This window comes from Papaver somniferum, chromosome 9 (assembly GCF_003573695.1).
Source record: "Papaver somniferum cultivar HN1 chromosome 9, ASM357369v1, whole genome shotgun sequence".
Lineage (NCBI taxonomy): Eukaryota > Viridiplantae > Streptophyta > Magnoliopsida > Ranunculales > Papaveraceae > Papaver > Papaver somniferum.
In genome coordinates, this window is record NC_039366.1 from 40,080,374 (window position 1) to 40,152,462 (window position 72,089).

Here is a 72,089-nt window from a genome sequence, read left to right on the forward strand (position 1 = left end):
GAGGCAAATGTAAGACCTAAAGTACGTCATATTAGGGGGTACCTGTTGGATGGCTCAGGGAAAGGCTACACCGCCACCGGAACATGAGTCATGGATATTTGGGGTCAATAAAGCCCATCCGGGAGAGGCACCTTGGATTCTCAGCTTAAGCATATGACTTGGGTTGGGCGACTAAGGTAATAAGGACTCTCCCAAGGAGTGCAGCTCTGATCAAGGCACCGAGGTACACGGTTGAGTCAAGAGTGCCAGGGACGTTTGAAGCGTACCTTGCCATTCTTGACAAGTCTTGCCTTATAGTGTACTCGGACTGAAGAAAACCCCACTTAGGGTGCGGTCTCGTAACCATAAGCCCTATAGGTAAAAGGGATAAGAGGCTGCGAAAACAACTAGTTGTTGTTAATACCGGATGTGAGGAGCTAACCTTGTATGGTAGAAGTACGTCTCCTTGAAGGGGAAACCAGGGGGAGATAAGGGCGGCACCCTCCATTAGGGAGCTGATAAGTGTCTTAAGACGCAAATGTCATGAGGCTTTTTATTCGCAAGGATATTAAGGCTTGTCATATTTGTGCAACAATCCTGAAGAGGCAATAATACAAAAGAAAACGATAAGACGAGATCAATGGGTTTTCGCATGAAAGTGCGAAGACTTCCTGCGATTTTGTCGCAATGACAAGAGGTGGCATAATAAGACCTTTAATTTGGAAGGCAAAATAAGACCACATGATAAAACAAAATATTTATAAGTATTCGTAACAGATTATTTTTTGCAAGAAAGATAATGAGAGACAAGTATGGGAATCAATACACAAGAAGCATTATCTTTCTCATCAACAAAATATTAAAAGGAAAAGTTAATTCCAAAGTTGGTTGAGAAATGTAACTCGCAAAAGTGATAAAAATAAGATAGTTCAAGAAGACAAAGCTAGATAAGAAGCTCAAGCTTCAGTATTAGTTTCAGTAGCAGTAGATAACAGAAGTCCTTCGCCAATATTCTCGCAAGCCTCTCCTTCATTTCGGTTTTGATCTTCGCCTTGACTAGCATCTTGATTATCGCTAGAAATTACTTCTTCAAGAGAAATTTCTTTCTCATTTTGATTAACACCAGCAGATGCTTCTTTAGAAGGAATCTCTTCTTCATCTTCCAAGAAATTATCCTCTGCACCGCTTTCGTAATCATAATCACTATCAGCAGGACGAGGAATTTCATCATCATCTACTTCTAAAGGATCAATTGATGTAGGAGGAAGAGATTTGGACAATAGAATGTCATTTACAAGGACTTCATCCCGGAGATGAACTTGACGAAGAAGTGCTCTCTGATGATTCCTATCTTGAATATCCTTAAAATAAGCAAGATAATCAAGTCTTCTTTCTGCTCGGTCGCGGGAACCAGTAAGGGTAGAGACGGGCAATGCATTTTCTTTGCGAATCTTGGCATATTTATCCTCCAAAACAGAAATAGAAGAATGAATATTCTTCTCAGACTCTGCGAAAGATAGAATACAAAATTTCATTAAGATGAAGAATTCAGAAAGATATGACAAAGAAAAGATAATTAAGGCAGTCAAACTATTAAGACTACCTTCCTTTTGCGAACTATTCTCCCAACGGTCCATTGCGTCATCAAATTTATCTCCAACTAAACCTCTAAGTCGAGATTGAAGATTTTTCTCTTTATAAATAAGAAAGGCATTTTTCTTCGGAAGAGAAGAATAAGATTCTTCTAATTTGGAATACTGTTCTTTAAGCTGATTCTCCTTTACACTTAAAGCTATTCTACCTTGAATGAGTGTATCTCTTTCAGCGATAGATGACTCTGTTACTTCTTTAAGTTCATTTCTCAAAGAGCGAAGAGATTGCTCTTGGTCATCACATACTTTTTCAAGAATACTAAGTTGTTGCGAAGATATCGCCATCTTGTTTAAATAAGTTCGCTTCTCCTGAGATAAGGTTTTATTCTCATCTGATAAAGTTTCCATCCCTAAATTAGCTTTAGTTAAAGAATAAGAAAGGCGAGATACTTCATTACTTAATAAATCTTGTCTTTGAACTAATTGGGTATTTTCATTGGTAAGATTATTTATATGATCAAGAGAATATGAATAGAGGTTATCTAATTGGTTATATTGATCCATCAAGATTTCTTTATCAACACGGGCTTCTTCAACAGCAAATTCAAATTGATATCTCTCCATTATTCGTTTCTGGTTTAAAGCTTAACATGCGAAAGAGGGATTTCAAGGATAATTAAATATGGGAAGGATAAAACCATTAAAAAGGCAAATTAAAGACACAGATAAGAAAATCATACCTCTAAATTCATCATTCTTCTTGCGAAGATTGTAAGGATCCAGCAAAGCATTCTGAAGCTTCTGATTTTCGAGACGAAGAGCATTACATTCTTTTTCCAAAGCTGTCTGCGAAGCAGCTCTGTCAGAACCCAAATGCTTGCTCAGAATTTCGCAAACATTAGAATTGACAGGATCAATAGAAGATTTCATGACATCATCCAGAACTTCAGATAAAACTTTGAAGGAAATATCTATCCCTTTCACGGTTTCTTTCGAAAGAGGAAGAGACTTAGGTAGAGAACTGGTAGAGATAGAAGGTTGAGAAACATTCTGAATGGGAAGAGAAGAGGTTTCATTCACAGAAGGATCAACAAGGGGGGTTTCAATCATTGAAAGGTCAACTGAAGAAATGAAGTCTGAGGCAGCTTTTTCGCGAATTGGAGATAAAGGTTTATCTTGCGAAGATGTTGCAGGAGATTTAGAAGAGATGAGTAAGTGGAAGGGAACGGAAGTTGGAACAGTTTTAAGGTGGCGAGATTTCTTGAGAGGTTTATTAACATCTTTATCACCCTGCGAATTACAATCCAGATAAGAAACAGAGGCAACAATATTGTTATTAGAAAAGGATAGTGTTTCTTACTACCTTCTCATTCGCAAACTTTCTTTTATGCGCAACAACCTTATGCTGCGATTTGGGAATGTTAGGGTTTTGAACTGTAAATCTAGTGTTGGAGGCGCTTTTGCTGAAATAACAAGAGTATGGGAATCACATAAACAACATCAAATAAGGCAATAAGCAAGATCAATTTCAGCAAAACTCATAAAGAAGAAAAAAGAAAACTAACCTTGATGAATCCATGGAAAACAATAGCAGGGAGATTGTTTCGAAGAAAATTACGAACTATGAAGATCTGCAGAAGAAATAGTATGAAGATGAAGAAGAACTTAAAAAGATTGAAGAAGAAAGAAGAAAAGTTACAATAATGGAATTTGCAGAAGAACGATGAATTTGTAGAGAAAATAAAAAGAAAGAAAAAGAGAGTGAGAAGGAATATATATATAGGGAATTTCTCCTCGAGAAAATAAACACGATTAATACGGAAATATATAAGCGGTTAAAAAGCAACGGTTACAAAAGACGTGTCGAGAAATAGATGGAAGAAAGAATACGTGTGATAAATACATAATATGAAGAGGAGAACAGCTGCGTCATTTCTCACATCATTCTCTACTTCGCAGAAAAGATATGATAATATGCAAGATGTAAGATCAAAATCTTGCAACGACAATATTTCAGCGAAATTATCAACAACACAATACAGCAGCGTCGCAGAACAATTTTAGGAAGAATAAAATAAATGACGTCAGCTAAGATCACGAGAAAGATATGATAGTCTTGCGAAAATTAGAGAGCTTGCGAAGTTAACATTTGTAAGGTTGCGAGAATGTCGCAGACCATACCCGAAAATAAAGGACAGATTAGATGTCATCCACTATGTATTTCCTTATAAATAGTCGTTCAAGTTGTAAAGAGAAGGAGAGATCTTTTTTGAGTAAGAAACAAGTAAATGGGAGAGAGAAATTCTAAAGCAGAGATCATTCTTGATTTCTTTATCTTTTCTTGTAAGAACATTCAAAGATTGATCAATAAAATTAAGAATGTAAACCTAAAAATGAGTTGATTAATAATGAAATCATATGAGGGGTGTAGTGTAGGATTTTCTGCAACTACATTCAGAGCACATCTTTAGATCATAACCTCTTAAGTTCACAAACAAGTTCACAGACTTAAGTTAATCGGTTGAGTTTTCCAAACTCAACAGAAATTATCAGGATGAGAACTTCTGCCAGTTCGCGGACTGGGTTCGCGGATTATCATACAAACGAGTTTTGGAAAATCCCAGCAGAAATTATCGGTCGAGAACTTCCGACAGTTCGCGTACTGAGTCTCCGAACTAGGTTCACGGACTTGGCAAGCCAATTCCACAATCCTCCCGATTTATCTTGATCAAAAAAGTTCGAAAACTTCGGTTCAAGGAATACATGGTTATGTAATCTAAACTCTCATTTCAATCATTGAGACATTCTCAGAGGACGCTATGTAGCCGCTATTCACAGACCGATTCACGTCAGAGCAATTCTCAAAGTGATTGAAACTTTTCATGACTTTCGTCACTAGGTTAAGATAAACTTGATCAAAGCGAAACGCTTTACCAACACACGATTTCGAGATAAAATATAAGCAATGAATTCTCAGCTCGAAATGTCAAATGTGTATGATCTAGTCTATATAGCATACGACTTTTGTCTCATAAGAAGTAGGAGATAGAAGAGATAGACTTTTGAGTGATAAATAAGTTCAAGTCTCCACATACCTTTTTGTTGATGAAGTTCCACGGTTCCTTGTATAGATTTTCGTCGTTGTATGATGAATTTCCATGAAGTCCTTGAGCTCAACCACACTTTTCTATCCTAGTCCGAGACTTAGCTATGTAGGCTAGAAATCAAGACTTATAGTTTTGATCACTAACATTGACAAACATGCTTGAGATAGCAACGCATGCGAGGTTGACCGAGCTATGCTCTAACAATCTCCCCCTTTTTCAATTTTAGTGACAAAACTATTAATACATATGGAATACAAAAAAGATAAACTTTAGTGGCTCCTATTCCATAGTCTAATCTTCAATGTTCCTTGAAATCTTCGTCCTTCCAAGTACTCCAATGATCCCAAAGGTTGTAAGTTTAGCACCATCGTTGTTAAAGATCCGTAGCTATAACAATGAGAGAAATCGAGATTCTCGATCATTATTATACAGTGTCATAGTATTATTATATAACATCAAAGTCCAATTGTATCACGACTTTAAAAATAATACTACGGTGATATGTATCACTCCCCCTTAGTCAATACTCCATCTCGATCATGGAAACCACTCCACCTTACACAATGATCCGAAAACCATATGTATTTGTAGTGTGAACTACAATATTTCTCCCCCTTTTTGTCAATAAAGTTGGCAAAGGTACAAGAATGGGATCATAATGAAATTTCCACAAGAGACATTTCATGACCAAAAGAAAAAATACATACCAACTTAATTTAGATGCAATCTAATAGCCGAAGCTAACAACATTCATCAAGGAGTTTTAAGATACAAGATAACCCCTATAAAATTCCACAGCCGTACTCCCCGCAAGATATTATCATTAAGCACAAGTTCAAAAGAACTCTCCCCCATTTGATGTCATTCCCGAGAGAAAAACAAGAGTGACCTCAATTTCGAAAGAAAAGAAAGATTTTTTATTGGACACCAAAAACCATAGGAATGATTTTCTATATCCAAAGCTCAACAAAATTAACCACAAGTAAACCCATGATTAATTCAATTGGAATACGCAACTAAATCAAACCACAAAAGTGATCAATTTAATTAAAATTGCTCGACATAAGTAAACTCAAGGAGCTACGACTAAGTCAATCACATGGAGATGACTAACTTAACCGTTCAAATACTCAACATAAGGAAAACCTTACGGAATATATGACTACATTAACCAAAGAACATGATAGTGTATCCTTTCATATACTCAACACAAGAACTTGTGGAATATATGAAAACTCAACTAGATTAATTACAAGAGAACCTATAATTAATCTAATTGGAATACAAATAACCAAACTAATCACCGAAGTAATCAATTTAATTATTTTGGGCTCAACATAAAAGAACTTATGGAACCCCGACTAAGTTCATCATAGAATATGACAACCTTAACCGTACATGTAGTCGACATAAGAAAGAAAACTTATGGAGTACAAACTAAATAACCAAACAGGTTGATTAGTTTAGTTCTTAATGCTCGACATATAGCATATTATGGAACAACCAACAAAGCCAAGGTAAATCGACATAGTTGTAAGGTGCTCAATATAAGACACACAATGGAGCCTTCACGGTAAAACATAATAAAATGGATCAATGAAGATCAATACCGTGGATAACATACAAGGATCTATTTTATTTTCCATCATAACGACATAATAGACTTTATCCTTGATGAACAAAAGATTTTATCCTATTTTCCATCAAATTAATTATTACATAGGCTTAACTTGTGTATATGTCAAAAGTCCATTCGTCCTTTCATCAATACGAATATCGATTCATGAACGACTTTACTTTTGACAGCAATATGAGACCTTCAAGTTCACGGACGTGAACAATATATATCCCATAAAAATATTACAATATCACAAACCATTAAAATACTGCAATAAACATCATGCTCCAAATATTTTTAGAATTTAATACCAATAAACCTAAAAAATAACACAAGAAGATGAAAACAAAAATAGCTATGCGTAGTCACAATCATCGCTATTCAAAGCATTAATTATTCTTCCAACTAATCCAAAAAGAAGACATACTAGGCATATAAACTCAACAAAAACAGATGATAAGCTTCAAGGGAAATGGATTCCGGTGGATCCTCAACAACGAACAGGGACACAGGAGGTACAGAATCCATATGAGACATGAAGTCTATGAGCTTGTAATTGACAGCCTTCTCAGCATCAACGGAGAGATGATTCTCTTTTCGAAGATCCTTGATTTGATATTTTATGAGACCAAGTTTAGACACAACCTTTTCCCACTCAGTTTTCACCATATCAAGACCTTTAAAAGTATCAACAAGTTGTTGTTTTGATTCCCCAAAGTACTTAAGAAAGTCATGAACAACTTCAGCAGAGATCATATCATCCTTTTCAGCATCTTCATGAGTATAAGCAAAGAAGCATGAGGCAGTGGGATGATCTTCATCTACAAGTGTTCTCTTACTCTTAGATTCAACCTCAACACCTTTGTCAAGAAATCCTTTTGCAAAACCACCATAGCAAGAAGATGAGGAAGACATTCTTGAAAATCCAAAAACCACCAGGAGTACACATATGTGACTTGTATCCCTAAGAGGTTGGATATTTTATCCTTGGGAAAAAATTTAGGGTTAAAAAAAACTGTTGACTCGGGCCAGAACGGAATCCATTCGAGTACAACAAATACCCAAGAAATAAAGTCCTTCAAACATGCTGAAAACAGGAATAAAATTTAAGACAGTATGCAACAACTTCTTTTGACTTAACCAATACTTGATCTTAGCGGATCTGCCAACACAAGTTTAGCTATGAACGATAAGAAAATAGCTTAACAGATGCAAGCAACAAGTATACCTGTTTTTAACACAACTTACTCAACAGGATTTTATATGAGTAAGTTCTCGAACCTTGTGATTAGTTAGCACAAGTACGAGCCCCATGCTCATTACGAGGTTTATATCTCTGGTTAAGTTTGTATTTCCTCTTAGTCTTAGAGACCGATCCTGTTTGACATGAGAAAGTATCATAAAATTTACTGTCATCAAAATAAGAGACATAGTTAGAGTTCTTACGAGAAGTTTCTTGACATGAGGAATAGGATAATCTGTCGACAAGCTCTTTATATCTTCCAACTATCTTTTTAATATCTTTTCTCATCTCATTGATTTTCCTTTCTTCTGGGATGACTCTCTCAACAAGATCAACGTTTCTTTCAGAAGCACAACGGTTAACTTCCTTAGGATGATGTTTATTAAGACGTCTATTCTGCCTTTGAACATTGGAGGAACTCACTGTACTGACATTCCTGGTAGCATTCACAGGATAGGTATGAAAACCAATTGGCTCAATCATACGTATGTCAGTCACACCTTTGAGAATAAAATATAGGGTGTGTTGAAGTTGAACTAAGGAGTCTTTATTCAACTTAGGGTTTCTCTTCTGTCTAACAGAACTCTTGGTCTCACAGACGAGGCATACCTTTTGATCATAAGAATGATTGGAGGAAGTCGTCTTAATATCATCATCAGAAGATTTGTGCTTTTTACAGAATGTCCTAAGTTTGGTGGAAATATTAGGAACACCGGTTTTTACTTCTGAATGTAAAGCATCAGAAGTTCTTGGAATATTAGATTGCTTTGAACAACCTTGAACGGAGAGTTTATTCAAACGGCGTTCAATATCCAAGGCATCCTTTTCGAGGCTGGCCTCAAGAGTTAAGCACGAAGAATGATCTTCAGCATTGACATGGACTTTGCAATCTCTTACAACACCAAGAAGAACATTTACATGGTGTTTTAGCTGATCCAATCTGACATCTTGAATTCTAACAAGATTTAGAATAAAATTACTCTATTCAGTTGTATCCCACTCATTAGAAGATAAGGTCTATTTCGAAGGGAGATCAACAACACACCTGCCATTGTTTGTCTGTCTCGTCGAACCACAAGGTTTTTCTATATTCGAGATAAAATATTTTTTCTCTTTAATAGAGTTAGACAAGAGAGAATCTTTATTACTGGTTACGCGTTTATCAGAGATAGTACTCTTGCCCATAGAGTCATATCGCTACAAACACATACTGATGAGGTATTAAACGTGTTTGACTGCTCTGATACCAATTGAAAAAACAGGGGTCTAACAACACCAGCCAATATTTCGATTAACAATCTGTATGGACTAACTCCGAAATACTTTGCTAGAGAATCAACTAGACAGTCAGACTCAATCTAGATAAAAGTATCTCAAGGAGTTAATATCTCTCTCTTGATTTGATTTTTACTCAAGATAAAAACAATAGCGAGTCTTTATCAAATACAAGGAATACTTGTACGGTACCACAGACCAATGTCCAAGGATCAATAAATATCAATCAACAACCAAAGGTTGGATTTCCAATTGATGATGACGAACGCACAACCTGTATTATTTCAATTATATAAAATATAATGCGCAAAAGAAATAACACAAACACTAGAAATTTTGTTAACGAGGAAAGAGTAAATGCAGAAAAACCCTGGGACCTAGTCCGGATTGAATACACACTGTATTAAGACGCTACAGACACTAGCCTACTGCAAACTAACTTCAGACTGGACTATAGTTGAACCCCAATCAGTCTCCCACCGATCCAAGGTACAGTTGTACTCATACGCCTCTGATCCCAGCAGGATAGTGCGCACTTGATTCCCTTAGATGATCTCACCCACAACCAAGAGTTGTTGTAACCCAAAATCACAGACTTGATAATAAACAGATCTGTCTCACACAAAAAATTCTATAAGAGGATAAATCTGCCTCCCACAGATAAACCATAGGTTTTGTTACGTCTTTAGATATAAAATCAAGGTAACAAGAACCAATTGATAATCCACTCTTATATTCCCGAAGAACAACCTAGATTAATCAATCACCTCTCTACGATCCTTCCTGACTACACAAGCGGATTCTCGAGGAATCACAAACAGTGAGACGAAGATGTTTGTGACTTCTTTATCTTGCCTATCGGAGAAATCTCACGATCTCAAGTCAATCAATCGATTGTACTCGTACGATAGAAGATGCAAGATCAGATCACACAACTACGATAAAGTAGTATCAGTCTGGCTTCACAATCCCAATGAAGTCTTTAAGTCGTTAACCTGATTTTAGAGAAGAAAATCAAAGGTTAATGGATATCGACTCTAGCAGGAGCACTAGTAGCACACATACGTGTGGGGATTAGTTTTGCACAGATGTCTCCTTTATATAGCCTTCAAATCAGGGTTTTCCTTAGTTACAAAGCAATCCTTATTCACTGTTAGATGAAAACCTGATTTAGATTCAAGCTAATATTTCTCAACCGTTAGATCGAAAACTTATCTTGTCACACATACTTGGGTAGACTTTTTACTGGGTTCGTGGAAACCATGCCCAAACGTGTACGTGTATGTTGGTTCAACATAGTAACCCAAAGAGGTTAACCATATGATCATTTCATATTAATCTTGTTCTTCTTCACCATAACTAGTTCAATTGACTCAAATGAACTAGTTACAGAGTTGTTCAATTGCTATGAGATCTTATGTAACTACACAAGACACAATTGAAACAAAGATGATTCGATTCGATTGAATCGGCTCATGAACATTATAGCCACGGTTTGCATAAAGCATTCCTTAGTAATTTAATGTTTCATGCTCAGAGCACATCTTTAGATCATAACCTCTTAAGTTCACAAACAAGTTCGCGGACTTAGCACACAAACGAGTTTTGGAAAATCCCAGCAGAAATTCTCGGTCGAGAACTTCCGACAGTTCGCGGACTTGGCAAGCCAATTCCACAATCCTTCCGATTTCTCTTGATCAACAAAATTCGAAAACTTCGGTTCAAGGAATACATGGTTATGTAATCTAAACTCCCATTTCAATCATTGAGACATTCTCAGAGGACGTTATGTAGCCGTTATTCACAGACCGATTCACGTCAGAGCAATTCTCAAAGTGATTGAAACTTTTCATGACTTTCGTCACTAGGTGAAGATAAACTTGATCAAAGCGAAACGCTTTACCAACACACGATTTCGAGATAAAATATAAGCAATGAATGCTCAGCTTGAAATGTCAAATGTGTATGATCTAGTCTATATAGCATACGACTTTTGTCTCATAAGAAGTAGGAGATAGAAAAGATATACTTTTGAGTGATAGATAAGTTCAAGTCTCCACATAACTTTTTTTTGATGAAGTTACACGGTTCCTTGTATAGATCTTCGTCGTTGTATGATGAATCGCCATAAAGTCCTTGAACTCAACTACACTTTTCTATCCTAGTCCGAGACTTAGCTATGTAGGCTAGAAATCAAGACTTATAGTTTTGATCACTAACATTGACAAACATGCTTGAGATAGCAACACATGCGAGGTTGACCGATCTATGCTCTAACAACATGGATAGTAGGGGTGTTTATAACATCCCACTAATTATATTTATGTTAAGTTAACAAAGTAGTTAGGTTAATTAATAATCCGTTTGAAGTTTATCTTCTTTTAAATTTAAGAATGAGCTGGAGTATATGGGAAGTAAGAGGTGTTGGTTATGAGTGAAAACAGAGAGAAAGAGAGAGAATAAGGGTTTTATAAAGAGTATTGATTTTGTTTGATAAGTAGAGATGTAATGATGATTGATGAACAAAGTAGTGAAGATGATTTTGGTAGGAAGAGTTTAAAAAGAAAAGATGATGATGTTGTGATTAATAGGTTATGTTGAAAGGAAGATGAGATGAGAGTTTTGGAGAAACAGCAGAACATAGGATTATGAAGTGATGGATAGGAAACCATGGTGTTATCCATGATGATATGAAGAGTTGGATGTTGATGATGAACATGTTGATAACCATGATGAAGATGATGGAAATAAGTATAACCGAGGTAACCTTTGTGTTCAATTCCTTTTGTTGATAGATGGATTGGGTGTGTTAGATAATGAAAATACCTAGAATCACTCAAGTTCTTGTTATAGAAAATCATGATTTCATGTAAGATTATGCGTTCATTGTCCTAATTGTAGAGACATACTTAGGTACGTTAACCCGGTATTTGGACATAGCTCTATAAACGTAAATTGTAGTATACCCAGTGGTGGTTCTGTACATATGAAGTTTGTTTCATTTGGTTTAGTAACGAGTGATATTTAGTTGATAGAAAAGTAGTTGACGCAGTTGTACTTCTGTGTTTACAGTCACGACCGACCATAAATATGACCAATTCTAGATATTTTTATTCTTCACTCCACAAATCCTTTCTAGCATTTTTCGCCTTGACATTCTCCCATAATGTGCCTCTTCTTTCTCGAGTTGTATCCTCAAGCCATCCATGAAATTACATCGGCATTAATTTTTACATATTTTGTCCCCAAAAAAACATTATTTGATATGTTTTTTAGTTTACAAAGATATCTTATCGATCATTTGAAATGATATTACCTTTTTGCATCTTCCTTATTTCAGTGAACAATGTCTCAAGTCAGCCATGAAATTATATCAGAATTAATTTTTACATATTTTTTCCCAAAAAAAACATTATTTGATATGTGTTTTAGTTTACAAAGATATCTTATCAATCCTTTAAAATGGTATTACCTTTCTGCATCTTCCTTATTTCAGTGAACAATGTTAGGACCTTCATGGACTATATGAACCTACTATGGGTCCGACCACATAGCACCGATGTTGTCCCTACTTGGCCACCTTGGGATAAGAGGTGTGTGGTTTTAATCTAAAACGCATCGGTGCTACATAAGGAGATGGCCAAGCTTATTAAGCTCCACATGTACTCCTCTTTCTTCCATATGTGGTTTATCGAGCTACATACTACAACAATCTCCATCTTGGCGATATTAAACCACTTCACATGTCCAATCAAACTCCACCATATGATTAATATATGTATATGCTACTCATCGATCATGATTAATGTCACTATGCTCCCTGGAATGTTGAGTTAATGAGAAGGTAAGCACTAACTCTATATTGACCATTTCCTTGCCCACCTAGAACCCTGCTCCACTTGAGATTTAATGTGTGAGATACTAACTCCACCTTGAGCACCAGTTCAACCTTGAGCATTTTCTTGCCGATCTGAAACCCTGATCCACCTGAGTTAATGGGTGAGACACTAACTCCACCTTGAGCGTCAGTTAAAATTTGGGCCTTGCCTGCTCCATCTTGATTCTGACTCCAGTTGCGCCTTACACCAGGTGACATCCGCAACCACGTCTACGTTCGGATAGTAGACCCAACCATGGGCTCTGATACCAATTGTTAGGATGTTAACGGACCATCCGACACTACTCAGGGCCCGACCACATAATCCCGAACCCCACTTGACCACCTTGGGATAAGAGGTGTGGGTTTTTTAACTAAAAGGCCTCGGTGCTATGTATGGAGATTCCCAAGCTTATTAAGTTCCACATGTATTCCTCTTTATTCCATGAGGACATCCCTAGCTATGCATATGTGGTTTATTGCGCCACATACTCCAACAACCGAGCGGAACTAAAATATTAAATTATGTAAGCTATAACAAAATTACAACACCTGAACTCATTCGTCCCAAAAATAATTATGTAGATATTTACAGTTCTTGGATCCTTGTTGCTTTTTTCCCTTTAAGAATAGTCTGAAAAGAGCTCATAATTGACACAACAGTACATATTTTATTGTATGTTCTTACTATTAGAATGAAATAATGAAAAGTTAATTCATTCACTTAAGCTATTATATTTTAAAATGTTAAGTAATTTCCGATGGAAACCATTTTACTCACATATGATGCAGTTCTAGTTTTTTCAAAATTCCAAAAATATATTATGTACGTAATTCAATTCGGCAGGAGGAGTTCGCCGAAAGGAATATAGGTAATGATTGTCCTTTCGTAACATTGTGGCCTTTTCAACATAGTTGGATCCATAGTTAGTAAAAAGCATTGTATTTATGTGTTCCCGGGCGAGAGTAATCTAGGGATGGGCTACCTCCCAGAAAACTTCTGATTGATGACCGCATCAATGTCAGTTGAAAATGACACACTGTCGGATAATTTCAGTGACTAAGCAGGGACCGTATTGGCGGAGGATCAGGTCCTTAAAAATGGTATTAGAGTCGACCACGGGTTACCTGTCGATGGTGAAAGAGTATGCTTGACAAATTGTGTCGGGAAAGGGTCTCATGAGTGAGAAAAAAATGCCAGAGTCTAGGATGAAACATATTTCGAAGCCGAGAAAGGCTCAAAATTAAGTTGGTGGTATTATAGTACTCCGACTCGGCATGTAGGATTATTAAAATGGAATATAGGTAATGGTTTGTTCTTTCCTAACACCGAGACCTTTTCAGCGTAATTTACTTGATAGTTTGCAAAAAAAATCTTTATAGTTAAGCATTGCAGGTATTGAGTAATCATGAGATGGGTGACCTCCTGAGAAGCTGCTGCTGGATGACCGCAGCGGTGACCATTCAAAACCCCATACTATCAGATGACCACAGTGGCTAAGTGAGGACATTATCGGTAGAGGGTCAGGTCATTAGATTTTACGACCTTACGCTTCCAAATGTGAGGTTATTCGTTGCATAAAAATAATAAAACCATGATTTGTTAGTAAGTCAAATCGTTAAGTACTTAACCTAATAAAAATATGTAAACTAACAATAAAATCTGTTATTCATCATCATTGAATAAAAATAACGTTAAACCATTATCAAGAAATACGTGAGACGATGCGAAATTACTCACTGGGCACCAATACTTGCCACCGTCACTATGGTCCACTTACATAATTGTTAGCTAGTCTAACTAAGTTTGGTGCTGTTTTTTTTTCTTTAAGAAAAAAGTACTTTGAAAACATATTTATATCAATATTTTTTTTCATCCTAGTGTTTGGTAAAGATGTCATAAAGTGATTCTTACGCAAAACACTTCCAAAATCTATCAATTTTAAAAGTGGGGGAGAATGAGCTTTTAAAAGCTTCAAAAGCAAATGCTATAGTTCACCTTAATCTTATATTTTATTTTTCCAATTCTATCCAATCTTTTATATAACTGAAAAAAAAATATCCTTGAATCTATATATCACCAATTTCTATTCGTTATATTTTATTCTTTATACATAATTATTTTTTTATTTTCAAACTACATTTTATGTTATACCGTATCACTGAAATATACTTTAATTTATCAACAATAAATATTAAGCAACTATTGATTTTTAAAAAGTAGTTAAGAAAAATAATTTATTTTAGTAATAATACTAATTAGTAAATTCAATCTTACATATATGTACTCTAATAGTAGAAAAATTTACTTATTTTTAAGCACAATAAATTTTAGAGATATGTCTTTTTTTGTCATTTTCTCACAAACTACAGATGAACCTGATATTTTCCCAGACACAATTTGATCGCTTTTTAAAATAGTTTTAGCTTTAGTTTATAATTTGCAACCATTCAATTGTTTTTTTCACGGAGTTCGGCAACCATTCAATTTCTTTTTTTACATAGCTCGGCACAATAACGTATATCGGAAAAGCACTTTTTTAAAGCTCGCAGCAATACCAAACTAATCCTAAATATTAGCTAATAAAAACATATTTATTATCATTATTAGTAGAATAATTTATATATTATAATTTTTAATTTGATATTTAATAACATATTATCATGGCAAATTAATAGTGTATTTATTATGAAGAATTATGGAACCTTAATGACATAATAAATTTTGTTCGTTAGATGGATTTTTAATCCCAATCACAACCATCACTTATGACAAACGATTACATCCCTAGGTTTATCTCTTGTGAAGACAAATCTGAACCACCACTTACATAAGCAAAGTTAACCAAACTGGGCTTTATATTCTTGAAAATTGTGTTACAACCATAATAGAGGTTGATAGTAACTAAATTACCTCATAGAAAATGCAACCTCACCCGACAAGAGGTCTTGAACGGGGATGTATGCTTCATTTTGTGCTACAGATACAAATGTCAAATCCGATGGTCATTAAAAGTTAAGGTACACGGTCACGAAAAGTGAAATAAGTGAATTTTGAGATGATAGAGACAAGTTAGTCATAATTGGGTAGTGGCATTGGGCTTGGACAGTTGGACTCTTAGGAAAGTGTCTGTTGGAGATAAAGAGACATCTCCAAAACGCATGAAATCCTCTTTAAATAGAAAAGATATTCTCCCATTCCAACATATCAAATCAATCTGTTTTTTTCTTCTCTTATAGCATCATCAGAACCTTATACAGTGGGTTCTTGGTCGGGTCAAGGAAGTATAATCCTTGAATTCGATTATGATGTTAGGGCTTCATTGAATCCTGAAGGCACAATTCGAGAAACCGGTTATACTCGCCAAGTTAATTGGGAAAGGTCGAATTATTGTCTAAAAGAATCGAAAGTGCCTTGAAGTCAGGGGTACACCATTCTTCTGTTTCTGTTTTCATCCTATAGTTTAACCCAATTTTCCAACAATCCTTGCACTGCATTGCCTCCCCCATGGCTGGTTCTGGGAGTGTTTTGCTTTCGGGACATGGTCGAAGTTGATCTACTTCTATTTACTAGGTAGCTACAACATGTCTAGTTTTACCACGAAGCTACGGAATATAGAAAAAAAGACAAACACGGTTACATCTTTTTTTGACTAATGTTGATTGCACTTCATTGTGGCAACCAGGGACGGATCCAGGAAGGATAAATTTCCTTTTAAGACCCTGGCTAGAAGCCTTGGTCGAGCAGAATTTTTTTTTGTTTTTTTTAGCTTGTGGACTGGCAAAGCTACCCGGGCTAAAGGGGGTGACAGGTCCGCCCCTGGTGGAAACCACCTTACGGTCAATTAAGTTACCATAACACTGAAGATAAAAGTCACTACACTTTTTTCACCTTCATTAAGTATCACAGCTGCTTCCTTCTCAGCCTGCGTTGTGCCAATAATACTCTCAAGAATCTTTTTCAATTTTTTTTGATCGGTAAGAATCTTTTTCATTACTTCTAAAAATGGGGCATATACTGAAAATTCAGGATATTGGGGATTTATACTGGTCATCAAAAGGATCCACATTTGGGACGGGATGCCAGGATAGAGATGAATGTCGAAAGTTCGCACCATATGGACACATAAGCTTTACAAGAATCAAGAAGAAAAAAAATATATTAGATGAGCAAAGTTAAAGAAAAATAGAAAATAAGAGGAACAACCCTTTCAAAGAAAAAGAAATATTTTATTTACAAAAAAAAAACAAAGAAAGAACTTGCAAAGAAAAGAAAAAAAAACATGTACCTTTTTTGTTGTTGTTGAGTCTGTGAAATCTCTTGAATTGATATAAACAGACGTTCTTCTGGATTATTATCTGATATCTATTATAGAGACAAGTGAAGTGTACAGTAGAAACTCTTTTAATTAATACTGGATACGATGCCAGTATCACCTACTGAACTTCACAATCTCGAGACTGTCACGACGGTTATTGGCAGTTATCTCCATGCCCAGACCTAGACGAACCTGTGTTTCATCTTCACAATCCCCTTCAAACCCTACTTCATCTCCCATCTCGCCTGAACCTGCTTACACTAGCCCTATAGCACAATCATCATCTTGCCAGGGTGATCGCGTTCAATGTCTGTTTCGAAATTTCGATGATTGTAACAATGGCATCAATGGTAGAGGGTATGTACGCAGTTTCTTCCAACGACATCTTAACGATCGACACTTCTCTTCTGAAATTGGCAAAAAAAATTGTAGAGAAAGAATACGCAATGACAGGGAAATTTACACATCTTGGGAACAGGTTTTACATCAACTACATTGTTGGCTCTGCAGCCACTTCATGGTTCTACATGCATGGAAGAAATCATTCAAACACAACCACATCGTCATTCCAGGACCACTAAATGGAAGACATGTTGATTTCCTAATATCTGACATTGCCAAACCTCCAGAGGTTGTTACTGAAACACCACCCTCCTGCAGCGGAAATACTTCCGATACTTCACTATCCATCTCCTTAGAATTGCTCAATAAAGTTTTTCAATGACAATTCACCACCATCGTAAGTATTCCTCCACCCTGTAGGTTGAGCTTCTCAAGAACCCTAAAATCCTGCTTAGATGATGTTGTTCTTAATACTAGGGACCTGTCTTCTTGGATCCGGCTGTTACTCCTCCCTACATGCACCCTTAACCTGTACAGACCTAAGAACTCCACAGAAGAACGATCTGGTAACAAGAAAAAGTTGCAAATCGCTTCCATAAATCAGGCCTTGCAAGAATGGAAGGAACCCAATGGCTGCCTCACCTTGATTACCAAACTTTTAGAACAGCCTAAACGTACACGGGTGAGTAAGCCGAAAAAGAAGACATCTCAGGACTATGCAAACATTGAAGCTTGCAAGAAGAAAATGTCGTATGAACATTATACTGTCGGGATCAGAGTACTATCCTCAGATGGTGTTGCCCCCTGCGATGAAGGCACACTGTCTGAATTGATGTTAAAGCACCCCTCAGCTCTTCCACCCTCCATCCCCGTTGATCCCATTCAATGTGACGTCATCAGTGTAAACACAACGTCAGTTCTTAAAGCCATCAAGAGATTCCCTAAGGGAACATCTTGTGCGAGAGACGGCTTGAGAGATCAGCATCTTCTCGATGCCATGAGTGGTGTCGTTAATGCTGTCTCAGATGAACTACTTTCCTCCTTAACAAAAGTAGTTAACCTTTGGCTGGCAAGACGCTTTCCCTCAGCACTTGGTGAATACAGTCCGAGTGCGCCACTCACCCCGCTGCAGAAACCAGGTGGTGGTCTACGCCCCATCGCAGTGGGCACCATCTGGAGATGATTAGTGTCCAAACTTTCTGCTACTAGTGTTGGGAAGGAAATGGCGATGTACCTTGGTGATTTTCAATTTGGCGTTGGTGTACCTTGCGGCGACAAAAATATACTTCACTCCGTATACAAACTCTTGGAACTGAAGGGTGGTAAAAGTGATATGTCTATGCTACTAATTGATTTCTCCAACGCTTTCAACATGGTCGACATAACTGCTTTAATTTGAGAAGTCCAAATACAATTGTGACGCCCCAACTACTAAACCTGCTAAGAATCATAATTTGATGAAATGAACTAAAACCAAACCCCAACTGTTAAACCCAAAACACTCTGATATCAATATATGATGAAGAACTTTCAAATGTTATAAATATATTTGTGTGTTGGTTTACAATAAATAAACAAACATTTATATAAAAGATACATGAACATAACTTAGTTCGGTAACGCTTTAAACTACGAAAACGGATATCTTCACTGCACCTTTTCTTCTGATAACTGAAAACTGAAGTGGGAACGAGTGAGCATATCATCCCAAAAGGGTGCTCAATGGAAACATGTAACTCTCAGATAATCACTAACATACTTCACAGTTCTAAAGGAATATTAGTTGAAAGAAACAAGAAGAAACTAATCAATCAGCAATTGATGCATCATGAAGCAAGTGTCACTCTAACCTTGCCAAACTCAATGGAGAAGATGACACGAAAGCAACCCTAATCAATAATAGTAACATCGTCCACACAGAATGCCCATACAAACTATGATTTAGAATATTACCATCAAGATCAGAAAGTCAGACAAGCAAGTATAATATGCACACAAGTGATTTCCCTCAGATAAAATAGTATATATAATATCATAACGGATGAATTACCGCCCTACTAAGATATTATTCAAACAGATGAGTTACCGCCCTACTATATTAATATGCAGTAATATTATAACGGATGAATTACCGCCCTACTAACGAAATAGATATAATAATATTTAAACGGATGAATTACCACCCTACTAAATAATATTGTCGACGGATGAATTACCGCCTTACTTAACTTAGCTAAAAGTCGTGGGGAAACACAGACACTCCTCGCAGGGAAATCTCACAACGCATATCACACACAATACACATTCATAGCAAACATCGAAAATGAAATGTAACATACGTTACATACAAAGAACACATAAGAAATACATCAAAGTACTTGCAATCATGAACATAATTAGTAAAGTCTCATCATGCTCACAGATAAGGAAAGCTTAATGATTACAAGAAGGTTACAGAGTTCCCACCTGATTGATGACAAGCCACGCCTACCTTGTATTCCTCAATCCACTGGTTCATCCTTTGAATCGATCGTTGTTAATTTAGAATAATTGTTAATCACACAAGCACTCTAAGAACTTAACCAATAGGCTCAAACAATGTTCATAACATAATTTCATACAAGTTTCTAGTTACAGGCTAAGTCAAGTAACTAATGGTTCTAGTCTTATTAATGGTTTTATATCCTAGTATTAAGTTTTGTAGGCATAAATTGATATCTACTTATCCAAATAGGGTCAAATTGGGTGCGAAAGCCCTCGAAAAACCATACAACTTTGCAGAAGGAACTGAGAGCTAATTCAGACCATAAGTGGTCCAAAAACTCAAAATAAGATTTCTGATTCTAAGCCCAAGCACATGGGCCTGATCCGGCAAGGCCCATTAAACTGATCCGCCAACCCACTGAATCAACCCGTAATCCGACCTATTAACCCGGTCCACAACTCGATTTGGTCCGACTCGGATCGAGTCAGCTATCAGACTCGGTCATCTTCTTCAACAACAGCTAAATATTTTCCAAAGTGTTTCTCAAACCCATCTCAGATGGTAAACTTCCAAGGTCTCTATAGTATCTATTACAGATCCAAAAGGATCAAGCTCAGGCTGTATAGAATCTAGGGATCACAGTCTACAAGTTTTGCGTACTAACTATTTACCAATTCCTAATCCAACCTATCTAGAATTGCTCATATTTATGGTCGGTCGTGACTGTAAACACAGAAGTACAGCTGCGTCAACAACTTTTCTATCAACTAAATATCACTCGTTACTAAACCAAATGAAACAAACTTCATATGTACAGAACCACCACTGGGTATACTACAATTTACGTTTATAGAGCTATGTCCAAATACCGGATTAATGTACCTAAATATGTCTCTACAATTAGGACAGTGAACGCATAATCTTACATGAAATCATGATTTTCTTCAAGGCATTATTAAGGCTAACCTTTATGGGCTAGATTGGAGTGCTAGATTGGTCAAAAAGTGTTGCAAATCAAAAAATAAGTGTTGGAAAAAAGTTAACAGTGATAGTTGATAGTTCTCTCTCCTACCAGGTGCTCACAGTCCAACTATCAGCGAGATTGAAACGCTGAACCGTTCGGCGCTCAAAAAATGGTCTAAACACTGAACCGTTCAGTATTGGGAAAAAAATTTCTGATCTAACGGTTGAAATTTAAAACGCCGAACGGTTCGGCGTTATATGGTGGTCCCGCTGCTAATCTAACTGCTAGATTAGCCATCCCGTAGGACTTAGAAGGTTTCCCACGCTGACGTGGATGGTCAATCTAGCAGCTAGATATCTAGTCCATGGGACTAAGCCTAACAAGAACTTGAGTGATTCTAGGTAGTTTCATATCTAACACATACCCAATCCATCTATCAACAAAAGGAATTGAATACAAAGGTTACCTTGGTCGGTTATACTTATTTCCATCGTCTTCATCATGGTTATCAACATGTTCATCATCGACATCCAACTCTTCATATCATCATGAATAACACCATGGTTTCCTCTCCATCACTTCATAATCATATGTTCTACTGTTTCTCCAAAACTCTCATCTCCTCTTCCTCTCAAATCCTTCATATCATCAGCTGTACTTCATAACCATTGTTTTGTTGGTTGATTTCAGGTTGATCTCAACAACTTAAGTTGCAGTTCAGATTTTCATCTTGTACAGGTACAGTTAGGATTTTATTCGATTTGGTTTCTTTTGCTGTTAAAAAGTTTAGAGGAATCGAAAGTGATTCTCTTATTTTGTGACCCAAAATTTCATGTTTTTTTTATACAATTGATTTCTAGGGTTTCGATTTAGAGATTGGGATTATAAGTTTTTATAATTTGATAGTATAATATTGTAGATAAACAATTCGATTGATAGATGATTCATTTATATTCTTATTTTGATGTGTGTGTTTTAGGGTCTGGAACTAATTTACTCAGAAATATTCAGGGAGTTCTTTCTTCATTTTAGTGATTTTCTCTTGTAAGTTCTTAATATGTTCTTGATCTATAACATTTCATTAATTTTCTTCTTGTTTTCAATTTTATATATTTTGACTTGATTTATTGGTTTAATGTTTTGGTTTTGGTTTTCGATTTTATCCTATTTTTAGAAATGGCAGAAGGATCTTCTTCAATTTTCAGAGATGGAGATGGAAGAATAGTTCATACTGCAGATGACGAGGTAGAAGCTGCTCCAGAGGCTAGTAAGAAGGTAATTTGCAATTTTAATGAATTCCTATTCGCTGTTAAATCAGTGAGTATTTGAGATTGCAATTCTCTTTGTGAAGGAATCTGATGTTAATATTTGTTTTTACTTGTGTTGTTTTCTCAGCATAGCTCCGTAGATGCTGGGGATGCAAATGGTCAGATCTCAGGTAAACAAATTGATTAATTTGTGTTCATAGGGTATTGAAATTAGTTTATTGAGTTTGAGATTATTTCTGACAGAAATTATGAGCATAAATTGAGAGTTTTGTGTTTGTAGTTTGGGTTGCAGATAGAGAATGAGTATGACCATAGGAATGGGAAATTGGAGCTTCTGGTAAAGAAAATGGGCTTCAATGGCTGTAGGACTTGGCACTGGCGTCCTATGGGTTATGTGCAAACACGAAGATGTTCCTGATCACATTGTAAGTAACTTTGAACTGTTTGTACACTTGCATATATAAGATGTATATTGTGGAGTAAGCTTAGAATTTTTCATCGTCGCTGGTGCATGCATGTTAGTTTGTGCTAAATTTGAAACTAGCAAGGAAATCCTTCCTTTGGCACAGTTTTAATGGAGACCCTTACTTGGTTTGCAGGTTAAAAGAATACAAGATCAGAAGATGGCATTAAGAACTTCTGGAAGATTCATCTCCTGGCGGCTCGTTGGTGGAACCAGAAACTTCAGCGGCAACCTATGTGTATTGAAGATGTTGGAGTTAAGGTTGGTAGTTTCTTTAGTTATCTACTTTGGCCTGCAGAAGCTTCCGTAAAAATGTACTGATATCACATTACCACAATGATGTCAAAATGCCTTAATCCTGATTTTAGTTATTGTTACTTTTCTTCTCCTTGATGTGTTTAAGCAGTTCAAGAATATGAATCTTCAAATTCTGTATAGAAGGATTTAGCAGAAGGATTTGGGCGCCAAGAAATTCCAGTTTGAGCATAGTGAAAAATTTGTATACAGTTTCTGTTTTACCCTTGATGTCTATTGTTAGTGGTTCAGTTATCATTCAATTTCGAAAGGCACTCACTAATTCATTTCTATTATCCTTCTTATCCTTATTTTCTTTGTATCTTCCTTTTAGAAATCTTATGTTACTATTAGGTAAATAAAAAAAAACTGTTTGAGTTCTGTCATATCCTTGGGCACATTCATTTAATTGGTGTCATGTTTTATTCACTTTTTGAAGCTGGGATGATGTATGCACGAAAATAGTTCTTTTTAGTAACCCCCAATTTTTTAAATTTTTGTTATCATTTCTGCCATTCAAGTCACTAGCTAGTAAACTCGTGATCGCAATTAGGAGAGTCTCAATCGCGTAGGAAGATTTAGTTTGTGTGGCAGGAGTTCATGGTTCCGAGTTCGGGCTGTTGTTAAATCAACTTTTCTGAAATCATCCAAGTTATCTGGATCAATTTCTCCAAGCTTTCAGGTGGTAAACATCTTTTATTCTGCGTTTTCATATGTTTTAGTTTGTGGTTATATTGAATAAATAGTCCCAGTTGTGGAACTTTACAAAAAGGAGTAAGCATGAATGATGGTGGATTACAAGAAGTTTGATTTTTTCTTTTTAATTAGCCACATGGGGGCTGTTTGTTGCTGATGTTGTTTATTGTGTGAACATGAAGGTTGGAACAACTGTTGTTACCCGGGCTGATGGAAGATTAGCATTAGGTACTCGAGAAAGGCGTGGTTTACCTGATGGAACTGGATTGGCATATCACATGAATGGTAAAGGTCATGTCTGTTTGTACATCCAGCATCCAGATGGTTATGCAACGTCATTCTGTAGTTCTCATTTCATGATGAACTGAATTACAAAAAAGTACTATTAGGTGATTACTTTTCCTGGCTTTTTTTAATTTATTGAGATATTGTCTTTGCAGGTCAAGAAATTTATAGAAAAAAGCCTAATGTAAATGATAAACTCGTTTTCTCCAACACCAATACTGCACGACAAGTGCTTGATAAAAAGCTTGAAAGAAAACAAAATTGGGTAACCGTTTTCTATTGCTTTCTTGGTATACTTCAGAATTATTAACTTGAATTGTGTAACCTGGATGGTTTCTGTGGTATCTTCTATTATTGGTTCGTGGTTTGAAAACTAACTTGAATGGCTCGGAAACATAGTTTGGTTTTTGTTGTCGACAACTTAGTTATCATTTTGAAGTCTCGAATTATATCCCAGCGTCATAGGCTTAGCTCATGGAGGCATTTAGATTGTTCTTTATTAACTTAGTTATGATTTTCTGCAAAACGCCGACCTGTTTGCAGGTGCTGATGGCAACATCACAGAAGAACAACTTCGTTAGGTAGTTTTTTTTTTAGACTTGTTTTTGTGCAGTTCACAACTTGACACAACTTTTTGAAAAGGTGACTATTGCATTATCTCTATCTTAATTTGTTTTTGTCTTGATCCATAATATATGAAAAGATGGTAAATGTACGTGTATATAAATTTGGTCCAAAGACACAAGATTATGCTGTAACCCATTATAATATTAAAATCTGAAAATTAATCATTTAATTTAGATGTGCTATTGGGCCCTTTCTTGTTACTCATGATTATGCTATACCATTCCTTATATTGTAAAGATTACTATGTGCTATGTTGAGTAATAGGTAATATGTGCGATGTCGAAACTTAATCAGATTTGGCGTTGATATTGTTGTTTCCAGGTGTTTGAACCCTTCGACGCCGTGGAGCTGCTGCAATTGCCTCTTGACCAGGAGACTGGATAGTTCAAAGGGTTTAGTTTTGTCCAGTTTGCACGTCTTGAAGATGTTAGAGCCGCTCAGATTTTGAACGCGAAATTAGACATTACAGGGACGATCATCAAGGTGGGCAACTGCCTAATTCCCTTTTCTTTTCTGTTTGATAAGTAATAGGATAAATCGTCAAAGATAGAAGACTTGACCCTAATGAACTTAATTGGAGGTAGAGTACCTTTTTCTTTTCTCGAAAATGTTTACTTCTTTGTCTAACATGTTACCATATAATATATTTGTAGCTGTGAATGAATGTTAGTGTTCCTACATGTTACCCTTGAATTGACCAAAGATAATTCTGAACTCTTGATACATGGCTAATTATTTGCACTTGATAAGTTAGTTTCTTTTCAGGTACAGTCTTTGAATGCCCACCCTAGAGTCATTCTCATGCAGAAGTTAGATCGAAGTGGCACCATATCATGGTTAGTTGCTGCGTAGCTGTCTCTGTTTCTCCTTCTCCTTTTACCTCTTTTCATATGTTGAAGTGACTTTAGTCTCTACATCTATCTTCTGCAGCCTTGTTCCTGATGTAAATGGAGCTTCCCTTGCTCTACCAGCAACATCAAGAACCGATGAAACACCAAGAACAATCATAATACACTGGAGGTTTCAAGAAAAATTTATACCATCAGTGGAGCTATCCTTGGCGTTGCATTGGAACTATATCATAATTTCACGTGGTTGTTTGAGCTATTCAGAGTGTTTGAATGTTTGATCGTTTTGTAATCGAATCCTAAAACTACAGAGTACACTGGCCAGAACTACATATTTTAATCCTTTGTATAATTTGAAACCATTGAATCAAAGAATGTTAAATTGAATGATTATTTGTGTGCAAGTTTAATTTGATTCTCATTTTTATTTGATTTGAATTTGGTTTTCATTTGATTCTCATTTGAATTCTAATTTGAGTTTCATTTGATTCCCATTTGAATTCTAATTTGAGTTTCATTTGATTCTCATTTGAATTTGGTTTTCATTTGAGTTCCATTTCTGTTTGATTTCAGATTTAGTCAGATTCAGTCAGGCCAGACAACCAATCTGAATATATTTTTTTTTATATTAAGATTTATAGCTATGACTAATTGAAGACAGTCATAAAGTTTTGACTGTTAAAATCGGTCGTTGATATAAGAGACATCATAGTTGAAAAAGACGCTCAAACATCGACCCTTTCTTCGACCAACAAAGCAAGTCATAGATACGAGTTAAATGACTTGCTTTATCGGTCGCGAAACTGTTGATTTCCACTAGTGACGGTTGATATTTTTCAATCTTTTGTTTTCACAAAATACCGAATCGATTTCCCTTTAGGTGTAAATCAAGGTTTTGGAATCTTGTGTTTGTTTTGAGAAAAAAAAATTACTAGGTAAAAGTAATATCAAAACAAACTTGTAGATGAGGAATTATTATACTCTTTAAAAATAGGAAGAGAAACCTAATGATTTTACAACAAGAACAACTAGAATAATATATCTTGTTTAAAACTTCTTAAGGATTTTTATGAGATACCTTAATTGAAGTTTTCTTTCTAGCTTCCGATTTCGACTAACAAGTGTTGGTATACGACGGGAAACTGAAATCTATCAAAACCTAGGGTTCATGATCAACAACTCTTGAATGGTTTTATATCAGAAGAGAAAACCTTAGAATAAACAAGAGGTGAAAAACCTAGATTACAAGTTGTATAATCAATCTCGAAGATTAAATCCAACTCGGCTTTGCGATCCCCAATACAAAGAATTTTATCTCACTCTTGTTCATGAAGAACAAAAGACATGGAAAACTACCTTATGAAGCTTACACCAATTTTCCGAAAGAGGATGAAAATGTTAGCACTCATGAACCCTTTATTTATAGTGAAAGGTAACTTGAAAGCTACGCAAAGCTATTTTCCTTTTTCAAGACTCTCCTAATTTTGGGAGTCTTTCCTAAGTTACAACTCTTGCCAAAATAATTAAATAAATAACTAATTAGCAAATATTGTATTTATGTGAATAAATCATATTTTAACTTATGCAGGAATTAAAAGTTATCACAAACACTTTAATATGGTAATCAAATATGTTTGGATTAGTATCCATCTTGCCTAGATAAGGAAACATCACCAATTTGATTAAAAAAGACTTCTAGTCACGTAATTGGGCCCAAGTCCGTGAACCGTTACAAGCAATCCATGGATTGTTTCCTATTAACGAACTGTAACAGTTACATCAACACTTATAACTATTACTTTAATAAATCACTCATAACTTCATCGTTATAACTCGGAATTGAGTGATTCTTGGCTCGTTGAATTTGTAAGCTCATTCACTATAAAATTAGAACCTTTCCAGGATAAAGGTTATTGTCACAAAAGTCGTGGCTCAAATAACCTCGAGTATATATACATAAATGTACATCTACCGTCATAGGAATTGTTCCATAAAGTGAGTATTTGTTTCGATAGATTAGAAAGGTAGAATTGAACAAGAATCCAAATGAAATCAATTACCACATACCTTTGTTGATGAAGTCCTTGTTGATGTCTTCTTGTAATCTTCAAGCTGCATCCTTCAAGAATAGCTTCGATTCTATTTCTTAGTCTTAATCTAGTCTGAAACTATCTTTAGTAAATTAAATCAAGAATGCATTTTGGCAACTAAAATTGACAATTAACTTGACATACCAACGCTAGTGGGTTCAACCGAGCAATGGTCTAACAATCTCCCTCTTTGTCAATTTTAGTGACAAAACTATTTTACATATGGATTGTACTTGTTAAAAGCATTACAACTCCAGAATCTGACATGCTTGATTTCCTTGGTTCTTCAAATATGCGTGTGTTCATCATGTACTTGTTGAAGATCCATCATAGTATTATTACACAATATCAAAGTTCAACTGTATCACAACTTTGACAATAATACTACAGTGATATGTATCACTCTCCCTAGTCAATACTTCATCTCACAATGAAAACCACTCCCCCTTACATAATGATCCGTAATCCATATGTATTTGTAGTGTGAACTACACATTAATTATCCCCCCTTTTGTCAATATAAATTGGCAAAGGTACGAAAACTAGTGGGATCGTCATGAAATTTTCATAGAGGTACTTCATGACCAAAATAGAACAAATCAACTTTACTTTAGATGATATCACAGAGTCGAAACTTAGTGACTTCATCAAGGAGTTTATTAATATACAAGTTAACCCCTACATGTTCCACAGCCGCACTCCCCACAAAGATTTGGCAATTAAGCACAAGTTCAATTAAGAACTCTCCCCCATAAAATGTCATTCCCGAAAGAACAACAAGAGTGACCTTTCCCCAGGAAGAAGGATTTATATATTGGATTTTAGAAATCCCACAAGGAAATACGGGTTAAAGACCAATCACTGAAAGTCTCTCATGAGATCGTGTTACTAAAAAAATAGAACTATCTCATGGTAACAATACACAATATGCAATCATGAAGATTGTAGAAACCCGTTAATTATATTTGGATTATTGACTTTTAAATACTTTTATGCCTGGTATTTGTGGTTTTGAATTAGCATAATAACAAGTTAAGTTTGTGCAAATCAGATGATTTGGAATTAGTTTACTTTTAGCTAGTAGTGTGGCAGTCTACCACTTTGACAGCTAGGGTCCTTGTCATGCTTGTGTTTAATACTTTCTGCTAGGGGTATGTTTGGAATTGAGTTGTGATAGAAATTCTTAAGGCTTATCCATCTGGGTTTTTAGTAATTGGTCATAAGAAAATTCTCAGAGAGAAATCGACGAGAGATTTACATGAAAAGGAATTCAACCAAAAGGCTAGAAAATTCGTACCCAACCTCTAGTTACATCTGGAATGATTGAAGGTGGTGAATTTCATACTCTTATCTACTGATTTCATGGAGATTTGGAAGTAATTAAAGAGGGGTTTTCTTTGTTCTTGATTGATGATTAAAGGTACGATTTCAACCTTATTTCTCCTTGTTCCGATCAATTGAATTTATATAATTTCTTCTCCAATGAATCAATAACTCTACTGTTGTCAATTTTGCTACCAAATTAGGTATGAAGAACTTAGGGTTTCATTGGGTTTTGGTTTCAACTATGCCTGGTAGTGAAGCATGATAGAATTGGAATTCGATATAGGGAGGAGGTTAGTGAATTTTATGAATCTGTGGAGCATCTGAATCTTAGGGTTTTTGTTTGAAACCAGTTATGTTGTTATTTTATTTTCTTGTTCTTAATCTCTTACTGCTGAATCATGTTTAGGGTGGAAATCTGCTAGAGTTGGAGTTAAGTGTGTTCTGATCTCATTATTCACCGTAAATGCTAGACTCCATACGAGAATTATGTGAATTGACACAAACCTCAGCATTTCAGAAGTTTCACATGTTGCCCTGCGACGGTCTGATTCTGGACACTTTAGATAGTATTTTGGGTTGAGGTTGTTTTTCACAGATTGTAATCCTTCGAAAGACGAATCATATGTGATATTGAGAGTCATGTTCGGAACTATTTAGTGTGAGATATGCCTATTTCAGTATTGATGTTCAACATCTGTGACCAACTCTACTTTTCAGAGATTCTGACTTATATGTCTCTTAACCTAGCTTAAGACTTCTACTGTTGTTTATCTGTTAGCTTTTGAACAAATTTTCAGCATGTCATTAAATGTTGCTGTTAAGATTATGCGCTTTGAAGTGTGCCAGCTTGTGTAGCAACTGTCCTGCGCTAGGCAGCTCTATTTCCAAGGGAATTGAAGATATACAGCTTGTATTAGCCTTAGTTCTTAGGTTATAACTCAGGAATTGTTTTTATACGTTGGTTTAAAAGTTAGTTCTCTGAAAGACATTATAATGTGATATCAAGTTTTCCTTTATGAACTCTGTATTGTGAGTTATATCTAACTCAGTCATTGCCTCCCAACGCACCAGCCAGTCCTGGTTCCAGTAAATTTGATGCTTTTGCGACTTGATTTAGCCCAGAACTCCTACTGATAAGTTTTAGATGCTTGAGACAACAATTACAGCATGGTATTCTTTGTTCCTAATACAGTTATAAGCTTTGATTATGCCATCTTGTGTGTCTTGCAGTTCACTATCTTGGCAGTTCTACTTTAAAGAAAATTTGACACTTGCAACTTGATTTAGCCATAGTTTCTACTGTTATTGTTTGGAGAACACAAAAATCATTTCTATATGTTGAAATGTTGGTTCTTACCTAGAGTTTATAGTATATTGGAATATCAATATGTAGAGACTTATTTTGCTTGGTTTTAGAGCTTATTATGAAAACTGATAATGGCTGGTAACTGCGGTGAGTAGGCGTCTTTATGGACCTTTCTAGGTATGCTAGAAACCGATTTAGTTCACGATGTCTTAATGAATGTTGTAGGGGAGATTGTCATCTTTCTATGGAGTTATTGATTGTTTAATTTGAATCGAAGATGAACGTTTTGTGAACTCTAAAACTTAGACCCTCGCGCTGTTTACCAGGGTGTTAGAGGTTGAAACTGAAGTGAGTTTTAACCACACTTCTTTGTGCAGGTTGTAATGTTTGAATAGGTGTCTCTGATTTCAGTTGGCGGATTGCGAAGTTTGAGGTTTGAGTAGCGGTTGAGGTGGGAACTTGCATCACTCTTTCATAACCATTGATGGCTTTGCAAAATTATGTTTATGCACTTTAACAAATTCACGCATTGTTAGTCCTTGATCTCGAATACTTTGTAGATTCTGTGAGTCTTTCCATCACTTGGAAATGACCTGAATTGTGCTTGTTTTGCCTCTGTGATTGTGTGGGAAATAAGAATTTCCTTTTTGTGGTATATAGAACACTGCTCCTTCTTTTTATAACTACTTACATTCAACTTTTATTGCTTAGAGTGGGTCATCATGGTCTTGGTGACATCAATAGCTAATGAGTGTGGTTAGCACAAATATTATACATTGATTGATGAAGGAGTAGATCAATATACATGTCTGTACTTGCGTGTGCTGCTTTCTTTTGATGTTCAGATTACTGGCATGTTTATTCCAGTGAATTGGTTGTGTATTATCGTTTAAAGAAATCTTGCATTCTTAAAATTCAACTTTGATGATTATGTTTGAGTAGTGTAAGTATCCATTGGGATTGTTTAGCTCACTCTTTCCACCTCCTTTTAGTGATAGGTAGCTTTGGTGTAAGTGGTGTTGACGCGGCTGAGGAAGAAATAGACATTTGGGTCGATTAAGTGGTCTTAACTTATGTTCGTGTGAGGTCGTTGTTGGTCTCAATAGTACTGTACAGTTCATGTATCTTTATGAAGATGTTTTCTTTGAGTTTCTTGTTTGTAAGTAAACCCTATTTTGCTGAATGTATGTATAGTGTGTATATATCACCAAACAAAACACATGTAAATTAGATGGTTATCTATATTATGATAAGCCTAGTTTATGTCTTGGTTCGCCTCGGATTTGTTTAGCTCAGTGTAACATAATTTTGGTTTTGGTATCCTAATTTCTGTCTTTAGGAAATGGGGCGCTGCAAAGATCAAGTATTGTGATCATCTTTTCTAAGATACAAACTTGTATAAACAAGAATTGATATACTCAGAAGGAAGAATAACCCTTTCCACAAGGATTTACACTAAGAATGGTTACCATAAGTGTATATACGAAAAAGTTTCTTTGACAATAAAAACCAACATCCAATGGCTTTGATTATTGCTTCTAACCTGTTATACTTAAGAATTTCAATCACAAATCAAGTTAGGTAATTAAGAATCATACACTTGGTATTTAGCCATATGAGCACTTTCATATCAAACCTTATTCATCTTCACCATAACTAGTTCAAATGACTCAAAAGAACTAGTTAGAGAGTTGTTCAATTGCTTAGATCTCATAGAAGTATATAAGACACAATCGAAGCAAAAACAATTTTGATTCACTCGAACCGATTCATGAACATTATAGCCACGGTTTGCAAAGATAACATTCCTTAATTTATATATGTCTTAGTTCACGAATAAACCGTTTTTAGAAAATAACCCACTCAAGTATGCATACCGGTACGCATACTTAAGTACCCGGATTAAGTTTGTTTTCAGTTCACAAACTCCAGCAGAAATTCACGGGATGTGAACTTCCGGCTCTACGCGGACTTAGCTTCCGGACATCCTGAACCAGTAAAGTATGCATACTTTAGTTCAAGGATTTTGGACCTACACAAGTATGAGTTCACATACAATGTTTATGTCCATTCAAGGTTATATGTTCTAAACTCTCATTTCAATTATTGAAACAATCTTAGAGGATGTTATATAGAGGTTATTCACACACTATTTTTCATCAAAGCGATTTTCAAGAGATTGAAATAATCAACATGAATTTCGTCACGAGTTAAGATGAACTTGGCCAAAGTGAAAGCTTACCAACACATATTTCGAGAAATATGTAAGCGAGTTAAACTCAGCTCGAAACAATAAATTATTCCACATATTCAAAAATTACACAGCATAATATGTGCGCCCCAATTCTTTTGCAATCCTCACCGCATTTACAAGCGCTTCTTGGTGAGGATGCACTTCCAACACAATCAGGTTACGTTGAGGTGAACAAAATCTTGCTCATCACAGGTATTCGAAACAAAATCTTACTCATCAAAGAAATGGGTACCAAATAAAATCATGCATAGGAATTTAACAACTTCCTTGAAACTTTCAGTAACTGTTCCATACCTTTTTAAGACGTTATCTCTTGTCGAGCTCTTGTCTGGGAGATCCTTTTTAATAGTACTTGTCGCTTTATTGATCTTCTTTGGTACCCATTTCTTAGCAGGTTTTGGAGCAACGTATTTCTTTTTCTCCCCAATATAATTATGAAACTTCTTGGGGGGAATAATAGAAGAACTGATATTATGAGACTAAGTTTTTCTCCTGTTTGGAACATCAGATCTTGTCATCTTAACAGAATCAGATCTGGATTTATGTCGCTTAAGAAATCTACAATTCCTTTGCAAGTGATCTGGTTTTCCACAATAAAAGCAATGTTTAGTAGAATGGAAAAAGTTATGTTTAGTGTTACCTGAATGTGTATGTGTTTGATTTGGAGCTTGACAGAATTTCCTCTTTTCGTCATCGTCAGTTGGTAGAGATACTTCACTTTTGTCAACCGTGGAAGGTTTTGGTTTTGAAGAATGTTTAGCTTTGACAAATTTTAACTCTTTGAAAATACCAGGTGCGTCTATTCCTTCATAGCCCAATCCTCGTGTATCACGATGAATTCTACATGCTCCCAATATCGAGGTTAACTTTTGTGAGCTGCTATTTCTAGACAAACTCTCTTTTAAGCTCGAGTTTTCTTCTTCCAACCTTTTGACCTTTTCGAGCGCAATAACTAGATCATTCTTGGATGATTCACATTGAACTTTGAGATATTCTCGTTCCGAATCAAATAACAAGTTCATCTCAATGTTCTCCAAGTTATCTAGCTTTGCTTAAAGAGTAATTTCCCGATCTCGACTTCCGGCAATTTCTTCTTTAAGCATTCGTATTTCATTGAGATAATCTCTTGACCAATAGAATCAAGTTGGTCTTGCAAGTCTTTATTCCGACTACGAAGTCTGTCATATTTAACTTTCTCACTGAAAATGGTGCTTTCAGCTTCCGAGAGTTTCTGATGACATTCTTTAAGAAGATTATTAACAACTGGATCTACATGGAACACTTCTTCGTCAGAATCAGTATTTGAAAGAATTTTCCAGAAGCTAATACGACCTCTCCTGCGTACTCTTGGTGATCATAATATTCAGGTCCATCATCAAGAGTAGGCAAAGTTGTTGCACATGCCGATTGTCTACGGCTCCAGCTAGGACATACTGAAGAAAGGTGCTCAAAACCACGACAGTTAAAGCATTGTACATCATCATTAGGAGATTGTAACTTTAGAAAAACTCTTTTTCTTGTCTCTCAAGAATTTTCTAAATTGTCGTGGAGTAATATCCTTAGTATCTAGCGAACCAGATTTATCCTTAGAGGATTCAGAATTGTTTGCAGCTTTAGGAGAAATCACCTCTTTTCTAGACGCGTGTTCATTATCAAAGATCTTTAACTTTCCAACAATAGTATTTATGGAGAGTGTAAAAAGATCGTTTGCTTTTTCAATGGCATGTTTCTTAGAATCGTCTCTTGATGGTAGAGACCTGAGAATTTTGCACACAATAACTTTCTCCAGAATAGTTATTCCTAACGAATATGAGGAGTTAACTATTTGAGAAAGTCTTTGGTTAAACTCATCAAAGGTTTCATCATCAGACATGCGAAGGTTTTCCCAGTCAGAAGTTAGATTTTGAAGCCTTGCTTCTTTCTCTGCGGCATTCCCTTCGAATACGGTTTCTAAGATATCCTAAGCATCTTTAGACTTATTACACGTAGTCACATGGTGCTGAAGATATGGGGTAATGGCATGGATGATAGCATTTAATCCTTCAGAATTTTGCTTTGCAGCAAAATTCTCAAGATCATTATAATCACTAATATCCTTTGCAACAGTTACACCGTCTACTGTAACTAATGGAGGATTATAGCCATTAATAATACGAACCCAAGATTGAAAATATCGCGCTTGTATAAAAGCACGCATAGCAATTTTCCACCATAAATAGTTTGTGTCATCGAAGGCTGGCGGTACGTTTATAGAGATAGCACTTCTGTCCACAATAATCAGATTGTTTTAAACACAGATTTATAAGGTCTTAGCGTGTTTGACTGCTCTGATACCAATTGAAAAAGCGGGGGTGTAACACCACACCCAATATTTCGTTTGGAAATCTGTATGGACTAAACCTCAATAATATTCCGAGAGTGAATACTCATTCAAAGAATAATACTAAAGAGTTTATCTCTTACTCAACACAATCAATGGTTAAACAGAAGCAAGTTCGGAAACCTGATTTTAGTGTGAAGTTCTTGAACCAAAATCTTTTGTGTTAATCACAACCTATTCAATATCCACCGTGTATAAACCTCTTTAAGCAACAATCACTAAAAGAATATTTCAACAAGGTGTCCACTTGAAACAGGGTTAGTCCGGACCGGTCTAACAATGTGAAAATAACAAAATCAAGTGTTCAAGATCAATCAAGTCTTATCCAACAAACAAGGTCGGATTTAACAACTATGATTGATTAACATACAACCTGTATTATTTCAATTATATAAATAAAATATAATGCGGAAAAAGAAATAACACAAACACTAGAAATTTTGTTAACAAGGAAACCGTAAATGCAGAAAAACCCTGGGACCTAGTCCAGAATAAACACACCCTGATTATAAGCTGTAACACCAATTACCTACTAGCTATTCGGACTAGATGTAATACCTGCTTCAGATGTATTCAAGCACTTATAGAACTCCTAGTAGAACACCGATTCTCTTTAGGAATTCTTCTCGTAAATATTCTAGCAGAACCCAAGGCTCTCTTTAGAAGATACAACAACACGGTTGATATTTTTCGATCTTTTGTTTTCACAAAACACCGAATCGATTTCCCTTTAGATGTAAATCAAAGTTTTGGAAATCTTGTGTTTGTTTTGAGAAAAAACAATTACTAGGTAAAAGTAATATCAAAACAAACTTGTAGATTAGGGATTATTATACTCTTTAAAAAATAGGAAGAGAAACCTAATGATTCTACAACAAGAACAACTAGAATAAATCTAGAGATATCGTGTTTAAAACTTCTTAAGAATTTTTATGAGATACCTTAATTGAAATTTTCTTTCTAACTTCCGATTTCGACTAACAAGTGTTGGTATACGATCGAAAACTGAAATCTATCAAAACCTAGGGTCTATGATCAACAACTCTTGAATGATTTTATATCATAAGAGAAAACCTTAGAATAGACAAGAGGTGAAAAACCTAGATTACAAGTTGTATAATCAATCACGAAGATTAAATCCAACTCGGCTTTGTGATCCCCAATACAAAGACTTTTATCTCACTCTTGTTCACCAGGAACAGAAGACATGGAAAACAACCTTATGAAGCTTACACCAATTTTCCAAAAGCGGATGAAAACGTGTAGAACTCATGAAACCTTTATTTATAGTGAAAGGTAAGTTGAAAGCTACGTAAATCTATTTTCCTTTTTCAAGACTCTCCTAATTTTGGGAGTTTTTCCTAAGTTACAACTCTTGCCAAAATATTTAAATAAATAATTAATTAGCAAATATTGTATTTATGTGAATAAATCACATTTTAACTTAGGCAGGAATTAAAATTTATCACAGACACTTTAATATGGTAATCAAATATGTTTGGATTAATAACCATCTTGCATAGATAAGGAAACATCACCAACTTAACTAAAAAAGACTTCTACTCACATAATTGGGCCCAAGTCCGTTAACCGTAACAAGCAGTCAATGGATTGTTTCCTATTAACGAATTGTAACAGTTACACCAACACTTATAACTGTTACTTTAATAAATCACTCAAAACTTCATCGTTATAACTCGGAATTGAGTGATTCTTGGCTCGTTGAATTCGTAAGCTCATTCACTATAACATGAGAACCTTTCCAGGGATAAAGGTTATTGTCACAAAAGTCGTGGCTCAAATAACCTCAAGTATATATACATAAATGTACATTTTCCGTCATAGGAATTGTTCCATAAAGTGAGTATTTGGTTCGATAGATTAGAAAGGTAGAATTGAACAAGAATCTAAATGAAATCGATTACCACATACCTTTGTTTATGAAGTCATTGTTGATGTCTTCTTGTAATCTTCAAACTTCATCCTTTAAGAATAGCTTCGATTCTACTTCTTAGTCTTAATCTAGTCTGAAACTATCTTTAGTAAACTAAATCAAGAATGCATTTTGGCAACTAAAATTGACAACTAACTTGACATACCAACGCTAGTGGGTACAACCTAGCAATGCTCTAACAATTACTTCACACTTAGGGTTACACAAACTCTTCTTGTTCCTGATACCCAACCCATCACAAGATCAATCTTATATAGCCTTACAAAAGCTATAGACAAGTAACTGACTAGCAGTTACAGACTTACTTTACAAGGCAGTTTCCAAACCCTGACAACTTTCCGAAACTACTCTCCTAAAGCCAAACAACCAGTTCCTAGCCTTTTAACTGTGAATGTCATGTGTCTGGCACATGTCATCTAGCCTTGCTACACCATGATAACTTTCACCAGCCAAAGTATTACCATAAGAGTTGTGCATCATTCCCATAATGATGTGTGCTAATGCAAGTCTTGCTTGCATTCCTGCATGCAATATGCATAAAGGCTATATGTCAAACTCATTTGGCATCTGTTGATGCTGATCTCGCACGTTTGGCCATGTCCAAACTATGGTTGGCACATTCCTTTACCTAGATGCAACTCTGAATGCGCCACCGAATTTCTGGCCTATGCCATGTTGCCAATAATGCACAACTATTGTGCTATTACCAACCGATAATACTGAGTGTGTATGGGCACAAAACCGGCTGAGGTAGTATTTTTCTTACTGGCCACAACGGGTGAATCAAACGTTAAGGCTTTTCCTCTCCTATGAATTGATCGACTTGATACGTGAGTTTTATAAAACTGGATCATACAATAGGTTATAGGTGCGTACACTGCAGCTCGGATTATATCCTGCTGTTGAAAATGGTTTGAAGGGGGTGATACCGAGGGAACTTGGAAAAAATGTCTTGATCGGAATGACACGAAATCAGTTAACTAAAAAGAAACTTTATCCTTGTGTGGTGGTAACTTTGCTTGGAAGGAATGCAGTTTTTGTGAGAAAGAAAACACTAACAAGTTGATCCATCTACAATTTTGTATTATTTGTATCAAAGGAAATTCAAACGGTCACACACATTTTAAATTTCACTTTCGTCTAGTTTCTTGGTTTTACTTACCTTGACACTAAAAATACTAAAAATCAATTCGAGACCTGAAATTAAGCTGAGATGATGGAGGAAATTGATGATACCTGGAGAACATGAAATTCAACTAATAGCAAAAACCTTTAAAGATGAGGGTGTTGTTACTGTTGTAGCAAGCCTATCACTCTGCAACATTGGAATCTTCAATGTTTTCAGTACCTATAATTTTTTATTTTTTTTTATCTTTTTATTATTGGCTAAAGAGTATTACATTAGTTATTATTATTATAAGCTAAGTTAAGCTCCAACGACATACTACTACATTAATTGAACAGGTTGTTGTGTTAGCCTACCAGCGAGCCTCATGGGTAACCTAGCCAAGGGAGCCGAAGCGGATGGGGGCTGAGATTGTGTCACAAGGGGGCAAACTAACTCTACCTTCCATGTTATTATTATTATTATAATTATTCGATAATAATTTTTCTTTATTGAAGCAACTTTGTTTAACTGTTTTTCCACATCAACTCTAGCAATTTTTTCAGACCATCTCTCTCGGATTAATACTAGAATCTCTTTTTAATTTTGTTGGATGAGTCTATCAGTGTTTAGAAATTTGTAAGAGAAAAAAAACATATCACGGAGTACATACGCAGAACAAATTCAAAATCAACAAATAATTTTAATTTTCTTGAGCTCATGCCATTTTGATTAAGTAGGTTAACTTTTAATCATTTTCTTATCCATTTATTTATTTTGATTTTAGGATATTTTTTTTTCTTATTTGAAAAGGTTTGTCTATCTTTTTCTTAACTCAGTTCCTCCGATTGAATGTCTTACTAGGATGTTTATTTTTTTCCGATTAATTTGAGTGTGACTTATTATATTGACTCAACAGTTGTTAAATGATAGGGTTATGAAATATTTTTTGTTGGGAATATATTTTCAAAACATAAATTTATTCCCAATCAATACTTTTTTATAGTCTTTATTGAAAGAAATTAATTTTTGTTATAATTAATTTGACCGTTTCATATTTTTAGTTTTAATGGTGTTAACTACACCATTATAACTTTGAGAGTTTCATTTTGTGGTTTTTAATGGTGTTAACTCAACTATAATAACATTTTCATGAACATTTAATTGTTTTGAAACTCTTGACCATAAATCAGAATTTTGGTTGGAAAAATAATAAGAGAGAGATTTTTCTTTTATGTTTTGATGTTAAAAAAAGAACTTGGAGAGTTGTTGAAATCTTTTTTTAGTGAGAGAGTTTTTTGTTTTTTATGACTTGAGTTTACATAAGAAACGAATTTTAGAGAAAGAAAAATAAGTGTGTGAACATCTCTTATTTTTCTAAATGAGTTTCTGAGCAAGAATGAAGTGTACAATTTTCACATCCTCTCACCGTGCAAGAGTGATTGTGTAAGAGATTGATCTCGGCTGTTTTATCCTGGGGACGACGCGCCATTGAAAAAATTGCTTGCACAATCTTGGGCAGAACCGCGAAACGTCTTAAAGATAGCAACCTAGTCCGCGACTCAGCCATAACGTTGTTTGTTTCGTGTTTGATTTTATTTGTTGTGCAGGCATAATTCGGCAATTTTTCCAACAATTTTAAGACGTTTTATTCTGCCATGGATACCAAAAGAAAACAATTTCTCAAACGCGATAAGTATCATTGTTTTATTTTGTTTGATAGAATTATAACCAGAATATTTTTTCTTTAACGATTGAACATGATGCTTGAGATTTTAGGTAACCTTATACCTAAAGTTAATTTTATGTCTAATATTGATGGACTAGGAATAACATGGTTAAATATTTTCTCTTTGTGAACAGTTGACATAGACAAATTTTGTTGATGTTAAACGAATGTTTTTAACATGCTGTAGAGTCTTATTTTTATCTCCTACACGAAATTGAATTGGGTCTTGAAATTTTAACCGGGTGTATTAGACATCATGAGAATCATCCATATCGAATTTCAGAATTTTTGGAGTCTGGAAAGTATTTTTAAAGTATTTTAGAAAACTACATAACGTATCTGAAAAATTCTGACGGGCAGAAAATTAATCCTTATTAAATCCTCTTTTCCTAATCTTTGTGTAGAAAATTTGAATCTGTGTATTACACGAAACTTGTAGATCAGGAACTTATCTTAAAACCCATTTTCAAGTTTTCAATTTGGGTTTTTATTTTGAGAGATGTGGTGATTTCAAATCGTTGTGTATGTTTGTCCAAAATAGTAGACGTGATACTTGAGATTAGAAATGTAAGAAACTATATTAAAAATCATGTTTTGATTTTATACTTCATACTCTTGTTTTGGTAATGAAAAATAATACCATTGATAGCAATCAAACTAATGCACCCCATATGTTTGATAATATGCTTAATAGAACGTTATAAGTATACGTATGATGTTATAGTTCTATAACTTTGTATATTTGTTTGACAACTAAGAGAAACTTGGAGTACTATATTAGTTGATTTTCAAGTAATTATGTGAGTGCATATTCCTTAATTATTTTTTGGTTTGAAATGCTCATATGTGAATGATTATGACAGGTGAAAATTCACTTACTTGAGCAAATTTTTATTTTCCAATGAATAAAATTGTGGGAGATTAATCAATGAGTGGAGCAACATTTTTGCTGATTTCTATGTTGGTGCGAAAGGAATGGACAATGGTTTATAACCAATTGAGCTTTAAAAGCAATTGAGGTATGTTTGATGAACTATTTGTAGTTATTGCAGTGATCAAATAATGGCATTCTAAATTGAATAAATTGATTGTTCAATCTTAGAATAAATTTTAGGGAAACAAGATATTGAGAATTATTGTGTATGACAATAAACATGTGACTCATATAAGTTTGGAACTAATGAGATGGAATTATATACAAACCCAAAACCGAAATAATTAGAAACCTAGTCAAAACTAATGTGAATATCAACTCTCACCAAGAAATGAACACAATATTGATTATGAATTTATTTGCTATTCTTGAACGGCATTGCAAGGATATCAAATGTTGTTAACAATGCTTTTCAAGCTAAGTTAATGTGAATTGTGGATACGGTGAGAGGTTGGTATATATTGGTGTTTTACACCATGTTTGTTTTGATAGGTTATGGTTCAAAATTTGAACCAAATCGTTTGAAAGAAAGTGGTGTTGAGATATACTCACATCACTAGGATTTTCGTTATTGGAACGATCTCAAAGTTTACTTTGGGTAGAACAATCTTGTTAAAGATGTTCATACTTCCGAAATGAGAAAGAATTCTAGTTTCCTCCTATCTTGTTATTAACAAGATTGAGATTAGAAATTTGTTGAATTTGATCATTGCACTACTACAAATGATAGGTTATGGATAAAATGTTTGAATATAATATTACAATTTAATCATAACATGAATTGAATTTTGAATAATTGAAATATGAGTTTTTGTCATGCTTTTAAGAATTCAACGAGTTAGTGATAAAATGAGCATGTTATATTTTCTTATGAACTTGGTGAATTTTGAGTAACATGTATGTAATAATCTTACCTAACTCATAAAAGCATGTACATTTTCAAATCTTACGCAACTTGCAATGATATTAGATGAAATAAAATATTTGAGAATTTTATAAAGATGCTTCGAGTAACTTGTCCTGATATCAAATATGATTTTTGAGTAGTGAATATTAAGCAATGTGGCTTTCAAGAAAATTGTTTGCAATTTTCTCTATATTGTGCAAAACGTTTTGGGTTTAGATAATTGGTTTATTAGTTTTTCACAATTTTTGGGATCTTTGAATATTGTTTTGAAATTCATGTTTGAGTCAAAAATAGTGGGGGTTCCATATCCTATGCTTTAACACATTTGATTTAAATTAGAGGAACTAGAAAAATGAAGGTGACAAGTAATTCACTAAGAATGAACCTAGAAAAGCATATATAGTGAGACTAAATTTTAGTCATGAATATTTTGTTGCTTATAATTTGAAAGATAACTTCTTGTAGAGAGTAACTTTCTTCTTCAAACTATTAAATATTTGGCAAAAAGTTTTTATGAGCCTATTGATTTTAAACAAGCAAACAAAAAATTGTTGACTCTTACATTCATGTCGCTAAATAACTTACATGCTTGTTTTGTTGATGTTGTTTCTACAATGTATGATTTTTTATAGTCATAAGTAGAAATATATACTTTTGTGTAAGTTAAGGATGAGAATCTATGTAAACCAAGCATGGAAAACTGTGTAGTTTCTATAATAAAAGAAATCATATAAGTTAGATAAGTTATCCTTTATATTCTGAAAAACAACTTTAAAACAATTTATAAAATAAAAATTGTTTACTTGATTCATTCGAATGATTTCAGAATTGATGAAAGTGAAATGCACAATACTCTTTGTTTTGTATGCATAAGTGATTTTTTGAATTTTTATTCTAACTTATAGGATGAAAATGAAATTGAGAACATGTTTAGTTTGCTATTTGACATGAAAGACTTGAGTGAAGATGGTGTATATTTTTGAAATGAATTTTTTCTTTCTTTGGATCATTTTCATTTCAATGAAAATAAATTTTTTTAAAAGAGACAGAAATATATATAGTCTGACTGTAAACAAGTTTTCAATCATTTGGTTTAGTTCTAATGCTTTTGAGATTGTGTGTGATTGCACTAGACATGAGTATGGTAGCTCAGTATGCTTCTTTGCTACGTGATTGACTATATATATATATATATATATATATATATATATATATATATATATATATATATATATTGTAGTGGGGGTGTAATATATTGCTTCCATAGTGGGGGTTTTATATTCAGATTTGCCAATCCTAGTATGGAAAATTGGTAAAATATTGAGAAGGTTATGAGGTGTTTCAAACACACCATACGCCTAGAAATACACTATCTAAATGGTTACCGCAATCCTTTAAGGATATTGTGAAGCTGATTGGACATCCTTTCAGTTGAATCCTTTAAGGGATGAAGCGATTCGATCCTCTAATAGATAGAGGAACAGACATATTAATCCAATGTGATAGTACCGCGGCTATTGCATGAATTGAGAATGTAACGACAACTATAAGAGTTGATTTTATGAGAATATGGATTATATAGTGTCTGAAACGAGTTTCCATTAGTCCTTTGACGAAAGGATTGATAAGAAGATGTGAATACATCTTAGGGATGAGGTTGATGCCCATTGAGATTGAGTCATCTATGATGGATACCCAACCTAGAAATAGGTTCAAAAGGGACTAGACGAAGTCATAGGTGATATGGAGATGCGAGAATCATGCTTTTGAAGAATTCATCCCACGACATGACATCCTGAAACGAGTAAAGGTTGAGTTTAATTTTTAATTTTAAAATTTTACACTCTTAATGATGTTTATATCTCTATTTAGAGTGGGGTACATTCAGGAGTACTCTTGATAGACTCACCTGTATGAATGTGAAAGTGTGGCCGCTTTCTATGAGAATATGGGAAGTTCTCTAGATCATTCATTAAACTGGGATACAAGCGCAGGGCCGTAATGTGCTGGCTTTAGACTTTACACTAGTATAGTCGTGTGTGTTGAGTAATCTTTTTATCTCCTAGAGTTCAAGACTTATGTTCACTCTATGGTCAGATTTTAAGAGAGCTTATTAACACTACGTAAAGGTTCAAGTCGCGAGACACCTTTGCTTATGCACAACTCTGTACGTTCTTGCTCAATGTTTTAAAAATATAAGTGGGGGATTGTTGGGAATATATTTTCAAAACATATTCCCAATCAATATTTTTTTTATAGCCTTTATTGAAAGAAATTAATTTTTGTTATAATTAATTTGACCGTTTCATATTTTTAGTTTTAATGGTGTCAACTACACCATTATAACTTTGAGAGTTTCATTTTGTGGTTTTTAATGGTGTTAACTCAACCATAATAAAATTTTCATGAACATTTAATTGTTTTGAAACTCTTGACCATAAATTAGAATTTTGGTTGGAAAAATAATAAAAGAGAGATTTTTCTTTTATGTTTTGATGTTAAAAAAAGAACTTGGAGAGTTGTTGAAATCTTTTTTTAGTGAGAGAGTTTTTCTTTTTTATGACTTGAGTTTACATAAGAAATGGATTTTAGAGAAAGAAAAATAAGTGTATGAACATCTCTTATTTTTCTAAATGAGTTTCTGAGCAAGAATGAAGTGTACAAGTTTCACATCCTCTCACCATGCAAGAGTGATTGTGTAAGAGATTGATCTCGGCTGTTTTATCCTGGGGACGACGCGTCATTCAAGAACTGCTTGCACAATCTTGGGCAGAGCCGCGAAACGTCTTAAAGATAGCGACCTAGTCCGCGACTCAGCCATAACGTTGTTTGTTTCGTGTTTGATTTTATTTATTGTGCAGGAATAATTCGGCAATTGTTCCAACATTTTTGAATCGATTTAGGTACAAAATTCAAATATCTCTGTGTTAGTAATGCGGACTTAGTCAGATATTGAAGCAAATAATATAAAACTAAATATAAACGGTTTGACATCTAATTTGAGCTGAACTAAGACGTCAAGTCAGATCCAGATTACGAATCAGTAAAATCAACAAATGGTTCTAAATTTGTGCACATTGAGTTGGATCCGCTATTTGTCGTAACCAATGGTGGTTCAAAAGTTTGCTCATTACATGGAGGTATTTGATTAATTCTCTGCAAATTAAACCCTGATAAAGTGTAGATTCTATGTAATCATCATGAAAGCAGACCAAGTTGTAATTATGTTGTCTTCATTTTTATGGTAGCTTGATTGTAGTCACAATTGAGGCTGCTAACGGGGGTGCCAAATTGCTGGGGATGTACCAATCCAAAGAAAAATGTTATTTTATCCATATGTATTTGTGGTAATTATATAAATGTCCCTTGTTTTGACGGGCTTCACAATTATCCTTATGATACAATAAATATACCCCTTCCAATCTAAAGCCCATCAGGGATCCATTAACCTTTTTTCTTCTTTGCACATATACCCTACCTCTTTTAACCTTCAATTTTTTCTCTTCAAACATCCAGATAAACACATTCAGAGAAAAAACTAAATTGAAACGCTCCACCACCATCTCCACCGCTACCACCCCCATCTCAGTCGCCGCCATAACCAAAAGCACCAGAGCCACAACCACCACCACCATCTCCATCGCCACCATCATCATCTTCTTCTTCACAATCAACAACAATCGATTCCACTGGTATCCAACCTCCACCACCACAACCACAAGATCATCAACAAACCAATCAGAAAATGTATATTAGGTTTAACTTGATTTAGATAGATATAGCATGAAAAACCTAAATCGAAAGATTTAATTTACTGTAAATCAAAGAGAAAATTTTATGAGATTCATAATTTGAAGAATTCATCTTCATAAACGATTGAACAGGTAAGTCAATCGAAAGTTTAATTGATTGATTTTCAGATCTGAAATTTCTGAAACTAATTTTAGATTTTAAAAACTTTTGATTGAATTAATATGGATAATAATGGTGGTGGTTTGTGTTTGGTCCTGGACTGGTGGTGGGTGGTGGTGTTGTTGTTGTTGCGACTGTGGTAGTTGTTGGTGAATGTTATTCTTTGTTGTGGTAGTGGGATTCAATACTGTTCCAGATCCATTTTACAGGTACGGTTCTTAGGTATTAACTTCCATGGTCGAAAGGTCTCTGGACTTCGGTTTTTATGGGATCAACAACTGTTGTTGATCCCGTTTATGGAATCAACAACTGTTATTGATCCCATTTATGGAATCAACTCATGTTGTTGACTCCTATTGTTCACAACATTTCCTTGGATTACTGTAGTCATGCGTGTAGTTTAAATCATGTTTGTTAAAAAAATTAGCTTAACTTCCTGCTAGTTTGTGTTTGTGTATCATTGTTCGACTAATAGTAGTGGTGGTGATGTTGGATTAGTATTTGTTAACAGCATTTCCTTGGATTAGCGTAGTCATGTTTGTAGTTTAAATCATGTTTGTTAAAATAGTTAGCTTAATTTCCTTGTAAAAATCTTCAAAAGTTAAATTTGTGGTGCAATGATAGCATGACCGACTCTACGTCAGATGATGCGTGTTCGACTCACACCAAGTTCACTTATTCCTACATGTCAACTCTAACTGTTGATCCCATTTTTTGTGGATCAACTTCCATTGTTGATCCAACTTCATGGGATCAACTTCAATTGTTGATCCCACTTAAATGGATCAACTTTGGTTGTTGAGACCATAACCTGGAAACATTGTTCCTAGGTTCCACCTTTTTGTATCAACTTTGGTTGTTGACTCCATTCACTGGATCAACTTCGAGCGTTGACGCACAAAAAAAAACTGGAATATGTATTAGTAAAGTTATATTTGAACTTTTTTTTTTGGATCAACTTTGGTTGTTAATACCTAATTTTGATGGCGGCGGCGATGGCAGTGGCGGCGACGTTGGTGGCGACAGCAGCGGTGACAACTTCGTCAATGATGGTGGTAGTTGTGGAATATCAGTGACGGTAGTAGAATATTAGTGGTGGTTGTAGTTAGTAAGTGGTGGTGGTGGTGGAGTGGTGGTGGCGGCGGTGTTGGTGGCTGTGAAGTAATAGAGAAAGAAATTTGTTAATGGATAAGATTTTTAAATGAAAAATAATATTACAAATGAGGATATTAAGGTAACCTATTTTTAAATGATAGAGATATATTTATTGTTGTATAAGGGCAGTGGCGGAGGCAGAAAGTTTTGGTAGGGGGGACAAATATATTGCGGCCGTAGGTCGCAAAAAAAATTTCTCCATCGAATAAAATTGATTAGATTCAATAGTATGGATGCTGCACAAAACGAGAGACTGCCACCCATTTTGTTGTTCAAGATCTCTACTTTGCAGATATTAGAGAAGCTAATGGTAACATGAATACGCTACCAAGTTTTTCTCATGAAGGTAATTTTAAGAAGGTATACTATCTCTTAACGGTAAACCAGAAAAACTAGGGGGGACAATTATATCATTTGACCAAATTATCACTACTGATTTTGTTTTTGCCGAAAACCAGTGAGGACAACTATCCTCACTAGTCCAAGTGTGGCTCCGCCACTGTATAAGGATATAATTATTGGATGTTAAAACTAGGAGTATTTAATTAATATACCCTATGTATTTTGATACATCCCCAAGCAATTTAATAACCTCTATTAAGGATCTTGAGTCACAATGAAGAGTGCCCTCAACAATGATAATCCATAAAGGATGAATGACTTGTTCCTTTTAATTTCTCGTGGCTTTCTGGTAAGAGTTTTGCTAGACTCACCATAATTTCTCCATCAATCTCTCCTAAAAGAGAATCGGGGGGCTGTGTTTTAATGATTAGCAGGATACTAAGAGATTCAAATGGGCCCACCATCTCTATTTGTTGGTGAATTATTTGAGGGGCTAATTATTCTTACGACCCTAGAAATATGGGTCTTACTCTTTTGGCCCTAGGGTCATAGAAATAATTATGCAAATTATTCTCTTGACCTTGAAACAATTGTGAATATTTTCTGCACGCATTCTACCTGTGTATATTTCCTGCACATGATTTTAGACGTGGATATTTTCTACACAACTTCATATCAATGTGTTTGTTCATCTTTAAAAAACGGTTTTATAAACTCATTTAATGTACATATTATAGTATAAGCAATTATGAAAGGTTAATTAACATTGTGGATAATAACTACACACCAAAAAAAGTCGTGGATAATATCTGCACACTAAAAAAATATACTTTGAATAATAATTGCACTTTAAAAAAATTATGTGGATAATATCTACACACAAATAATAAAAATAAATAAAAATCACTTAAAGAATAAAAGTTTCTAAAAATACAATAATTTGATATTTGTATTTATACTCGTTGGATTGGTCTTTCAAAAACCTTTCTACATAAATAAAATTTGTCAAATTCCTACGTATGGTTTGCGAGATATGTTATATTGAAGTTGGTTTGACAATTATACCCTTAAGGAATAGAGTTTATTTCAAATTTTGACATCATATAACATCTTTATTCATATGACCCTCCTTCTTTTCTAAGGGTCATTTCAATAAAATAAGTTAAAGAATTTTTAAATGGACTTCAAGCCCAAGGCCATAAGAGTAAGAAAAAGAGCGAAGAGAGGGTCAAACACTTAATTCCCACTTATTTGAGATATCTCCCTCGATAAACCTTGAGTTTCCGTTGTGATAGAACTTGATATATTGTAGCTACTTAGTGTATAAGACAACTTCTATTAAATCTCCAAATCAACAGTTATTTTAATTTTTACTAGAGCTGGTGATCGGTGGTCGTCAAACTGTTCTTCCCAGAATAATTGATCGACGAGCTTACAAAAATTAATCACACAATCAGTGCCTACACTTTTCTTATAACAAAAACAAACCGTTTTTTAAACACTATAAAAACCGATACTTAGATGAGTAATGCCAAGCACTATGGTTGGGGTTTCGTGTGGCTACAACTTAAATATAACCAAACGAAACAAAGGTTCGGTTGCACCTCACTGTGGAAGTTGGGCATCACTTAGCCTAATGTACCAGAAACTGAGTTTTAGTCCAAACAGTGCCATACGGAAACTCAATTTCCGTTTTTGTCCAAAATATTATTAAGTTGGATTTACATAGATAATTATTATAGGTAAAAAATATTTAAGAGAAAAAAATGAAGATATAATAGGAAAAGAAAAATAATTTTAATGAATAAAAGAGTTAAAAGATAAATAGTAGGATTAAAATTAGGTTACAGCTGAAAAATCATGTAAGGAAACTCACTATCCATCAAAAATCCAAAAAACAGAAATTGAGTTTCCGTAAAGCCAGTTTTCAAAAGGGCATCCCTTAGTTTAAAAGTGGAACGGATCTGTTCGACTTTTTAGCTATGACAGGAGAATTCGCCACACTAAAGCCAAACTGTGTCACATAGTACTTGACTCTCGTCTCTCGCTATAAATAAGCTATAGCTAACGATTTATGGTTTACCACAACGCTTGGCCTAATGGATCCCATAACATCTATGTAAGAGCCACCATCTCTAAAGTTCCCACTCAGTCTTTAGTTTTTAAATTTTGTTTTGGAGTTTTTTCTTGCAGTCTGTCTAGTCTTACTTGCAAATCGTTTAAAAGGGGTTATGGGAGGAAACCCGGTGAACTGTGTCTGACCAAAGAACGGAGGGAGGTGAGGCTTATTTGGGATGTAGTCCACCACAAAACTACTAAAAGCCCATTGGAGCCGTGGTAATTGTTTAAAGAAAATATCCCAGGTAAGAATTTGGATCAGCCCAACTAGTATCCAATACTTCTATTCCCTAATCTCTACTATATACTTTATTTGTATAATTGTATTCCTTTATCGAAGTTGGATGCTCAAATAATCCCCTAACTGCTCAATTTTTATAAGTATCCTATTTTTGTTTATGAATTTCAGTAGGTTAAGTGTTTGATAATTTGCGCTACTAAACCTAAAATTGTTTCAGACAATTTTCACTAATGTCAGAAGGGTAAGTGTTTGATGCTTTGCTGCACCTAAAGTTTTTTTTCTAAACTATGGTGTTAATATTAGAAGGGTAAGAATTAAACTTAAAATGACACATGGAATGCTTTTGGTTTAATATACGAGCGCCAAAAGTATTTCTAGGGTAGTATCTAAATGATAGGATATCCCTATCGCTAAACGGTTTCGACACCCTTACTTATATCTGGCTGTTTGACGGACCGAGACTGCAATAATACATATTTACAAAAGATATGGTTTGTAAGAAAATAATTCTGGACGTACTAATGATTCGTCTACTGGGAAATATCTTTTTTAGCCCCTCGTAACATGAATTTATGGTTTCGTCGCTGGTCTGACTGAAACAACATGAACACAGTTAAGCAAAGTGTATTTTTATTCATGTAGTGTGGTAAAGTTGCATGACCACAAATGGAGTATGTGTGAGTAGGAAAGAAAACACTAGCAAAGTGATCTATTTAAAATTTTGCGTGGTTCCTATAAGAAGTATATAGTTCACACTCACAAATTAACTTATGTTTGGTGATTTGAATGTACCTGGCTTTGTACAAGTATAATCCATTTGAAACCTAAAATTTTGCTAAGTTGATGGAGAAAATTGATAAGAATATCAAAGTATCAAAAGGATGTGGTGTGGGATTCTTTTAACGGAAATAAAAACAACAGGAGGGGAATAAAATACTCATTTCAACCATGTTATTGTTAATTTCCTTAAATATTAAACAATAATTTTATTTATTTCAATGATTTTAATATCTATTTGTTTGGTTTGATAATTGTAATAACTTTTTGCATTATAGTTTATAATTCATTGTTGCGGAACTATTATCAAGTTACTAATTCTCCCAATTTATATTTGCTAATATTAGTATCGACTCTTGACGAGTATCTTTTAAAATGGCCATATATCATCAATATCAATGAGTATCAATATTATAGTGTTTTCAAGCACATGAATACATCACAAGGACGGAGTTATCAACTATCATATTACCTACATATAAATGGATGTGAACTCCAGTATGTTCATTATGTTGTACAGTTGAACCTCGATAAATGAATAACCTCGCCAAGTGAATAATTTTTTCCGGCCCCACTTGGGCCAAGGAGATAAATGAATAACCTCGTTTAATGCGTTAATGAATAAAAAAAATTGAATCCCTAAAGGCCATATAGAAATATAAAGGAATAATCACTAAATTTCATATAAAAAAATATAAACCGATATAAATAATTAGTAAATTTTACATAAAAATATATGTAGAAATAAACTAAAATGTGATGATCATCGCTTGAAAGGTAATGCTTGCATAACCAATATACATAAACAATCAATTTTACATAATTGATTGTTTTTTCTTCCACCCAAACCAAAATGCACCGCATCCTTAATTTTATGTAATGCTTGCATACTTTCTGGAATATTTTGCTCATGTTATAGCAAGTAATTTTTTATGGTGATCATCGCTTGAAAGGCATCTTTGAATGACATATTTTGTATGATGCTACTATCATCTGGTTCAGGATCTGACTCAATAATTTCTTCGTCTGTTGAAGATTCAATAATTGCATCATTTTCGTTGGGATAGTTTAAAAGATGTTCGCGTCCCCTGAATTATTGATAAGAATTGCATCTATAACATAAATTAAAAATGACGCTAGTTAATCCTTGGTTATCTTTCTTCTATGATCATTGAATTATTGATAAATTTTTTGACCAATACCCTTTAGGTAAATTTGTATATATCTTTTCTTATACGTTTTAACTTCTTAATTAAGAAAATACCGTCTAAATAAATAATTCCGCTAAACGAATATTTTTTGTTGGTCCGGATGGCATTTATTTATGGAGGTTTAACTGTAATGCATTCTTACGAGGGATGGCACCACTCGGTAAATAAACGGAAAAATCAAAAGCAAATATAGATCTAGAGATGCGCTCGCGGAGGCTTTGGCAGCTTCCAAAAGGGGATGTGAGCCCGTTAGCTGCCCCTAGTAATTCTGTCATCAGTTTACAAAAATACCCTTCTCTGTTTCTATTACTCTTTTCTTTCTCTCCTTTAGTTGTTGTGTTCTTCTCTTTAGGTTACACTTACAGAGAGTATTTTCGGCGGCAGCAATGGCGAAAGGAGACGATGCAGTTCGTAAGAAGAAGAACAAAGTCTTAAGAAAACGGCTTAATGCTGACCCTTCTACTCTGTCTACACGGATTGCTGGTATTATTGCTGCTAAACAAAGACGAAAACAAGGCAAACGTCGCCAGTGTGAGGTACTTGTTACAATTTTTTCATTCATTTATATCAAAAATTAGGGATTAGTACAACTTGGGTTTTTCTTTTAACATATTATTAGTTGTTCAGAACAATAAAGTCTGGGTTTTGTTTATTTGATTGTGTTGATTTTCTGGAATTAGGGTTTATACAAGGGTTTAGTATTTATTGCTAGGGCATTTCTGTTCTCTGTGTATGTGTTGCAGTGAGTGAAGTCAGGGTTTATTGAACAATAGAATCTAGAGTGGTGAAAACTAAGTAGAATTCGAAAGAAGGAAACTTGGTTTTGGTTGGTTTATAATAGGGTTGCTAGAGTAAATCTGTCGATTTCTTTCGTAAGCTATTCAAAGATTTTTTTAAGTGCTGGCAATTGAAGGGATGAGAGGATAAGCTTGTGGATTAGTGAGGCAAGGTGAACTCTATGAGTACAATCTGTCAATACGTATTGACGTATAATATTTTGCAAAATCAGAATGTCAAATGTGTTTTTCAATGGGTTCACTAGATATATCAATCTGTTTAAATGAACTTAGATCGTAATCTTATTTATACATGTTTGTATGAGTGCTGGCAATTAAAGGAATGGGATCATGAATGAGACAAGGTGAACTATGGTAAATCTCGGCCCTTTTTGCGCAGCGCTCGTGCAAACAGCATTTACCAACAATATGGTTTATCAGTGTTGATTGATAAATAGGCAGATAAAAACTTTAAGTTAGTATGTCGATTGTGTTGTTGAAAATTATTTACTCACTATAACAGTTATAATAAGAAAATAGAGACAGGCGTTAGGCGAATCCTCTAATTTCCTCTTCTTTTGTTCTGGATTCATTGGCGTATTCTTGGTTAGAGTAAATCAGGATTTACGCATGGGTTTTAGTATTTATTGGGCATTTCTTAGCTAATTAAAGAAGCGTGGATAAGAATCAGGTGAACATTGTCAATCCGTTGGATAGTGTTTTTTTTTTTTTTTTTGTCATTCCACTGGATGGTGTCTGGACTGCCATGTAAATGTATCGGCTGTGTGCGCAATGAATAAAATCAGAGTTTATTGGACAATAGAGTGCAAATTTAGTACAATTAGAGAGAAGGGAACTTGGTTTGGTTGGTTTATAATAGGGTTACTAGACTAAAGCTGTCGATTTCTTTATGAGATTCAAGGATTGATTTTATTCACGCCTGAGTGCTGGCAGTTGAAGGGATGAGATGATAAGCATGTGTGGGTTAGTGAGGCAAGGTGATTCGTAAGAGTACAATCTTGGCCCTTTGGTGCAGTGCCAGTGCAAAATGCTGTACAAATAGCATATCCCTACAATACGAGATAGAAAAAAAAAATTTGCAAATCAGAATAACAACTGTGTTTTTCATTGGGTTTAGTAGACTAAGAATTGTCAACCTCCTGTTTGTGTAAGTACTGGCAATTCAAGGGATGGGATCATGAGCAGGTTGGCTGGTGAGGCAAGGTGAGCTATGGTACAATCTCCGCCCTTTTTGTACAACGCTACTGCACACAGCATTTTCCTACAATATAGTTCATACATATAAAAACTTGAAGTTAGTATGTCGAATGTGGTTTTTAAAAAAAAATATTTACTCAGTGTAACAGTGGTAAGTGTGATATGAGTATAGAGACAGGTGTTAGGCGATTCCTCTAATTTTCTCTTCTTTTGTTTTGGAAATATTGCCGTGTTCTTGGTAAGAGTAATTTTTTGATTTTGTGATGATTTTCTAGGGAATGTGTTTCACCCTTCCTACCCCTGAGGATCCCTTCAATGAGGGAATTAGAAAGAAGGAACCAAAAGCAAATAAGAAGAAGAAACTAAAAGCTAAGAAGCTCGTATCCGAGATGAATTCTGAGAAGGTTGAAGGTAAGCAAAAAGTAAAGGCTTCGCCGAAAACAGTAGTTGAGTGCTTGAATGCAATTCAGGAAGCGTTTGTTAAAGATGGTACCTTCTCTGGTAATAAGGCCAAACCTGTTATGGTTAATACCTGGGGAATGAAGTTCTGGAAAAGTTGTTCAGAGGGTTCGGATGTCCTTGAGACATCTGGAGGCTCTTCAACTGTGGAGCAGATAGCTTGGGTAGTCTCTACGGCTGCTGCTATGTTTACGAAGAAGGTGAAAGGGGATGCAAACCCTTTCCTTTTGTTCCTCGTTCCATCCAAAGAAAAAGCTATTAAGGTATGTCTTTGCAAAATTAATTATTTTTCTCACTGCTGTATCTTCTCATGAATATTTCTTCTCTCGGATGTGCTGTTAAGTGTTAGCTAATTTTGGTATGATAATGCTGGTGTCTCATTTTATTTGGACCGGTATACCTTGATAGGTAAGGTCAGTGTGCAAACATCTAAAAGGACTTGGCGTACAAACTGTTAGCATTCACTCTGGTAAATCACTGGATCAGCAGATTGATGGGTGAGTATAGCATCTCAGTATTCCATACTTATTCCGCTAAAAGAAAACCTGCCTTTAGTTGCCTTCATGTTCTGTTTTATTAACTGTTATTCTGTTCTGCACAGCCTAAAAAGTTGTGAGCCAGATTTTCTTGTATCCACTCCTGACCGGCTTCTGGAGCTTATTGCAGTAAAAGCTGTTGACATATCTGCTATTTCCTTGTTGGTAGGAAGCTTCATCCTTTTTAGCCAGTTGATTAATATTTTCTTTTTTCTAATTGTGTTTTAGATATCTGATATACTTCTGGTTATGCTTTTTAATAGGTTGTTGATGGATTAGAAAGCTTCGCTAAAGATGGTTCTTTTGAGAAGATAAAATCAATCAGGGAAGCTGTCACTGGAGTTCCTCAAACTGTCATTTTCAACAACAGTTCTGACCGGATCACCTCCTCCACTCAGAGAAAGCTTCTGCGGAAACAATTTTGCACCTTGTCTCTCTATGATTCTGTAACGAGTCAAAATGCCTGATCTCTCTGTGTACACATGTATTTTCCTTTTTGGAAGAATGATGATCAGGGCCGGCCCTGAGGAGGGATCTGGCCTGGTATACGTTAATGAGTATCTAGAGTTGGTACTTTTTTTTCTTTCATTTTGGTTATACATTAGCAATAGCATTATGCCATTATATAAGAAAAGTTCAGGCCCGTACCAGTTTTGAATTATGGTCTGAGCACCAGAAATCTAACACTAAACCCATCTCAGTTATCTCTTGATCATGAGTCCTGGTTTAGGCACTACTCAAATTATTTTGGGATATTACCCTGTGATTTCAAATGCCTATATGAGTTTCCGGAGAGTTGCAACAGCAAATCCATGGACAGTTTCTAGAATTATGCCATACAAATTCTTCACGATTTATAAAGGGGATATCAGTATTACTTGGGGATGATAATTCTTCATGATTTATAAAAGGGATATCAATATTACTTGGGATGAAACCAATCCATATAGAATAAATAAATGTTAACATATCCTGACTGTCAGATCATTGAATTGATATCACCCCGCTAATAGTGGTATCCCCTTTATAAAATCTTGAAATTCTTGATGTAATGATTACTTCAATTCCAAATGGAGGAGTAATATCAATTTCTTGACTTATTTTTTTTCCATAGCATTAATGGAAACAATTAGTCTTTGTGATGTGATTATGGATTAAATGGATAATAAATTTGGTTAATTATTTCTACAATACCATCACACGTTTTCTTTGTGATGGTTGACAAGTCCATGAATATGCGAACATACGTGCACACTTTTATAGTATCCTGCATTTTGTGCCGGTTGTTTTGTAATTAATTTGAAGTTAATATTTTAATGATACGTTTTTTTTACAACGCTCTATAGTCTAACAAAACATGAGCATAATTAGAAATGTATAGCACACCAGTAGTTGAAAAATTATGGTTAAAATTAAGATTAGTAGAAGATGTTGAAATTACGCGTGAGTATTAGCCTATGACTTCAATGTCCAAATGTCTATATAAATTTCAAAAAATTAATCTAATGACCATTAGATTGTATAAATAATTAAAAAAAACTGAGTTGCAATGGCAAATTCAATATCAGTTGAACTTTCTTTTTCTCTTCTTTTCTTCGGGAAGAAAAAGAAAAGAAATCTAATCTCCTTCATCTTCTTACTCGGATCTAGTCTAATTATGACTAGAATTATGCAAGGATTTTAGTTTTATGTTTTAGTGATTAGGTTTTGTTTGTTTAGCTGTTTTTCTTTGAGTTTCTAAATTTTTAATGTTTTATTTTTATTCCTGCACTTTAAGTGCTTATAGGCTTTCGACCTAAAAGGTAATTCTTGCGTTCTCCTTGGTGATGATCTTCATTTATTTTAATGATTTTTGGTCTTTTATTATGTGGATTCTGAAGTACGATGATGGACTCTATTAGAATTCTAAGTTCTCCCGTCAAGATTTTAAGCACATTACTCTACTTGTATTGATTAGTTTAACATAATTTCAAATTGAGTAGTGCATCAATTTCTGGACTTATTTTTTCTACATAGCACTAATGAAAACAATTAGTCTTTGTGATGTGATTAAGGATAAACTGGATAATAACTTTTGTTAATTATTTTCCGCAATGGCAGTCACAAGTTTTCTTTGTGATCAAAATCTAACAGGTCCATGAATGTGATAATAATTTTTAAAACTGACATTTTGTAACTTCCATAATATGAATGTGTTCTTAGGCTCTTATATGGCCCTTTACTATGAATTATACAATCCCTAAGAGATTAATTACACGGTCTGAAATTTTGTAAACAAACAGTCGTAGTTACAACAACAAACCTCCAGAGACTCTTTAAATTTTGCCAACGAAGTAAATTTTTGTTAGTAATAGAAGAATTTCAGTCACCTGAAAAAAATCAAGGTTATAGAGGCAAATCATGGACCGCTTAACAAATTCTAGGTTACATTGCATATAATGGCTCATTTTACAAATTGTGGGACATGAAGTGAATCTTAAGTCACATCAAAAATCAGGGAAGAACCTAGGAGAACTGATTTTTTTCTATCAGGCACGGGCTAATAGCCTTGGCCAAACGCAACATTTAGTAAAAAAAAAAAAGGAATTGTGCTTGTGGCTGTGGGTTTAAATTTGGAATTTGGGTTATGATACACTTCTTTTTCCCCCTCGGTCACTAGATACACTAACCATTTTAATGACAAATTCTGAATCCTAACAAAATTCGAGGTCACAAATGAGATATATATATTTACACCACTGGTCGTGTAGAAGATTTGAATTACGGTGACAAATTTTCAGCCACATATCATTTTTTTTTCAAAGTTACAATATAGTTTCTAGTTCATATGGAAAAATTTGGGTTGGGAGATATAGAGTTATAATGTAACAGAGCGGAAGATTTTGCCTCCATCTCGCTCTAGGCTGGCCCAAACTCTCAGGTGAGCTGCTCGAACTGTGTAACCAGACTGTAAAATTCCAAGGCTTATCAAGCAAATGCACTATAATTTTCCTTTCTAAACATGCTTTACAAGCATGATACTTCAAATGTAGTTTCCACATTGTACCAACGTATTCCTTTTAAGGATGCAAAGCCATAATGGCCAATGGTGATACATATATATGCTTGCAACACGGGATTGCAGGTATTTTACATGTCTTGGTCACATATTGGACTAGAACATAGGCCATTGTAGATTTATTTTCTCAGTCTTTAATCTGCATCTATCTTGCGATAGATGTATGCATTGATCTTACTCACGCCACGGATGCAGCATCCAGGCACATACCGTTCATGTCGTGCATCATTTTTGTGATGCAAATAGTGCAAGCTCCCCAAACTAGCAATCTGGTTATCTTTATTTCCTCACCGTGCCCAATTCGCGATTAATGCATGCCAACATCGTATAACTTGATAGGTAGTATGAACATTCATTTCATGGCTTACAACTACCTCATCAAGTGTGTTGCAATCACTTTCTAATTAGATGATATGAGCAACGAAATACTGAACCGCGATGCGGCTGCCTTCGTACCTTACTCATACCATAAAAGAATTTAGCACAAATGTTAGCTCATTTAAAGGGTCATCTCGAATAGAACAACCAACTCAAGTTTATTAAGATAAGGCCAATATGGATTCCAAAGACCAATCGTTCCGAAAGGATAGGCTTAGGAATATAAAATACGCATCACCAACAATTACCAACACAATACTTAACTCTTACAGGCCAATGAAATTTCGCGAAATATGCACAAGATTTTGCATGAATAATGCCACTTAGTTCACAATTGTGCATTCTCGTGCTCTAAACATGCAAATTTATGCACCATTCATCTTTCATATGGAATACATCCGTTTAACAACAGAACAACATGATGCTCTCGAATCATGAAGCATCCTCGAGTAGGCAACACATCATAATTATGTTATTGCTCGAATATGCTCCATCAGGTAAGCAACGGAGAATAATGATGCTTTCTCATTAAATATGCTGCTTCGGTATACAAGATACGCAAGATGATGTATCTTGTCCTAAATGATTTTCAACCAATACCTCCTCCCTATATATGTCTTATTGACATTTCTACATATTGAAAAAAGAGAGTTATTGGCATATAGAGGCTGTCGTTCACTTTTACGACGGTGATGTAGGGAAGATGATGCATATCTTGTTCTCGCCCAATGCACTGCAATGATGCATTCTCAATGACAACGTGGCATAGTGATGCCTTTGCATCGCAACGCGCACTCTAGTCAGTAACATAACATAATAATGCGTTTTGCATCACAACACATACTCGTGTAAGCAACATAGCACAATGTCCCATAATCTGAGTAAGGTCGAAGCGTAATAGTGCATTTGCATCAAGATTCTTCATTGGGCAAGCAACACTGCATAACAATGCATTCTCAAGCAAGCGATATAGCGAGATGATGCGTTCGCATCATGAAGCTTCCTTAAGCAAGGATCATAGAAAAAATGGTGCATCTCGTTTTGATGCACCTTCAACCAATACCTCATCCCTATATACGTCTTACTGACATTTCTATAAATAAAAAATTTAAAGTTGTTAGCCATGTACCGAATCCCACTGTAACAACCGTATTTTTCGCATGATGCATGCTCAAAGATGCGTCATAGATTCATCTCAAACTTACGTTGCGTATTAAGCGGAACATTGGCCTAGGCCCAATAATGCACCACTATGGTACATTACGTGGGTTACATTGGCCTAAAGCCAATATTGCGCCCCTACGGCGCATATGAAGGCTATACTGGCCGAGAGCCAAAGTCACATCATCATGGTGCATCATGCTGATTGAGTGGATGGCCTAGAAAAAAAAAAGCGCCACTATGGCGCGTTACGCAAGTTATATTGGCCAAGGTCTAATATCACACCACAATGATGTGTTAGGCTAGAGCAGGCTGGCCGAGACAATGTAGCGACATCATGGCGCAACATTGAAGTTGGACTACGGGCTAGAAACAGAAACACATCCATCATGGCGCTTTATACAGAGACACATGGCAACGGCCATGAATAGTGAAGCAAGCACATCAAAGTCCTTCCCAACTTTGATTTGTGAAAATTGTAATGCAACATATATAGGGAGGGGTAGTTAGTTGAAGGTGCATATAACGGAGATGAACCTAAAGCTTCATAGCATGTTAGATGATGATTGTTTCCATACTTGACGAGATGAGTTACATTCCAATCCTTGGATGCTCATATTCCCTATCAAGGCTTCGACGTAGGCATGTACCAACGACGCACTGGGCATGACATGGAAAGTAATCTATATTTGTATGTAAATTATAGAGCTTGCATAGGATATTGACATCACAAGGATGATGGAAAGGAAAGTAAGGCATGAGCCTGAATGATGCACCCTTGAGACGAGCATGATCAGTGCATGCCTTCAGCAATTCCTGAGCTAAGTAAAGAGGTGGGGTTAGGCCTGCAAGGACTATGCACAAGTCCATGAGTGAACTATGCCTGGAAAAGACTCAGAAGCCAGTGAAGCATGTAAGAATGCATTTTCATCAGCATTTATTTCTTTATACCCTTCACAGAACAAGGGTAAGTTGGAACGATTTGGAAGCTAAGTTAAAGGCAACATGCTTGGCAAGTATTCTTGCAAAGGGTAAATGGATGTACATTCGTCTGGCGTAAACAAAAGTGTAAATCTCGTATACTAGCATCGGTGTGGCGCATCAGGGGGTTATGACATGCGCGTTAGGTGTAATATTTCGGTATGTCATACCTACTATTATTCGTGACACGATGCATGCTAGATTATGCTCATTAGGTAAGCAACATAACACAATATTGCGCCACTTTGTAAGCGACGATCATGATGATGCATTAGCTTCATAATGCTTCCACAGGTAAGAAACAAATCATAAAGATGCATTACCATTGATGACCTTTGGTAAAAAACATTAATAAACATTGCATCTCTTCATAACGTACAATCATCCTCATGTTTTAGTATCGCGATGCTTCCTTTAGTAAGCAACATTGGTAAATGTCACGTCTCTTAGAAAGGGGACAAGCGTATTGATGTCGTAAAGCCGATGCACTACTTGCACCAAGCGTGCATTGCAAGTTCGAGATGATACATCATTGATCTTAATGTTGCATAATAAAGACACACCGTTGTATAATGGTGAACTTCGGGACAAGATGCATTACTTGCACCAAGTGTGCATCACAAATTCAAGATGATGCATTATTGTACTCAACAACGCATCACATAACACGCAACACATACTCTTGATGCATCCTAGAGTAAACGTCATCTGAAAAATACGTGTGTTACACACAAGGCCATTTGTTTGCTTAAGAGGCAAATTTTAGGTTTAATAGACAGTTTTTTTGGATAGTGATGGATCACCTAATTTTTTTGGATCACATTGGAAGGTTTTGTCTTACAATGCAGGTTTTTGAGTGGTGAGACAAATTTCCCGGTCATAACAAAAGTTTTTAAGTTAAAATTCCAAAATTCAACTTCGGAGCAAATTTTAGTTTATGGGGTGTAATACCCTGATTCGGTAGGTAGGGTTCGCCGATTTAATTATAAGTAATGGTTTGTCATTTCTTAACACCGAAGACTTTTCAGCACAATTGGCTCTAGAGTTGGCAGAAAACTTTGCAGTTAAGCGTGCTAGGGATGGAACAATCCAATGATGGGTGAACTCCTGGAAAGCTGTTGTTGGATGACCGCGGCGGTTCCCGTTAAAAACCCAACATTGCCGGAAAACCGCAGTGGCTAAGCGGGGATAATATTGGTGGAGTTACGTGTCATTACAAATGGTACCAGAGCCGATGACGGGTCACATATTGAGGGTGAAGGAAAACACTGGACGAAATGGAATCACTAGTATCATGAAGGGCATGAAACGTCGGAGATCTGGGCTTGCATATATATATATATGAGCGGAGGACGACTCTAATTTAAGTTATTGGGTATCGTAATACCCTGATTTGGAAGATCAGGTTTTCCGATTGAAATATAGGTAATGGCTTGTCCTTTCGTAACACCGAGGCCTGTTCAGCATAATTGGCTCCAGAGTTGACATAAAACTCTGCAGTCAAGTGTGCTCGCGTGGGAGCAATCTAGGGATTGATAACTCGCGAAAAGTTGTTGTTGGATGACCGCAGCGGTGCCCGTTGAAAACTCCACACTGCCCGACAACCACAATGGCTAAGTGGGGATATATAGTATCGGTTGAGGGACGGGTCATTACATGTGGTACTTATTGGTCTAAAGTACATAGGTTGTGTTATAGATATTGGGCCACCTACCAAATCCTAAGTCATGATGGAAGGTTTTGGTTCACGTTGTAAATTTCACGTCCTCGTGCATACTTCGAATCATGAGATATATCTGAGGGACAATTTTTGAGTTACAGTGAAAATACTTCATAATGCAAATCAAGATTCAAAAGAAAAATCATACGATGAAATTTATGATGAATCAATAAATAAAATTTGAGAATATAAAAGGGACAATTCTAGACATATTGAAAAATATCGTAGAGATCTAACGGTGGTTTGGATTACCTTTTATCATTGGGATATGTAATGAGAAAAAATAATCCAAGCCATTTTTCTCACACGGGATAATCCTACAATTGATCTAAATCCAAGTCGAATTTCTTCCACAAAAAACCCTAAATACCTAAAACGAAAAACTTCACTGCCCGAGGGATGCTTTTCTCAGAGAGTCCCCTTTGGAGAAGAACTCAGCAAATTAATGACCATCATCAACCTTCCTGACCTTACTTCACTCGTCCCTGTAATTTTTCTTCGTTTTCGTTTCCTTTTTGGGGTTAATCGGTAATGTTATTGCTTTCTCTATGTTTGGTTTGCTATTTGGATGATCAGATTATGGTTTATGATCCGAAGAATAAAAGAAAGTAAGGCATTCAATCTTGTTCAGTTTTTTACTCGGACCAAGTCGCTGCAATAACGTCTCCAGCAACTTCTCTTTCAGATTCCGATAGTATTTCTGTTTATGCTTTAGATTTACTTTTTTTACTTTTAGTTTTATATCTTTTTAATATTAGATCAAGGGATTTGCTTCTATACTTTAATCTTTGTTATCTAGAACATGTGATCCTTCCTCTTACTACGTTAGTTTTGGTTGTTGATTGTTGTTTGATGTTTGTTTTCCTTACTTGTGATGTTTTGTGTTACCACAAATTTGATAGTGCTATATTCCGGCGATTAATCAATTTTCGATGAGCTTATTTTTCATCAACAACTGAAGAAAGGTTTCAAGTTTGGTTGTTTGGAAACTCTTCAGATAAAAGAAACGAAAACCTGAATGGTGAATTTCATCTCCCCCCTCGTTTAGGGGTATTTTTATTTTTATCTTTACTTGTCTTAAACTTAGTTTTAGTAATATGTTTTATGTGTACTAGAAATAGGAGGTTGATTCTAGCATCAACTATAGCCAAGGAAACAACAACAACAGAATCAAGATCACTATACCAAGTTCATCGACTTCAACAACTGATGAAAAAGCTCCAACAACTGATACAAAGACTCCAATGCCGATTCGGTCTATTACATCTCGATCCAGACCTCAAAAGACTCGTTCAGAAAACCTTAGCTACTCGCGTTACTGGTACTCAAGACTCTGTTACTTAGATTTAGGTGTAATATACCGTTACTTTGAAAAACTTAGTTCATATAAGCTAGACTTACATGTTCTTGAAAACACAGAGTTCGATTTGATCCAACCACTGCTCTATGCGGTCAAACAAATTATTTTTATTTCAAAACTAATTAGGCCCTGTGATACTATTTGGTCCTTTTGGAATTTTACAATGGTTTTTAAGTCTGTAAAATTAGGATGGATAGTCAAGGATTAGTGGAGATACTTTGAATCTGATGATAGTGTAATGATCTTGAAAAAATCATTTAACTGTTTCCAGTTTTCAAAATTGTTTACAATATTATGCACTGTTCTGAGGTTTTTCCTCGTTTATGAAAAAAGAATGTAAAGAATCTAAGAATGATTGTATATATTGTCACACCTCCAAATGCCTCTCGCAAATTTCTGCGAAAGTGTAACCTGGCAACAGAGTGGTTCTGTGAATCAAGCTTCACCCACCTGCACTTCAGCCTTATAAGTTTGCACCAATGCAAACAGCCAACTCACCAGTTCTACAGCGAAAGTCTTTTAGCCTTTTTTCAATTCACTTAACTTCTCAAATTCACCCCATAATGAATTCAAACATTGTCATACATTACCAACAACAACCAACCAACCAAGAACACTTAGAGCATGACACAATCATCTCATTTTATTGCATCAAAGGGAAGATATACAAAACTTTCCACTTAGGTACTTACACATACCTGTTCACCTTGAACCAAGCCTTAGCCTTACAAAAACTCTCCTAATTTGAGTGTCACACTTTCCTACGTAAGCCTACCGAATTTCCCATGCCTTAAGACTATTTATACAACAGCTTTACTTGTCCAAAACCGTGCACTACTGTTGCACACACATGGGACATCCATCTGTCCGATAAAGCAGTTCCGTAACCGCCACTAACTGTGCTAACGGGCCAGTTTCTCTCTAAACCGGCGTCATCGTCCAACACATGTTCTCAAGTATTTATGAACCTTCTCCCATGCTTATAAATTTTCTTTATAAACGTTTTCCTTTGTCTCGCGTCATTGGCATGCTTGTGAAGCTCGTAACCAACTCTTAACCGTCACTTGAGTCGTATTGCACAACTGTTGCGCTTTACTGAGTTCGGCCTTGATCCAATGCTCAGCCATCTTGTCCCTGCATACTTCTTGTTCTAAGCTAATGCACGGATAATCTTTGTGCTTCAATCATCAAGGCCAACTCCTTAAGCTCACTCTAGTTATTCATGCGTCATATGCTTCACTTAGCCATTTTGCTTGACAATAGTAATGCCACTCTTGCATTGCTAGCTTGTTTGCAATACTCAAGCTTTGGCCATCCTTGAGTTAATGCATAGACCAACTCTTGGACTATTCTACCTTCTTGCATCATCCTTGAGTTTGGGCCAACTCAATTCCACGGATATGCCTTAATGCCAACATCGCATGTTGCATCTGTCAATTTTGGGCATGTCTTGCCAATCCCTCGATGAAGCCTCATTGTGTCGTCCAATAAGATTCATTACTTATCCAAATGTCTTTACAGTATATCTCTACCTTGGCGCGTCACTGGCCCTGCAGGGCATTGCTATCTCAGCACTTGACAGTCTACGCCGGGTCGCGCCATCCTGGCTGCACATTGACTTGGCCTGCAACACTGTAACACCCAATCAATGTGCGCCACTTTCCTGGACGGTCATAGACCTCCCCCACCTAATCCGTTCAACGTCGTCGTTGAATGCGACCTAGTATAAACATTATACTTGTCTAAACTTCGTTGTATGCACTTTCAGAACCTTTTCTGAAATTTAGCAACCATTGTTAGCTTTCACAATATGCTATCTGCCAACTTTCATGTCATAGCATCAGCATCACTTATCTTTAATGCCTTGCTATTGATCTCATATACTTGAGCCACATCTCGGCGTCGTAAACTACGCTTCAACTGCTACTCAAATCATGCATCAATATTCAAATGCAAACTTGAAATTCTTCTTAGCCATTTCTTCCAAATTGGGCATGGATTCCACTTAAATCATTTACGCCTAACTGTACGCACATAATGATTCTTCTTCAAACTGATCACCACGATCATTGGCATATCCTTTCGCCTCCCTACTTTTCCTTTTGCATCTAACTCAACATGACAAGGACCTATAAACGACTTGGCCTTGGGTTCCAATCAATTTTGCTGGCACATGCCTTGGATTATTGTCGTATATGCCCTCTATTAAGCATGTCACTAAGTGTATAGGGGTTTCCTTCGCATAAAACACCCGAATCTACACTTCATGCCTTTCCAAATTCGGTTCTTCCAAACGCTATTCAGGAACTCATTTCTTTGAATGTGGCCAGTAAGTATAAACTCTCTATACTTAGGCCTTGTTGCATACCCGAAATAGAATTGCAAGTTTTCTTTGCCTAATTTTCTAAAGCAAAACTATTGAGTTGCACAACCCATCTAAACAACTGTAACTAACTATATTTTGGACATAACATAGATAACCTTTTAAATGTCCATACGCCATGCCTTCAAATCTAATATGTCACCAACTATCTCTTTGAACTGCATTGCTAAATTGCCTGGAAAGTGTGTGTCTTTCTCTAGGCCATGAGTTCTACCCAACTCATGCTCGCTGATGAAATGATTTCGAACATGTTGTATTGCTTGCACTGTCACTGCCCATCTGTCGTCGTGCCATATTGCAATCCCCAAATAGCAATATCACTTTCGCATCAACTAGGACCTCTATCCAATGCTTTGCTTATTAGCTTTCAACTTTTCTTTCCATTGCATACGTTAGACTAAGTATGCTATCGTAACATCTCCCCATGAATTAACATTACATCGTAAATAAAGAGGCAAGACTTTATAAACAAAAACACCTTCATTCATTACTGCTCTTACATAACAAGACCATGTACCATTACATGATTTGATCCACCGATTATTTTGGAAAGCTAAAACTTCAACTAAGCATCTTGCTTACATCAAAGTAAACTACATACAAACTTGAAGACTCAAATAAGGTTTGCATAACCAAACTCTACACACAGAGTTTGCAACAACCAACAACTAAAGTTATATGGGAAAAAGATCAGAAAACACTATGTTTTCTGCACTAAGTTTTTCCAATGGAGACATCAATACTCCTTCTTGTCCTAGATTAGTTTTTGCCTTTTTTGAAGTGAGAAATAACTTCGCTGCGTGGTCTTGGTGGGCCCCGGAGATGGGTATATTTAAGCGCAATAAAAAAAACGCGGGCCTACAGTAATACCGCAAGTGCACGGTCGTCAGTTGGAGCTCGTGCAAGTACGGGTCGATCCACAGAGATTGGGAGTGTTTTGTAGTGTTTAGCTATTTGGGCTCTAAATTGCTATTGGGCTCTAAATTTGCTTTGGGCTTAGTGGGTTTGTTTGTAATGATGAAGTGCTTTAGGCCTTGGGCCTTTGAATTGAACTGAGCCTTGGACTCAGTTGGTTTGGTCTTGGGCTTTTTAGTTTAGGCTTATGGATTAAGCCCACAGTTGACTGAATTGGGCTTTTAGAGTAATCCAAGACTGAACTGGGATTTTGCTTCACCCTAGCAATGAGCTGGGCTTTTGGATTGACTGTGAACTTATGGGCTTTTGGTCTTTTGAATTCAATGAACTGAACTTGGGCTCAGTGTTGAAGTGAGCTTTGGGATCAGTTGGCTTTTGATGATCTGGGCCTTGAGCCTTTAGCTTGAGCTAGGCTTTGAAGAGGAAGCAGCAGCAGCAGTGCAAAGAGGAAGGAAAGCAGACAGCTGCAGTAGCAAAGCTGGAGAAAACAGCAGCAACAACAGGGTTGCAGCAGCAGTAGCAAGAAAAAGAAAGCAGCAGCAGCACTGCACAGCAGCAGCACAAGCAATGCAAGTAGTAGCAGCAGCAGAACAAGGAGAAAAGAAGAGATGGCAGTGAAGTAATGGTGGCACTAAGCCAAGGTAACAGTGGCAATGAGGCACAAAGGCAGTTAACAGGAAACAATGGAAGGTGACAGACAGCACAAAAGCAAGGGAAACTACAAGCAATGAACAATGGAACCAAGGCCTAAGCCAAGGGCAGGGGAGATAGGAAGCTAACAAAGCAAAGCTAAGGCATTCATCTAGAGTGGGAAGAGAACCAGCTTGCTCACAGTCACTAGTGAGCACTAGTTTCTCCCCACTTCTCAATCAACTCAATGCACTGAGATTTCTAGCCTAACATTCCACTAAACTAACATTACATGGAACACAAACATCAACAGGAACAACACACATTAACAGGACACATGTAAACAACATTTAACAGGAACAACACATCTCTTGATTATAGCACATGTAAACAACATCAACATTAACAGCACACATTTAACAGGAATTGATTGGAAACTGAAATTGAACATTAACAAAACAAAGTTCTGGACACTGGCTAGTCCAACATGCCCATTACATACACCACAGTCCTCAATTTATACCCAAAGAAATTTCCCTCAAATTACAAATTAGGGTTTTCACCCAAATCCCTAAATTACAGACAAAATTAGAGTCTGTGAAAAGTTAACCCTTACCCTGAAATTGTCTCCTCTGTCGAACCCATCTCCCCTCTGCTTCTGTCTCTTCGAGCAACCCCTTCTTTTGGTCTCCTCTGTCGACTGTGGTGAAACCCTAGTTTTATCTCTCTCTTGATTATAGCACCTAGTGTGTGGGGGTGCTAAGAACGAGAAAGAGAGGCAACTAGGGAATGGGTTTATGGTGTCTGTGGTGAGGGTGGCGCAGGCGGCGGTGGCAAAGACTGGTAGTGATGGTGGTGGAAGGGAGAGGTGGTTGCAGAGCTCTCTGCACACGGTCGGGGGACAAGGAAGAAAAAGAAAGAGAAGAAGAGAAATGTAATGTGTAGTTCTCGATGGTTTTTAGGGTATGGGATGTTCTGGTGTGAGGCGGGTGCATCAAGAGATGATGTTTCGCGAGCTGGGCCGTGGGATGTGTAGTTAATGGATGATCTAACGGCGAGATGGGGATAAATCTTGAGCGACCGTTAGATTACGAGATACAACGAAACTGACGGCTCCGGATGGAGTTAGGTGCTGTAGTGTTTGGCAGGAGCTTCAGACTTCGATGTACGATGATGGAGCGACAGTTGGATGATGAGATGAATCCGATCTAACGGCTGAGAATGGAGGCGGGTATGGATATAGAAAATGGGTTTGGGTAAGGATTTTGGGCCTTGGGTATGCCAAGCCCATATCTTCTTTAAGAACAATTCTTCCTTCTTGAGCCCATTTCTACCCTTTTGGTCTTGTGCACAACATTCTTCGCGGCTTCCTTGTGTAATTCCTCCCGGCTTTTCACTACTTTTCTGCTCTTTTCCGCTCTGCTATTCATCCAAACTTTATTTATTACCTAAAAATGCAAAATTAAGTAAGAAAAATATTTATTCTTGAAAACAATGAAAATACAGAATATGGGATAAAATGTAGAATTACTGCACAAAAGATGAGTTAAATGCCAACAAAAAGGGATAAATATATACATTATTTGGCACTCATCAAATACCCCCAAACCTGAATTTTACTTGTCCTCAAGTAAAACAAAACTAAGGAAATCCTACCTATACCACTGTCGCTGGTCTCTCGAATGCATTTAGCGTATGCACTAAGCCTTTTAAACCACTAAGTGTCCCTAGTGGACGAGTTGAAGTCTCGTGAAGGTTTACCAGAGGTGTACCTACAAAACCTAAGGACAAAATATGAGCTCAGATTCCATCAAATGTGACATGTGCAAGTCAGTTAAGCTCACAGCAAAATGGAGATGTCAATCTAGTTATCGAAGGCACAATCCTAGCACTGATAACAAAAAAAGACATGTGATAAGAGTGTAAAGTGTATCTACACATGTGTAAAGAAAGATCTGAAGTTATGACTACTAATCACCAAGAGATAGTTTCTCAGGCTAAGAACCAAGGTCGAAATCTAGCTAGCTGTCCGGACTTTACGAGAATTGTGAATGAGTTGGAGGTATTTCACAATTACTCGCGTTGTACATCAATGGCATACACCCTCCTTGCTTATTACAATGAAACAACAAAATGACTCTTTACATGACTCTTATTTACATTGACTACTCTCTTTTATTTTTGGAACAAGAGAAAATGGAATTGATAAATACTTGATTTTTTTTTTTTTGTATTTTTCTGATATTTTTTTATTTATTTTTTTTTTTTGAAGAAACACTTTTGATACATATACAAAAGGAAACAAAAGATTACATGACACTTTGCAAGAGGTAGCCCTTTTTGATGCACCCAGTTAAATTCGATGGTTGTCTTTCTTAATGTAACCTCCACCTTCTATCCCAACCAACCAAAGAACAAGCTAGTCAAGTTTCGTTCAGTATTCTAAAGTGATTGGCAATCGTAACTTCCTATCAAACACCTTGAAGATCGAGGCCATACATGTATTGGTAGATCGTGCGCGTGCAAATTTCTTATCACTATGTGAATTGTGCTAGAATCAGGGTGCCTAAATATCTAGACTAAGACTCCTAATAATTACATATTTGCACAAGAGTCAACATTTCAAGGTAAATGAGCTCCATTTTTATGTTTTATGTTTTTTTTTTTTAATTTTTTTAATTTTTTTTCAATTTTGATTTTTCAATTTTTTTGGAATTTTTCAATTTTTTCAAAAAGAAGAAGGAGTTCATTTTCAATTATGGCAAATTATCGTGGTATCTACTCTATACCCCCAAACCTAAACTAAACATTGTCCTCAATGTTTCAAAATATGGAAAGAATTAAAATGCAACATATGGAAAGGGACATGCTGAGTAGCGTAAAAGGAGAGAGAATACCCGATTTCGGCGAAAGCAGAATTAAAACTCCGTTATTCAAGGCAAACAATCCAACATATTTCAGCCGAGATCATATTGGATTTCGCAAAATATATACAAAAGGAACAAAAGGGTTTTTAAGAAATTTTATCTACTGGATTATATACAAAAAATTCACCATACACTAACAATCTAAAGAGTTGAGGATCAACCCAAAAGACAAAGTGTAGAGATTTCAACAGCTTCACACATATATAACAGGAAAGAAACGCAAGTGAAACTGTGAAACAAAATGAGCTACCCCCAAACCTGGATTTTACAGAAGATATAATTTTGAAAACAAAATCGCGCAGTTTCGGGGGTTCATCATGCAAAAGGTCTAGCTCGAAATGAACTGTGCTAGGGACGGGCAAACATGCAATTTCCAACTGTGGTCCCTCAAAGATATTATACTTAGATGCAAAATAGTCCAAGAGGACTTGGGAAGCACACAGTTCCAATCCTAGATTAGGAATTTTCAGAAAAATCGGTGTGACAATATGGGTACAAACCAAATCTAGGTTGGGTGGAAGGCCATCAGATTGTGACTTAGGTAGAAGAATAGGCATATCATTATCAATCAAATCAAAATCTCCTAACTCATCTACACATGTCACATCATGCTCACAATCATCAATCAAATTGGCAAGATCACAATCAGAGTCATCAACATCATCAACAAATTTATTCTTATGCATCGGCAAATCAGGAGAAATATCACAATGTGACCTAGGTAGAGAATCAGACACATCAAATATATTTTCATGCATATCAGTGTCTACAGAAGATTCAACTATTCCTATGTCATGCTCATCTTCACAGAATAATTGTACGAATCCCATGTCAATATCAAAATCATATGAATTACAATGAGTATTAGAAAGAACAACATTCATGAAGGTCGAGGGCGAGAAGCCATATGTTATTGAACCAACAGGTTCCACAATATTTTCATGTTCTTCTAACATATCATCATAATCATCATAATCATCATCATGGTAGCATGCATATTGGTCCTCATTAACAGTGGTGGTGTCATTAGTCGATTCATGTTCCTCTAAATTAGGTTCGTATTCAACATTATTTACATGAATGGGGCTAGACACTTCATTAGGGACAACATACATTTCCTCATGAATTTCCTCCTTTTGTAGGTGAAGCAAAATATGATCTAACTGTGCATGAATTCGTGATGTAGATCTATCATAGTCTTGCTCACTGAGTCTGAAAGCTTCTGTGGTGGAGTCTAAATTCATGGGAGTACAAAATTCTTCATGTTCAAATTGTGGTAATTGGTACATGTGTGCATGGTCATTAGGGTTTACAAAATATTGATCGCAACCCTCAAAGGATTGATTATGGTCCCAATGACTACCATTCTCACAATTTATGGGCATTTCATACCTTGGATTTTCTCTAGATTGCCTAAAATTATGCAAAATATGACAATTCTCAACAGGGTGGTCTAAACTACCACATGCGGGACATGCATAGATTTCAGGTTGCCTAAGAAAATTAGATGTGACAGATTCCTCATGTGATTGCATTTCTAAAGCTGTGATTCGAGCTTCTATTTGATCCATAAGTGATGATTGTGTGAGTGAGGCACTAGGAAAATGTTCATTTTCACGTTGCGACGAATGATGCATGTATGAATAGTCATTAGGGTTCATGTATTGCGGCTCGGGACTTTGAAAATGTCCATAATAATTCCTATGGCTATTGACATCATGGTCCGTGGAAGGTTCATAACGTGGTACATGCCCATAAGCAAGTTCTCTAAGAGTTTTATTTCCATCCCCAGGAGCAGACCAAAATCCAGACATGATTGGCTCAAAAGCTAAGTAACTATGTTACAAAGCCCAAAATTTGGTTTTTAAAGGGTTTGGATTTTTGGGGAAAATTTGGTTTTGGTGGGAGACATTTGAAAATTTGGTTTTGAAATGGGAGTAAAAAAAAACTTTTGGTTTAAAATGGGATAAAGAAGAAAAAATTTGGTTTAAAATGGGAGCAAGTAAAATTTGGTTTTTGAATGGGAGAAAAGTAAAAATTTTGAGGTTTTTTTTTTTTTTTTTTTTTATTTTTATTTAAAAAAAAAATAATAAAATAAAATAAAATTTGGTTTTTGAATGGGAGCAAGCCCACTGTTGGTTTTGTGTTTGCTTTGGCTCCGCTTGGTTGAAAACTTTTGGTGGAACTGAGTCCAAAATCTCGGCCTAGAATTTGGGTACTCGGCCCACTAACGAGTTCAACTAGCGTGATCGGTTACAAGCTCAGCTGGGTTTAAAAACCCAGAATACAAAATACAAGTCCAAATTAAACAAGCTCACAAAAATTAAATACAAGCCCACAAATTAAACAAACAAGCCCACAAATAAATTATTACAAACCCAACAGAAAATAAGAGAAGCCCAAAAATTGGCTTTAATATTACAAGCCCACAATTAAAAAAAATTGGAAGCCCACAATTCGGGTTCTCTTAAATGGGTTACCTTTTAAGCACAGCCCAGCTGCTCTGATATTGTTGCAAAAACCCAGTTGGGTTTTGGTTCTTTTCCTTGGTGGCGTCCCAGCAG

At 35.7% G+C, this 72,089-nt stretch overlaps 1 protein-coding gene and 2 long non-coding RNA genes across 17 annotated transcripts; all 3 read left to right on the top strand.

The window, feature by feature from the left end:
* Positions 1 to 21,210: 21,210 nt before the first annotated feature.
* LOC113308403 lies at positions 21,211 to 25,677 on the top strand. 15 transcript variants are annotated; one of them, XR_003339767.1, is made up of 11 exons: positions 21,211 to 21,539; positions 21,781 to 21,845; positions 21,976 to 22,076; positions 22,197 to 22,239; positions 22,350 to 22,494; positions 22,669 to 22,793; positions 22,939 to 23,807; positions 23,963 to 24,072; positions 24,756 to 25,014; positions 25,200 to 25,270; positions 25,365 to 25,677. It is a non-coding gene; the product is annotated as an uncharacterized LOC113308403 (long non-coding RNA). The 15 variants fall into 15 exon arrangements; XR_003339764.1 differs by having other exon boundaries at positions 24,756 to 24,917; positions 25,189 to 25,270; XR_003339762.1 differs by having other exon boundaries at positions 24,756 to 24,917.
* A 2,880-nt stretch (positions 25,678 to 28,557) lies between these two features.
* Positions 28,558 to 31,277, top strand: LOC113308501. Its single transcript, XR_003339830.1, has 4 exons — positions 28,558 to 28,792; positions 28,899 to 28,988; positions 30,382 to 30,455; positions 30,997 to 31,277. It is a non-coding gene; the product is annotated as an uncharacterized LOC113308501 (long non-coding RNA).
* Positions 31,278 to 51,367: 20,090 nt separating this feature from the next.
* LOC113308724 (probable ATP-dependent RNA helicase ddx5) lies at positions 51,368 to 54,655 on the top strand. The gene is made up of 5 exons (XM_026557186.1): positions 51,368 to 51,559; positions 53,293 to 53,739; positions 53,885 to 53,973; positions 54,078 to 54,177; positions 54,276 to 54,655. The coding sequence occupies exons 1-5, from the start codon at positions 51,410 to 51,412 to the stop codon at positions 54,477 to 54,479; spliced, it is 990 nt and encodes a 329-aa protein (XP_026412971.1). The 5' UTR covers positions 51,368 to 51,409; the 3' UTR covers positions 54,480 to 54,655.
* The last annotated feature ends 17,434 nt before the right edge of the window (positions 54,656 to 72,089 follow it).

Coding starts and splice junctions, on each gene's coding strand:
- LOC113308724 (XM_026557186.1), top strand. CDS start 51,410: ATGGCGAAAGGAGACGATGCAGTTCGTAAGAAGAAGAACAAAGTCTTA. Junction 51,560..53,292: donor GCAAACGTCGCCAGTGTGAG/GTACTTGTTACA, acceptor ATGATTTTCTAG/GGAATGTGTTTCACCCTTCC. Junction 54,178..54,275: donor TATCTGCTATTTCCTTGTTG/GTAGGAAGCTTC, acceptor GCTTTTTAATAG/GTTGTTGATGGATTAGAAAG.